Here is a 72,089-nt window from a genome sequence, read left to right on the forward strand (position 1 = left end):
GCAAATTACGTCTAAAGTACGTACCTAAGTGGAAATACGTTACCTGAAAAATAAACTCAATTAATCGTTACCTTTTTAGTTTATTAGTTTCATCTTCGAAATTACATTCTTCCTGAAATTTTCTCGATAGCAAGTCGTCTTAACGTCGGACACGCACAGAATTTACCTGAAGTTCTTAAATATTTTATACAACCATATCCTGAAAAATACTGAACGTTAATAACATAATTCATCAAGTCACTATCGCTTTATACTGAATTTAATCGGAGAAATTAGACTGTGTATTTGTTTACGTCTGTCAGTGCATTCGCACTGAGCGCTCGATCAGCTGTAGGAACGCGTGACGTAGGAAGTAATTGTTTGCGGTCAATGACTGCCTTGTGCGGCGCGCAGACTGACTGTTGCTTTGAGTATGTGCCGCCGCCAAAACACAGCGCGGTATCCTTGTACTCTCCGCATGTTTACATGTAGCTGTTAGTTTCTCTAAAGTATGTCATTCCACAAAAATTTTAACGTTCGATATGTGATGTATTCCCTTAGAGCGTCGAGATTTAAGAGTTTCTACTTCGACAGTGTTACCATGAATAATTTGGCGAATTCTGTATGGACCGTTATAAAGCAGAAAAAATTTGCGACACAAGCCCTTACCTTTGTGAGACAAACGATGAGACTTAATTAACACCTTTTGACCAACTGACAAGATTTTTAAACGACCAGGACGTTCAGCTGATTTCTCTCTTCTAGCAGCCGCAGATGCAATATTTTGTAGAGCCAGGTTGACAACTTCAGAATGCCGCAGTTTCCGTGAAGGCGGAAAAGGAACGATTTCTGAAATGCGATTTGTTGGTACTTTATTTTTTAATATCAATAGAGGCGGTAAAGAAGTTGAGTCATTAGGAAGTTCATTCAGAATGTTTTGAAAAATATGAAGATACTGATCCCAAGTTCTGTGATTCTGATGACAATAAAGACGGCACAATTTATTGATTTCCTTCATCCATCTCTCTGAAGCATTAGATTGAGGGTGAAAAAGTGAAATAAAAATTGGTTTAATCTTACGACGCCGTAGAGCACGAAGCCAAATTTTAGAGCTAAACTGTGATCCATTATCTGATATAACCTTATCAACATGACCAACTTCTTTAAGAAAATGTTTGATGAAAGCGTTAGATACTGAACGAGCTGTTGCTTTGTGTAAAGGTGTAAAACACACATATTTTGATGTCAATTCCACTCCTACGAAAATGTACGCAAAACCATTAGTAGAACGAACCACTGGACCGAACAAATCGACTGCAGCCATGTCCTTTAATTTCGCTGGAATGATAGGAAACAACGGTGCTCTGTGAGAAACAGTTGGCGGCTTAGCCTTTTGACATAATTTGCATTTGGCAAGAACAGATCGAATACGTTTTTCCATATTACTGAAGTAGCAATTTTCTCGCAATTTATGAAAGCATTTTCTGGGACCAAAATGTGCATAACTGAAATGTGTAAACGAGGTGTGGCCAAATCATCCAATCTAACAAGCGTCTAAGAAAATTACAGACACCAAGGAAACTACGAACATCACGTTTTGTGGTAGGAACAGCATAATTACGAATAGCGTCTAGTTTCTCTGGATCAGGAAGAATACCTTCTGTAGAAATAATGTGACCGAGAAATTTCACCTGAGAACGACCAAAATCAGATTTTTCTAAGTTCACTGTAATGCCAACTCTTGCAAAGATACGTAATAATGAATCCAAAATTTTGTTATGCTCACTCCAGGAACGTTTAGCAATAGGAATATCGTCAACATATGAAGTAATATTGTCACGAAGATAAACAGGTAAAATTTCGTTTAAATTACGAATGAATGCTGCAGAAAATATAGTAAGTCCAAACGGTAATTTCCAAAGTCACTTTTGGGTAAAACAGTCAAATCCGGTTATTCTTTACCTACTGTCTAGATAAATTGATAGTAGAAGAATTGTTTTTTATAGATGCAAAGAATAGTGAAAGAGTAGGCAGCGGTGCAGAAAACTAAAAGGGAAATAGCACCACTACAGCTCGGGGCCCTGTGAACGCTACGGCACATATTCACTTAGTATAGTGAATCCCCTGAGGATATTAATAGCTGCACATAAATTTCAGTTTGTTACTTAGTGGCAAATTTGACGGAAGTGCGTACGTAAATTGATCTGACCATGAACATGGATGTATGTCATTCTTGGAATTGCGAAAGATCTTAAATTTTCGAACAGTTAAGAAGTGTTTATAGTCAAAGTTTTCGCCTCGTGGCGACAAAGACCTACCGCGTCTGTCCCAGTCCCAATGTCGATTATTGTCAAGTTCCCGCGCCTGGCGCTCTCTTGTTACATCCCGTAAATGAAAGAAATAATTTTCTTCAAACCCCTCTGCAATCTGTGATTCCAAATTTCTTTTGCTGTCTTTTCCTACGATTTCGCTTTCAATATGTCTTGCTTTTGTAATGCCTCAAATTCCCTTTTGACGCGTTCATTAAACTTTCCCTGATTTTTAACATGCTTATTTATGTTCTGGTACTCTTCGGTTTCTGCAAATGGCAATGGAGCTGTATCATCCGAATCTCTGTCCCCATTTAAGCTAAGACTTATCGATTTATCTGTAATCTCCTCATCTCTTTCCAATAAGTCTCCTATTTGTTCTTTCTGATTATTTACGTCTTCCGTAAGTGTCGCGACTCGGGTTTCGGTATTGTCACATTTAGTAGTTGATTGTTCACACTGTTGCGTTAAGTCATTTGGTACGGATTCCTCGATTCTTTCAAATACTTCTTCCTTATCGTGTGCACGTTGTAAATTTAACTCTGAAAATTTTTGTACTATCACGCGATCTTTTTCTTCCCGTTCTCTGTCCTGTTCCTCTTGTCTGATTTCTGTTGAAATTAAGCTATTATTGTGAGCCTTCAAAATCGGTTGTTCTTCTTCTCTAACTTCTTTCTTTGATTCATCTTCCATGTTTTTGAAACATGTCCCTATTCGTGAATCTAACCGTGTTTCCATTGTTTCCATCTCTGTCGCTGCTCTTAATTCAGATCCTCGTGCGTCTAACCGTGTTTTTAATTCAGATCCTAGTGAGTCTAACAGTGTTTCCATTCTTCCCATCTGTGTTTCCATTGTTCCCATCTGTGTTTTAAATTCTGATCGAAAATTTAATATTGCACTCATCAACTGCTCCATATTAACTTGTTCGAAATTCTTTTCGCCCCTAACATTTCCCGCAAAACCAGTTTCCTTCGTCATAGCTGTAAAGCTATCTGTGTTCGATACTATTTCAGAATCTTCTATCGTTAATCTCGTATTCTGTGAATTTCCTGATTGAGAAAAATTTTGAAATGGTTCCGGACTATTTTCCCGACTTATTAAATTGTTTTCCACTTCATTATTCACCATACTGTTGTCCTGTGTTGGCGAGTTCGCCATGTCGACAATTTCGTCATTCTCGCTATTCATCATTTTCGCCTTTTTCATTGATCGCGTAATCATTTACAAAACATACAAAACTCGTTACTGTACGAAAATTACACACAATGCCTCCTTATTTCCAACAATACCATTCACACGAAATGCTTCCCTCAACCACGATTAACGAACAATGGAAATCTTCCTAACTGCACAAAATTGTCAAATCCGTATACAAGATACCAAAATTAAATTCTGCAAAAAAAATACCATTAGAAGAATGACAATTACCAAATCTTCACATGCAAAATAGACTACAATTACTAAACTACAAAGTACTACAACAATACTACTGTCTACTATTTCTACAATCAGAAGAATTCCAAGGGACGATCCGAAGCAGCGGTCGCCACGTGCATGGGGGCTTAATTAAAATAAAATGCAAATACTTTTAATTTTTTTGATTTAGTAGCTGTCTGTCCGATTACGAAGTCTCGTAAACGGTAGGCCCTGAATAGTATTATTACGCAATCTGACTGCATAGAACAATAACAAAGACTGAAATGAAAATTTTCGTTAACACAATTAATTAATTAAGTCCCCAGCAACTATAAAACCTACGAAACCAAAGCACAAGTGTAACTGTTCTGTGTGTGGAAGTATGACTCAACGTACGCATCTGGCACGGTTCTTCTTCAATAACACAAGAAATTTTAAATATCATTTATACTGAATTAATTAAAGAAAATAAAAATACCTTAGTACTCAAGAGAACCAGAACTATACTCTAATCCAAGAACACAAGCCAGATGCTTTGTTGACTGAACCTGTAATGACGCATTATTTAAGACACTGAAATAATGAAAAAATAAATCAAGTTTTGTTACCCTCATATATTGATGAAAACCACTCACATCATTACAATATCTCCATTAGAACAAACATCTGCTGTCTATCCCATCAAACAACTGCATAAAACATGGAACAAGCACTCCTTACTACAACATCTCGACAGGCACTGCGCTCCGCTACCTCTCAATAATCACAGCCTACCACGAGTTCTGAACAAGCACTGACTACCACGACATCTCAAGAATCACTGCCAGTGGAGGCGGCGGAACAATACTCTCTAGCGCGATCTCTGGCGCTGTGGCTCAGTGTAGCCACCTTTCAAAGTCTATACTCGATGTTAAGAAATTTGTCTTCTTGAGAAACGCTTTCCTTGCCATTGCCAGTCTACATTTTATATCCTCTCTACTTCGACCATCATTAGTTATTTTACTCCCTAAATAGCAAAACTCCTTTACTACTTTAAGTGTCTCATTTCCTAATCTAATTCCCTCAGCATCACCCGATTTAATTTGACTACATTCCATTATCCTCGTTTTGCTTTTGTTGATGTTCATCTTATATCCTCCTTTCAAGACACTGTCCACTCCGTTCAACTGCTCTTCCAAGTCCTTTGCTGTCTCTGACAGAATTACAATGTCATCGGCGAACCTCAAAGTTTTTACTTCTTCTCACGAATTTTAATACCCACTATAAAGGCACATTTGCATGCCGTGCGTGAGATTCCTCAGAAACGCGAAATCTTAATTAAATAATTAATCTCTGACAAATAAATAAAGCCTATGGCACAGAACTGCAGCGCTATGTCGCTGATAAAACAAAATACAATTAGGGCACTCTTATGTTTGATTAAGAAGGAGGAGGTGATGTACAACAACTGGTGCAGAAAGCACGTATATTTTATTAACTGGCACACCGCCATATTTGATGTTATATAAGAACACTGCGAGTTGCAATCTTACTAGGCACTCGATTCTGTAAAGAATTTATATTTATGAAAGTAAGTAGAATTATATAACTGTAGGCTTGTTCGTTGAATATATCTGATTTAACTAACTGTGTAAACTTTTTTTATGTTTAGTAGACAGTCACCTCTGTACGACGTATTGACATGGCTGGCAAATTATTCTAATATTGAGATTTTGATTTTGAGTCCGCACCTACCGCAGCAGTCTTTGGAAACGATTTAAATACGAAGTCCGATTATTTGAATCACATTTCACGGTCAACTACAAATAACATTGCATTTACGAAAAAGCCATTGTCAAGCGTCTGATACCAAATAATTAAACGTCCACGTTCCAGATAAGCAAATATTAATTACAACCAATCACTATAATACATATACAATAATTAATATTTTATTTATTTATTTATTTTATATTGGCGACCTTGACAGGACGTTGTTCCATTTGCCATTTGTTACATTGTTCTCTTTGTTTCATTTGAAAAATCAACTTTCTGGACCTGGATGTGAATGTACGAGAAATAACAAAAATCTGAAGATATTTTCCAATTCTAAAATTTTGCGGGAAGACGCAACGAAGCTTCCAGCAAAATAAGGTAAGACGCAGCATCTTTGCATTGGCAGGCTTGACCAGACGCAGAATTCAGTGTATTAGCTCTTCAGTAGATTCTGTAGTATTTCTTTCGCGCGTAGCAGTTCTCAGTGATAAATTTCATTCTCAGTGCTTTTACTTAAACAATAACTTCTGCAATAATACCAATACACGAGTGTACAATATGGCCGACTTCTGTGCGATACGTTGTAACATGGCCAGCAGCCATTAAGAATAATCCGATATTCGGTTTACATTTTTAAATTAACAAACAGCCATTGTTGCTACGAGCGATTCATGTTTAACTGTATTTTATTTTAAAACCAGTTTCAAACTTTATTTTCTTGTAGCATACCATACGTGTGGCATGGTCATAACTAGAAAACAATACGCAAAGATGGAACAGCAAAGACATACTATTCAGACGCAATCCGACTCGGACGAGAGACAAATGTTAGAAAATGACTTTACGACAGCAACCGGTAGTGACGATTCATCAAATATTGACGCAAGTGGTAACGGAAATTTTGACAATAGGCCGTCCACCACAAAAATTTCAAAGTCTCAGTCAGAGCCCATGTTAATACATGACGTCACGTCTAATGACGCGGCGGGGGCAGAGACCTTGCAAACAGTAAACATTGCCAACATGTTACAAATGCTAATGAAACAAAACGCAGAAAATATGGCAACCTTAAGGATGCAGAACGCGGAAAACCTGACAACCTTAAAGACACAAAATGAACAGTTAAAGGCACAAAATGACGAAATTAAATCTGACCTCATAGCAATCAAGGCATGTAATGACACTTTATGTAAACATGTGGAACTTATAGACGCCACACTGACCAAACAGATGACTGAACTCAGTACGAAATTTTCCAAGCTTAATACGAGACAAGAAAAGACTACAAATGACGTGGCACTTTTACAGACACAAGTAAAAAAACTTAATGTCACGTGTGAGGCTCTTGCTGAACAAATTCAGACATATCCTTCAATACATGACAACCTTGAAAATCGAATTACTGACGTGCAGAATAAATTTGGCGATGTTGAACAACAACTGACTGACAGATTACAATCTGATGCCACAGCTCATTTTCAAAATATTAATAAAGAATTTCATGATTGGGTAGAGAGCAAAGACAAACATTTTGATAGATGCATACGTGAAAATTTACCAACAATTGTGCACGACTCCGTAGCGGAATACATCACTAATAACAAACAGCTGATTAGTGACGCGGTACAATCCGTCACTGCACCCATGAGACAATTCACCGATCAACCACAGTCTGAATGTAACGAAAATATCAGTCAAAATGTACAGTTCAGAAACCAATATACATTCGAGTATGACGCACACATACCGCACACGACAAGCACACAAGAACAAAACACACCACGACTACAACACATACCACGACGTGCAAACACAAACACAAGCTATTATCATGGTAAACCACAGCAACATTATCGTAATTACTCGCCATCTGAACATTACAGTAGTTACAGTGGAACAAATCCATATCATAATGCAAAGGAAGAAGAAAGCTTAATAAAACACAGGCAATTTCAGACTTTTATCCCAGAAAAACGAACCATTCATCCGGTGATTTTTCTTAAATCTTTTAGTAACGCATTTCCACGCACTTGGAGTGACCGGAAAAAGATTTCATATATTGTCGGTTACATCCAAAGCGATGCAGCTGTCTGGGCATACAGTCAAGCTGACGTATGTACCACGTACAGTGAGTTTGAGCGTGCCTTTCTGAACAAATTCTGGTCGCAATCCGTCCAGGAGCGACTCAGAAGAGAAATTTTAGAACCTGAAACTTTTAACAGTAAAAATGGTAACTTACGCAGATGTTTTGAAAAATACTTGAACATGGGGCATTTTTTGGACGAACCAGTCGCAACACGTGATATACTCCGTGCGATGAAGGCCAAATTGCCTTTCAACATTAAAGAAAAACTCTTACACATTCCGGATGACGACCCAGATTATTTTTTAACGGCTTTAGATTCGGTTGACATGTTACTAGAAGATCAGCGCTTCGCGCGGCAAAACAGCAGCCACAATGTTTATACTAGTGGTATGCAAAACATGCAGGCTTGCCAACTCAATTCTGGCGCGCCCACAGTTGGATACGCGGTACAGCAAAAAACAGCAAACTCACATGCCGTCTCAATACGGAAATCAAAATCAACACGCGTATTCCAATACAAACTACAGTTACAACAGTAATAACACTTCATGCGGCAATCCATACAAAAGGCACCGCGGTAATAACAAAGGTAACAACGGATACAAATGTAACAACAAAAACACAAACAGAAATAGAAATAATAATAACTACGAGCCAAGACAGCATCAAGGCTGGACTCGTAGCGATCAATACTTTCATTCAAACACTGCTATACCACAGCAGCCACCAGGACAAAATTGGAGCATACCTTACGACCGACAGGTAAGTCATAATGCGCAACAGCAACAACAACTGCGAAAGTTTGGAGATCACAACAGGCAATATCCGAATGTGAATATAACAGAAGTGACACCTGATACACAACCTCAATCTCTGTCAGTACCTAATACAAATGCTAACCCAACAAACTAGAAACAGTCACTTCTATGCCCGGGTCGTGGCTGAAGAATTCTTGGGGGGCGACTTCAATGTTAATCAGTTATTTGACACCACCATTGAACAAGAAAATATTCATTTGCCTAATAATTCTAAACAAAAACTACCTGTTTTATTTATAAGATACAACCACAATGAGAATATATCAGATGAACTTTTGCAAGACAGTACACAATGTCGTTCAAACACAAATGAAATTGTTTTAGCCTCTACTACTGGTGTAGTAGGTGGGATTCCAACTACTATTATCTTAGATACAGGTGCAGCTGTGAGCGTTTTGTCTATTAATTTCTATAAAAAGATGTGTGAATTGGAGCCTGTGCCTGAGTTTCCCGCCCAAAACTGTAAAATAACTACTGCTCTAGGTAATAAGTCATGTAGGGTTAAGATGCAAGTTTTTGTAAACATTAAAATAGGTAATGGAACCGTACATTGGCCATTCCTGGTTGTACAAAACCTTGTGACAAATTGCATATTAGGATTAGATATTATGAGCGAGAAGGACTTGTAACGGAACATATTAAAGGCTTCACTTTAATGAAGTATGCGATACCCTCCAAATTCAACCAGTTTAACGAGTATTTATGACTATAGAAAAGTTATTGTGTATGTTAACAATGATTGCACAACATGTCTCCATAAACAGCCAACCCACTAAATTATACTGAATAATTGACCCACACAAAAGTTGATATCACTTGATCACTGATACAGCAAATGTCATCATGTAAAAACACTAAGTTCATCTTAAATAATTAATATGAAGTACAAAAAATAGTGGCCAACATAGGTATTTTGGATCTCCTTAAATAAAAATCACCCAGTGAAACCTATTTGTTCACTAGGAGCGTTTTCACTCAGTATTCACGTAATCAATCCTATTTTAGACGAAAACCAATGTAATTCTTAATAATTCATGTTATTTACTTATTTATGCAAATTAGAGAAGTCAGTTGACAAACTTCTAAAAAACGGCCCTTTTGTACCAAAGAATTATTCTGTCAAGTCAACAAATCTGTCTGTCATTTTAATAACATGTTAAATTATGTCACTCGATGCAAATTAATAACTTTTCTGCACAAATTATGATAACAGATGTACATGTGACTTATAAAGTATATCTCTTTTTAGTAGTTCTTTGACAATGTTATAAATACAAGCAGCAAGAACGGTCGAGGAGGCAGTCGGAACGTCACTTTGGTAAAGTGCGTTTGTGTGTTATTGTTTGAGGTGGATAAACAATGCAAAGAACATGTAAAGGAAGTACTACTTTGTGTTGTCATGGTCTTTGGTGGACAGTGGAATTAAGATGGCCACCAGAGTAATAAATATTTGGAGTCTACATATTTGTTGGTTTCGCTCGTTCTTTATCATCAAAAGCACATAAAAAACACGGGACCTCATGTTTTTACCCTAGACAACCAGATTGAGCCAGCATCAGCATCGAGACACAGCAGCGATGCAGCAAGCAGCAGCGATTACTACAGTGCATTTTAATGGCGACAACCTAACATCAAGTGCTAACAAGCTCCGTAAATTGGAGTGAAATAGTGCGATTATAGCAATTAGGAATATCTACGACTAGGCGACCATTACAGACTGCATTATAGACTTCTCCAAAGGTAAATATATTTTAAATGATAAAGGCAGTGTGATTATTATTGATTTGGACAGGAGAACTCTAAAGCATGACAAACACTGTACAGGGTACAAGGTTCAGTTAGTACTTGTCAATGACATTCAAGACACGCACACACACTCATCTGACACTGAGCTAATGGACTTGAAAACATTGATTGATCATAAGGTAAATGAAGCTACAGCTCTCTGTGTACATGTACATATGAAACTACAGGAGGTGCTATCCAAATATTTACATGTTTTTACCAAACGATTAGGTGTTATCAACACGTATGTCTACAAGATTGAAGTTAAGCCTCACATGATCTTCTACCACAAAACATATAACGTACCGTTATCTCAACGACCTGCTGTGTGGCAAGAACTAAAAAAAATTACAACATAGATAATAAGTAGTATAGAAATTTTAATTTCAGCTGTACCAGTGACGCAGTTGAAGACAGAAGAACTTTCCTTTCAACGCCGCGGCACTACCAAGAAGACTGAATATTAACGTAAAATTTATGATTACGTAGCAGTGAATCATATATTAATTTTTCACGGAACATATGTGACTGTAGGTATCACTGACTTGGTATGACACCTGACGAACCGACAGACGTCATCTGTGAAGCGATCTTTTACTTCAAGAAATAGATTAGACGCACATCTCTCAGCAAGAAGAGCATCTACCAGTAGCCAAGGCCACACAGACACTATAAATACACTCACAAACCGCGAGGAATCTAACAGTTTTCCTTCTCTTATTATTTTGAATATTTATTGAGTAGTGAAAACGCCTGGTCTTGCCTACTGATGTAATGAATGTTGTGTCTAACCTATCTTAATTTCAGATGACATCACAAAAAACATCGATAAAATCCCAGCAAAACCGTTAAAGAGAACGTAAATATCTGCAATTCATGTAATCAAATGTGACACAATGTAATAATTTATAGCTGTGTGATGATGATGTAAACATGTTTATGTGTAACTGTATTATGTTTATGCTAAGAAAATATGTGACGTGTATATGTATGATTACTTATGTTTTTTTTTTTTTTTTTAAATGATGTATAATGTAACTGTTACTATGTGAAAATTTGAACGGTAACTAGTGCCAAAATGTGAAAAACTTTAAAAAAAATTGCATAGTGAACCACTGTTCACGGACATTAACGTATACCACTAGGTCCGCAACTACGCAGAAACCTATGTGAAAGAAACTGTTAATGCCATTCATCATGCATCGCACCTTTGTAAACGCGATGAACGATTTCTTTGATAAGTAACTACGAACATTTAGGTGAGCTATATTCAGCAAAAAACTGAAAATGTGAAGTGCGTAATTGGTGCATCGTCTAGTGACATTACTACAGTACCTAACTTCAAGATGTTAACTGGATTAAATGGTCACAACGTGCCTGTCCAGAAAACAACACGACGAGTGGAAGAATTTTCGTTGGAACTTCAGGGAATGGAATCTTCTCGAAATGTGACGGACACACTTACCTGGACTGTACAAGGATCGACGCCAGCTATGTGCCGTCCGAGGTTCTGCAACCAAGCTTCCACGGAACTGCATATGGACCAATTACTCGACGGGTCACGTCTGATCTGTAATAAACAATGCTTTTTGTCACAATGAACTGCATCACAACGACTATAATGGAAATAGGAAATGGACATGCTTATGTATCAATTACGTTGTTATACAGCGATGTTACTGTGATCAAAAAACTTTACCACGACGACACTAACCTGTGAAAAATTATTGTGCGGCAGATGAATACGAACTGTAATAACGACACGATGTGTATAGGTCAACGCACCTGAAACAAAAAGACATTTTTCTTTGAAGCATTTCAATTCAATACTACGTAACTAAGAACTTTCAACAATCTAAAGTTGTATTGTATTATAACAAATATTGTTATTTTAAAACTAAGTTACCTGTCATAGAATGTACTCTTCATATGTAATCTTGGTGGAATATTTCCTTTATGCAACGACTAAGAAACGCGCGCGCACACGAACAATATGAACTGCAATACTGTGTCACGTGATCTAAATTTACGATATAACGGCAGTGTCGGAGTCACACAGACGCTTCTGCGCATGCGCGCACTCTATTTTGCCAACATAAGAACTTTTACGGCGCACGCGCGTCATTCAAATTTTGTATATAATATACTGTATAATGTATGTCATGTAAATAGTTGTAGATAACTTAGATTTTCTTGTGCCTTTAGGTGAATTGCTTGCCTGCTGGTGTGTCCTTTCGCCTCGCAATTCAGGGGGCACATTTGCATGCCGTGCGTGAGATTCCTCGGAAACGCGAAATCTTAATTAAATAATTAATCTCTGACAAATAAATAAAGCCTATGGCACAGAACTGCAGCGCTATGTCGCTGATAAAACAAAATACAATTAGGACACTCTTATGTTTGATTAAGAAGGAGGAGGTGATGTACAACAACTGGTGCGGGAAGCACGTATATTTTATTAACTGGCACACCGCCATATTTGATGTTATATAAGAACACTGCGAGTTGCAATCTTACTAGGCACTCGATTCTGTAAAGAATTTATATTTATGAAAGTAAGTAGAATTATTTAACTGTAGGCTTATTTGTTGAGTATATCTGATTTAACTAACTGTGTAAACTTTTTTATGTTTAGTAGACAGTCACCTCTGTACGACGTATTGACATGGCTGGCAAATTATTCTAATACTGAGATTTAGATTTTGAGTCCGCACCTACCGCAGCAGTCTTTGGAAACGATTTAAATACGAAGTCCGATTATTTGAATCACATTTCACGGTCAAATACGAATAACATTGCATTTACGAAAAAGCCATTGTCAAGCGTCTGATACCAAATAATTAAACGTCCACGTTCCAGATAAGCAAATATTAATAACAACCAATCACTATAATACATATACAATAATTAATATTTTATTTATTTATTTATTTTATATCTATTCCGAATTTTCTTTTGCTTCCTTTACTGCTTGCTCAATATACAGATTGAATAACATCGGGGAGAGGCTACAACCCTGTCTCACTCCTTTCCCAACCACTGCTTCCCTTTCATGCCCCTCGAACTTGCTACCGTATAAAAAATCATGAATCTTGGTCACTCCAAATACAATAGCTAAAGCCTCTTTCTCGATTTGAGAATAGTTTTGCTGGGCAGAATTGAGCAATTTGGACGCAAAAACGAACAGGCGGTCGACAGAAGTAGTGCGGCGTGAGAGAACCACTCCGGTCCTGTGAGATGACGCATCGACAGCCAAAACAACTGGTTTGGAGAGATCGAAAGGAATCAAACAGCGATCACTCAACAAAGCAGATTTGAGCTTGCAGAAAGCAGCGTCACATTCCAAAGACCATACGAAAGGAACGTTCTTACGCAGAGGGCGATGCAAAGGCGCTGTAATGTGAGTTGCACTTGGTATAAACCAAACATAGTATGTAATTTTGCCTAACACAGACTGAAGTTCCTTCATGTTCGTCGGTGCTGGCAAGTCCCTAATCGCACGGAGATGTGATGGTGAGGGATGGATACCGTGTCCGTTAACGATACATCCTAAATACTGAATCTCAGTTTGAAAAAATATACACTTGTCTCCGTTACACTTGATTTCTTCCTGCAAAAGTACAGTAAATAAGGCACGCAAATTCTACAGATGTTCGTCCGCATCAAGCTTATCAAGAATGTCTTCAGTACGTGGTAAGGGAAACGTAGCTACCACCGTCTGGTGATTGACGGTAGACTTAAAGTCAGCATAAATACGAAGACAACCATTAGGTTTTTTCACACACGCTATAGTCGAAGCCCATTGCGAAGTAGAAACAGGTTCAATGACATCACTGTCTTGCAAATGCTGAAGTTCAGCAGCTACAGCGTCGCGCTGTGCATGAGGTACCGGACGTGCACGCCAAAAAATAGCCATGGCGTTTAACTAAAATATGTGCTGCAAAGTCTGTGGCACAACCAAAGCCCTCAGAAAAGATTTCAGCAAAATCATCGTGTAGTGCGGCCACACTGTCTGCATGGTCACAGGCGTTGACATAAAGTGCACTTTCCTGAATTGCGAGGCCAAAAAGTTCAAATGCGTCCATGCCAAAAATGTTAGGAGCATTACTAGAGTGGAGCACATGAAAAGACAGTTTTAGTTGTTGCACTGTATGTGCCTTGCACACTGCACATGCATAGCATTGAGCTTTCCTGTCCAGTAAATGCAGTCAGCGTGGAACTCGAATGACGAAGCGGGGGCGAACCAAGAAAGTCATACATTGATCTGTTGAGTAAGGAAACAGACGCACCAGTGTCCAGCTGCATGCTAACAGAACGTCCACAAATGTTCAAAGTCACAAAAAGTTTATTGGCATAGCGCTGAATGCGAGAGGAAGGGTCTGGCAAAACTTGTTGATGCACACTATGAGCTGTAGAAACACGTGAAGCAGAAGGCTTTGAAAAAATGGCATTTTTGTCCATAGGCTGATGATTGTAACTACGATCACGGCGGTTTCTGTCGCGGTGACGCCCACGCAAGTAGAGGGACAAGGTTCGTACCACCCCACTCTCCATTGTTGCCGAATTTATTCAAGATGGAGGCGATGACGTCATCCAAAATGACGACAGGGCATGACATCATTCAAGATGGCGGATTTTGGCGGGAGAATAGTCCAATTGTACTACTTCCACTAACATAACCTCAATAAAAATGGCGGGAAGTTTGAATTTTGGCGGGAAAATAGGCCAATTGTGCTACGTCCACTAACCTAAGCCTCCAGAAGAAAAAATGGCGGTAAGTTTGAATTCCAACATGATAATGCATGCAAAGATGGTACATGTCTTTATTATTATTATTGATTATCATTTATTATCATTCATTATCATTCATTGTCATTTATTATCATTCATTATCATTTATTTATTATTATTGACCTGCCTCCATTAGAAAATCCTCTCCAAATTCAAATTCCAACACGATGATGGCAGCAAAACCTAATTTTTGTTTATTATTATTCATTATTGTTCATTATCATCCATTATTATTCACTGTCATTTATTATCATTCATTATCATTTATTATCATTCACTATCATTTATTATCATTCATTATCATTTATTATTACAGGCCTACCTCCACTAGAAAATTGCGCCAAATTCAAATTCCAACACGACATTCTCTCGAAAACTGTACTTTTATGTATTATTGTCATTTATTATTTAATCAAGATGTCCGATTTTCTCGGTGAGAAAGCCATTTTCCTTATATCCATAACAGAAATCTATTGATCACACGTACCAGCTTTCTCCGTCACTTATCTTTTTTTCACTGGTAGCCTATCATAATCGAGTCAAATAATAAACTGCTCCTATATTAACGTAATTCACATCCTTTGATTTTGCAGGGGGGAAGGGACTGAAGACTTTATTTCAAGTCGTACGGTCATCACTTGTTCTCCAACACCGTCAACACACACATCTTTGATATCGCAGTGCAGTCACCACGACGTCCGCGCTCCAACTGAATTTGTTCAAATCCTCACCACCCCCTGGCCAGCGCGCGGAGACACTGCCTACGCCTGTCACATGGGGCGGCCGGCCATTAGCGCGGGGGGCGAGCCCAGCGATCGCTCCGACGTCATAAACATGTTTTCGCTGGACACGCTGGAACTTGTCGAGTTTGACGTCACAGCGGCCCCTTGTCCACTCACCACTTGTATTCGTCGCCTCCGCACGTTTCCCGCCAAAATTGTCTGCCTCGGAGCTGAATCACACAACGGTCATCCGTTTCCCTGCAACACTTTCGGCGCCACGTTCAAACCTGTCGATGCCGACCGCTCACCATCCACCACGTGTCCCTGTGCGAGCGAGAATGCAGTGCTACACTTTTGGCGGCAAAGTTTGCTCGACAGTGGAATCCGCCATGACTATATAACAGCACGTTTGGACCGCACTAGAACGCCCGCTAATTGACTCGCTCTCGCGCACGCATAATAACTGTACAATCGCTGCCCCACCGCCCCGCTTACGTCACACACCCTCCATACACGCGACGGACATAGCCTTCTGTAAATACGTGGAAAATGACTCTTTATTTCAGACATTATGGTCATGCAGGTGTGTCCCAACTGACTTCTCTATGCTCTCACAGCGAAACTCCAGAGTGCAGCTGACGTACGCGCGACCGGCTGAGCCCGCTCCATCGGCAGCTCCTTGGCTAGCTGACGTCACTTCAGTCTGGAACCGCGTGACCGCTACGGTCGCAGGTTCGAATCCTGCCTCGGGCCAAACTGCGCCATCAACTTAACATCACCATTCGCGAAACATATCTGCAAATACGTAAACACACTTACTGAATTACACAGCGGTCCCGCTGAGGACATGACCTTCAATATTACAGTTCTTAACTATCAGTTTAATAAGTCACAGCTGCAAAATACTAACGCGAATTCTTTACAGAAATTCATAAAATAAAATAAATTTCTGCAATACGTACGGCTGTTGGTAAATTATTGCATCAAGAACTTCATGCCAGCCGTCGTCCCACGATCCATAATGGATCAACGAAGATTAAAAATTGAAAATTTGCTTGCTAATTGTCACTCTTTGCGTGGAGCACCAATCTGTTCCCCGCCAGCGCTTCTTTGCATAACCGACTGCTACTGTGCCTTGGCAGCGCATTCATATTGATTTTGCGGATCCTTTCTGGGACACCTGCTGGTTGATAGTCATTCATGCTTATAGCAACTTTCCTTTCGCTGTAACTATGACTTCTACCACATCTGCCAGTACTATTCGGACCTTCACGTCTATTTTTTGCATTGAGGGCCTTCCTGAAATCATTGTCTATGACAATGGCCCCCAATTTGTGTCCTCCTATGTTGAAGCGTTTTGTGCTGCTAATGGCATTCACCATCTGACCTCAGCCCAGTTCCACCCCCAGTCGAACGGCGAGGCTGAATGCTTTGTGCATACATTTAAGTCACAGATGAACAAGTTGCACGCCACGCACTCTCACGAGCGCACGCTATGAACTTTCATTGCTTCATATCGCTCCCAGCGGAACTGCTACATGGCCGCGCACATTGGTCGCTATTGCAGCTGTTACATCCGCCGCTGCATGCTCCCACTGCTTCGCCTCGTTCTGGTTTGGCGTCGCACGATTTGGTTTTCTATCGTGTTTTCTCTGGCAGGCAGCGCTGGGAGCAGGGGCGAATCTTCGCCAGCTTGGCCGAGCCTTGTTTGTAATTTCTGGTCCCGCTGGCACTGTCAAGCGACACGGGAACCAGATCAGTTTGTGCCATCCTTGGTTTTCTGCCGATGGTTCTTTTCCGGCAGAATTAGATGCTTGGTGGCTTCCACTGCCTCTGCCCACGACTCCACCGACGGCGCCTCCACCGCTCGCGCCTACGGCGCTGGCGCCCCTGCTGCGCCGCCGGTCCGGTCTGCTGCACTGGGCGGGCGCCTCTCCTTGCTGCCACAGCCCCACCTCCGGCTGCCATCGCCATCGTGTTCCTCTGTAGTGCCGGAGCCGGTGGACGCTGAGGCTGACGTCACTCTGCCGCTGCCGCCGCCGTCGCCCTTGGAGGTTGTTGCTCCCCTCTTCGTCTGAGCATACCCAGTGGTGGTGCGCGTCCTGGGCAGGTTTTGCAAGGGGAGTTTTCCTCGCTGAGGAGCTCCCCGAGTGCTGTCTTGATTTCAGCCCATTTCATCAAGAGCAGACGGCCAGGAAATATCGTTTCTACTATCGAGCGGGCTAGCTTGCTATTGAGACTTTTTATTAACCTGGACTACCACTTCACACCTACGTGCTCAACCTAGCCAAAGGTATGTATGCCGTCAATATTTACTTGTGTTTTTGACCCTAGTAAAAGTATTAACGTTGCATGCAGTACGGAAGTACTTCACCTCTCCTGCTCCTACTCGCTTCCTTCACTCTCGGCCTATATTACAGAAGCAAGTCACAGGAGCATACCCACCCGCCGCCTGTCCAGGCAGGATACTAAATTATCGTTGTGCTCGATGTGTGATGAGAGAGAAAGTTACGTTATCGTTAAACAATCTTTGCTTTTGACATCCCACAGTCTTTGCCTCTCCACAGTCTGATACTTTCTTAGTTGAAGTGCAGTATGTGATGGAGGTATTGCGTACTGCTGTGTTGACCTGTGATTGTACCTGTCTGATGAAGAACGACTGATTATAAAGGTCAGCAAGGAGGAATAAGACGTATATATCAGAAAGAGAAGAGATTTCAAACTTGAATAATGTTATTACTTTTGAAAGAGAAGAAGTTTGAGGTAAGACTGCAGCATTGCGCCTCTAGTTTGTCGGAATGATTACTGTCAGTAAGTTAACTTTCTCAGAGCTGAAAGAAACACCATCCCACGTCCCTGAGTCAAGCATTAACATATTAATTGATTAAGCCGTTTGATTTTTATATAAATTCTTTGTTAACACTATACCCTCTTTAAATCATTGTTCACTTCGTTAAGCATAGTATTGTTCACAACAATGTTATGTGTTAAGGTCACGCGAAGTTGTACTCTGTGTTTTTGAATATGTACTTCACCTTAAAATCGTTGTCTTCGAATATCATTTCATAGGAATAATTACTCTCCCCATTCCACTCGTTAGCATTACACATTACCACATTGTATCATGTGGTGTGAAACAGTCTGAGTATAGTTTGGAAATTTTATTAGGAATAGAGATCTAATATAAAACGTTGCCTGCTTGCTATTTGCTGTTGTGCTTTCGAGAAATCTGCAACAATGCCGCCAGGATGCGAGGTAAGTGGAAATTATGATTAGCGCCAGATAATTGTTTTACTTCAGTTGCGCATTTACTATAAAGACAAGTTGCATTCAGATCAGTTACAGTTCTGTTCAAATTAGGTTCTGCTTAGTCAAAGGTTAGCATACGAGTTTACGTTGGATATCGGTTTGTGGGTGTATAGTTTTGTAATACGTAGACCTTTATAGACTGGGAGGTAAAGTTGGGCTCAATTTCATACATAAAGGAATATAGTAGGAGGGTTACAACAGACAAACAAATTGTTAAAATTTCAGAAAAAATTGGATGATTTATTCAAGAGAAAAACTGAGTAAGTCAATAACGCGTTATCCACCTATGTTTCTTATGCAAGCAGTTGTTCAGCTTGGCATTGATTGATAGAGTTGTTGGATGTCCTTCTGAGGGATATCGTGACAAATTCTGTCCAACTGGTGCGTTAGATCGTCAAAATCCCCAGCTGGTTGAAGGATCCTGCCCATAATGCTGCAAACGTTCTCAATTAGGGAAAGTTCTGGCTACCTTGATGGCCAATGGAGGGATTCGCAAACGAGCAGACAAACAATAGAAACTCTCACCACGTGCAGTCAGGCATTCTCTTGCTGAAATGTGAGCCCAGGACTGTTTTCCATGAACGATATCGAAATGGGACGCAGAGTATCATCGAAGGGCCGCTGTGCTGTAAGGTTGCCGTGGATGACAACCAAAGGCATCGTGCTGTGAAATGAAATGGAAGTTTGAACCATCACTCATGACTGTCGGGCTCCATGGCGTCGACAGTCAAATTGGTATCCCATAGCTGTCTCGAGCGTCTCCAGACATTTCGCTGATCACCGGCGCTCAGTTTGAATTGGGACTAAAGACAGTTCTACTCCAGTCAGTAGATTCCAGGCTGAAGGCGTTCCTGGAGACAATCTGGACAGTGGTGCGATACCAGTGTGACTGTTACTCCCCATACGGCCCGACAAACAGGACCCCTTTGGATGTCATCCGCGGCAGCCTTACAGTACATCGGTACGTCGACGATATTTTACGTGCCGGTTTGCTGACCTTCAAAGAAACTATCCTAGACCTACATTTCAGAAAGATAATGCACGCGCTCACACAGTGAGGGTTACTGCTGCTTGCCTTCGTGCATACGAAACCCTACCTTCGCCAGCAAAGTAGCTGGATCCCTCCCCAATTGAGAACCATTGGAGCATTATGGACAGGGACCTCCAATCAGCTCGGTATTTCGATCGTCTCACGTACCAGTTGGACCAGTTGGACAGAATTTAGCACTACGTCCCTCAAGAGGACATCTAACAACTCTATCAGTTAGTGCCAAGCCGAATAAATGATTGTACAATGGTGAGAGGGGGACCAAAGCGTATTTTGCCTGCTCAATTTGTGAGGCTCTTTCTCTTAAAAAAAATCATCCAATTTTACTGAAATTGTAATCATTTGTCTGTATGTGCATGTACATCGATTTCCTTCTCATTTGAATGATTACTCACCATAACAGTCTACATGTGAAGGATCAACAACATTCTGCAAAAAGCTTTAATGTGTTAGTCAGCACTAAATGTGTAGAACGTAAGTTAGTTAGTTGGTTGCGTGTTACATTGATCAATCACACGGTACGGTAGCCGTTATGATGTGGAACATGTCAAGTGCACAAGAAATGCACGTATGAAACAAAAGTTTTTAATATAATGCAGAGTTAAAGATTGATATTTCTATTATTTACCCCAATTCCTATTCAAGAATTCATCTGTGGTATAGAAGGAGTTGTCAATGAGATATTACTGCTCTCTGTCAGACACCTTATTTCATCTGGTAATTTGTCGAAAATTTTTATAGCAGCATATTTTACCCCTTTCTGTGCCAAAGATAGGTTGAGCAAAGGATAGTGTAAGTCTTTCTTTTTTCTGGTATTATAATCATGAATGTCAGTGTTGTTTCTAAACTGGTCCATGTTGTTGAGAACAAATTTCATTAGTGAGTAGATGTATTGTGAGGCTCTTGTAAGAATTCCAAATCTTTTAAAAAGATGCCTACAAGATGTGCGACTATGAACCCCACACATTATTCTAACTACTTTCTTTTGAACAGTGAATACTTTTTGTCTAAATGTTGAGATACCCCAAAATATTATTCTGTGTGACATCAGAGAGTGAAAGTATGCAAAGTATGTTAGCTTACTAATTTCTGTATCCTCAGAATTGGCAATTATTCTGCTCGCAAAAGTTGCTGAACCTAGTCGCTTTAGGAGATCCAAAATATGAATTTTCCAATTAAGATTCTCATCTATATGTACACCCAAAAACTTAGTATGCTCTACCCTGTCTACTGACTTCTGTTGATGTGTTATATTTATTGAAGGAACTGTACTTTTTGCAGCAGAAAATTGGATGTAATGTGTTTTTTCAAAGTTTAAAGTAAACCAATTTGCAGAAAACCAATTAATCTCGTCTCCAAGGACCTTATTTGTATCATTTTCAATTGGACTTTGTTGTACTGGATTAATAATGACGCTTATATGATCAGCAAACAGTGTCAGTTCAGCTTCCTGTTTCAGATAGTAAGGGAGGTCGTTCACATATATCAAGAACAGAAGGGGACCTATGATTGAACCGATGGAACACCTAATGTAATTTCACCCCAGTTGGATGAAATGGCAAACTTATTTAAATCACTTTGTAACGTGCACGTGGGGCACACAATACTCGTTAAAGCATGTACTATGGTAAGTGAGCGGGGTTCACCTTACGAGACAGGGTTTCCTTTCGTATCGATATAGACCGCGTGTACCTGAATGGTGGCAAATCAGACTTACACCCACTCTGTAATAACAATGATACGTCAAGTAAGTTCGAAATGCAACTACACGTCAGGACGGACAAAAAGCAACACAGAAGATGCTACCAATTTGTTAATAATACGGTCGCCAGCCTAATTAGGAATTAACTGAGTTTATTCCGTGTACAAGTTGGCAGATATTCGTGCAAAGCAACAAGTAGTAACACTGCATAATATAGTAGAATTTTAGAACCAGAAAATCTATTGAACTGATAGTTTCACGTTGTTGTTGTTGTGGTCTTCAGTCCTGAGACTGGTTTGATGCAGCTCTCCATGCTACTCTATCCTGTGCAAGCTTCTTTATCTCCCAGTACCTACTGCAACCGACATCGTTCTGAATCTGCTTAGTGTATTCATCTCTTGGTCTCCCTCTACGATTTTTACCCTCAACGCTGCCCTCCAATGCTAAATTTGTGATCCCTTGATGCCTCAAAACATGTCCTACCAACCGATCCCTTCTTCTAGTCAAGTTGTGCCACAAACTTCTCTTCTCCCCAATCCTATTCAATACCTCCTCATTAGTTACGTGATCTACCCACCTTATCTTCAGCATTCTTCTGTAGCACCACATTTCGAAAGCTTCTATTCTCTTCTTGTCCACACTAGTTATCGTCCATGTTTCACTTCCATACATGGCTACACTCCATACAAATACTTTCAGAAACGACTTCCTGACACTTAAATCGATACTCGATGTTAACAAATTTCTCTTCTTCAGAAACGATTTCCTTGCCATTGCCAGTCTACATTTTATATCCTCTCTACTTCGACCATCATCAGTTATTTTACTCCCTAAATAGCAAAACTCCTTTACTACTTTAAATGTCTCATTTCCTAATCTAATTCCCTCAGCATCACCCGACTTGATTCGACTACATTCCATTATTCTCGTTTTGCTTTTGTTGATATTCATCTTATATCCTCCTTTCAAGACACTGTCCATTCCGTTCAACTGCTCTTCCAAGTCTTTTGCTGTCTCTGACAGAATTACAATGTCATCGGCGAACCTCAAAGTTTTTACTTCTTCTCCATGAATTTTAATACCTACTCCAAATTTTTCTTTTGTTTCCTTTACTGCTTGCTCAATATACAGATTGAATAACATCGGAGAGAGGCTACAACCCTGTCTCACTCCTTTCCCAACCTCTGCTTCCATTTGATGCCCCTCGACTCTTACAACTGCCATCTGGTTTCTGTACAAATTGTAAATAGCCTTTCGCTCCCTGTATTTTACCCCTGCCACCTTCAGAATTTGAAAGAGAGTATTCCAGTTAACATTGTCAAAAGCTTTCTCTAAGTCTACAAATGCTAGAAACGTAGGTTTGCCTTTTCTTAATCTTTCTTCTAAGATAAGTCGTAAGGTTAGTATTGCCTCACGTGTTCCAACATTTCTACGGAATCCAAACTGATCTTCCCCGAGGTCCGCTTCTACTAGTTTTTCCATTCGTCTGTAAAGAATCCGCGTTAGTATTTTGCAGCTGTGACTTATTAAACTGATAGTTCGGTAATTTTCACATCTGTCAACACCTGCTTTCTTTGGGATTGGAATTATTATATTCTTCTTGAAATCTGGAGGTATTTCGCCTGTCTCATACATCTTGCTCACCAGATGGTAGAGTTTTGTCATGACTGGCTCTCCCAAGGCCATCAGTAGTTCTAATGGAATGTTGTCTACTCCCGGGGCCTTGTTTCGACTCAGGTGTTTCAGCGCTCTGTCATACTTTTCACGCAGTATCTTATCTCCCTTTTCGTCTTCATCTACATCCTCTTCCATTTCCATAATATTGTCCTCAAGTACTTCGCCCTTGTATAAACCATCTATATACTCCTTCCACCTTTCTGCCTTCCCTTCTTTGCTTAGAACTGGGTTGCCATCTGAGCTCTTGATATTCGTACAAGTGGTTCTCTTCTCTCCAAAGGTCTCTTTAATTTTCCTGTAGGCAGTATCTATCTTACCCCTAGTGAGACAAGCCTCTACATGCTTACTTTTGTCCTCTAGCCATCCCTGCTTAGCCATTTTGCACTTCCTGTCGATATCATTTTTGAGACGTTTGTATTCCTTTTTGCCTGCTTCATTTACTGCATTTTTATATTTTCTACTTTCATCAATTAAATTCAATATTTCTTCTGTTACCCAAGGATTTCTATTAGCCCTCGTCTTTTTACCTACTTGATCCTCTGCTGCCTTCACTACTTCATCCCTCAGAGCTACCCTTTCTTCTTCAACTGTATTTCTTTGCCCCATTCCTGTCAATTGTTCCCTTATGCTCTGCCTGAAACTCTCTACAACCTCTCGTTCTTTCTGTTTATTCAGGTCCCGTATCCTTAAATTCCCACCTTTTTGCAGTTTCTTCAGTTTCAATCTGCAGATCATAACCAATAGACTGTGGTCAGAATCCACATCTGCCCCTGGAAATGTCTTACAATTTAAAACCTGGTTCCTAAATCTCTGTCTTACCATTATATAATCTATCTGATACCTTTTAGTATCTCCAGGATTCTTCCAGGTATACAACCTTCTTTTATGATTCTTGAACCAAGTGTTAGCTATGATTAGGTTACGCTCTGTGCAACATTCTACCAGGCGGCTTACTCTTTCATTTCTTAGCCCCAATCCATATTCACCTACTACGTTTCCTTCTCTCCCTTTTCCTCCTCTCGATTTCCAGTCACCCATGACTATTAAATTTTCGTCACCCTTCACTATCTGAATAATTTATTTTATTTTATCATACATTTCTTCAATTTCTTCGTCATCTGCAGAGCTGGTTGGCATATAAACTTGTACTACTGTAGTAGGTTTGGGCTTCGTATCTATCTTTGCCACAATAATGCGTTCACTATGCTGTTTGTAGTAGCTTACCCGCATTCCTATTTTCCTATTCACTATTAAATCTACTCCTGCATTACCCTTATTTGATTTTGTGTTTATAAGCCTGTAGTCACCTGACCAGAAGTCTTGTTCCTCCTGCCACCGAACTTCACTAATTCCCACTATATCTAACTTTAATCTATCCATTTCCCTTTTTAAATTTTCTAACCTACCTGCCCGATTAAGGGATCTGACATTCCACGCTCCGATCCGTAGAACGCCAGTTTTCTTTCTCCTAATAACGACGTTCTGTACTGATATGGAAAAACCATAAATACATAACACTACACTATAATGTATACTACAAAACTTCGTACTATCTATTGATCTGATTAAAATCGGGCATAGGTTACCCTAGAAATAGCACTTTCGAGTCACACACACAATGTCAATTTTGATAAAGATAAAACACTGATAAATTTTGGCTTTTATATTGACTTTAACTTTTTGCTGGTCAAATCAATTTAGAACACTTCAGAATTCAAATGAATAAAAAGGGGGGGGGGGGGGGGAGGGACCCTGAAACTGTTATGATCACTGTATTAAAAAAATTGATTACCGAAATTATTATGCGCTCAAGATTTCCAGTATATTAGTTACTACCCTTTTTTCTTATTTCCTGCTCATTTAAATACCTTTATATCTGTCTCGAAATAATTAAACTTCATTACTATATCAATATTAAAGTTATCTTTCAACTTCGTTAGACCGTCGTTATTCATTTACTGGTTCATTAACAAAACAGTTCTTTAAATACCATTCTAAGTTAGTTAGGTCTGCAAGTAATTATTATTAACACAAAATTTAATTTTTCATTTCGGGACACTCGGATTGCACAACATTAGGAAAGGACCCTGTCTAGGTTAGTTGTGAGGATAATTAAATGATGGGAAAGTTCTGGTATAATTTTGGTTATTATTGAATAGTTCACTCTCTGGTCCATATGAATACAATACTAAAAGTTTCCACCTGCTTGTATCGATGCGGCGGTTGGCGGGCGGCGAGATGGCGAAGCACAGAGCACACATACAACCACAGCTATGGCTCTTGACGTATCGGCACTTTAATCCTTCTTAGCGTCGCAATACTTTTCCGTTTAGTGCCTATGGAATTTTGGCATGCTGTGTGGGATTTGGAACGGCATACCCGAGGCTCAGTGAAACTACGTCTTCCAGGAAAGCCTCTTCGCTCCAGAAGGTGTTGCTCAAACCAGTGCCAAACTCCAACTACTACTGTTGAGCCCGTTGTGTCGTGCAGTGCCCGTGCGCATTTTCCCGCGCTCGCCAGCCATCCACCTTTTACCGCTCTCTTACAGACAGGGTATTCACCCGAGGTTTTGCATTCTACATATCCTAACACATTGCCTACGTATGGACCAGACGCACAGTTACAATTTTAAACATCTTACAACAGTTCCAACATATGTTACTTGACATTTGACATAAACATTAATATTCACATTGAAACTTATTTACAGTTTTCTTAACACAATGACATGAAACAAAAAAGAAATGAAATCGGAACATCAATTACACTAGTTTATCGAAAAATCAGATGGAAAAAAAATTACTTATATGTACAATAGTACAACGACGTTGTTGTTACAACTTGACCCTTATAAGGAAACTTTTTGCTTCCTGTTCTGTATATATGACTTAAACCACTCATATGTTATTCCATTTATACCACAAAAATTGTAATTTCTGTAACATAATGTCATGTTTCACACAATCTAATGCTTTGGACAAGTCACAGAAAATTCCTATTGGTGACATTGTACTATTTAAAGACACTATTATGTGGACACTGAGATTGTATATTGCTGTCTCAGTGGAACAGCATTTTTGAAATCCGAACTGTGATTTACTATGTATCCCATTACTGCTGAGATGGCTAACCACCCTTGAGTACATTACTTTCTCGAAGATTTTTGAGAATGCTGTAAGCAAGGATAATGGCCGATAATTATTGACATCTGTGGTGTCCCCCTTTTTGTAAAGAGGCCCGACAATGGCATATTTTAACCTGTCTGGGAAAATTCCTTGAGTTAGTGATGCATTACATATGTGACTCAGAACATCAGCTGTAATTGCTCCACATTGTTTTAATATCTTATTAGAGATGTCATCTACTCCAACAGAGCATTTATTTTTCAGAGACTTAATAATTTTACTTATTTCACAACACGTTGTTAGGTGAAACTTAATCTGACAAATTTTTTTCAAAACAGGCTTTTTCTTCTGAACTGGTCACACCAATTTTTTCTCCTACACTTAAGAAATGGTTGTTAAATACCATATTTATACCATAAAATACCATTTATGATATAAAATATTAATAGATACTACACAACACATAACTTCATGTCCATTAATGGATACTACACAACACATAACTTCATGTCCTACAAAAAAAAAACAAGGCTGCAGAAAATGGCAGAAACTGCTTATGACAGTCTCTAGCACGCATTTCTTCATGTAACTCTACAACCAACCACTATATACAAATACTGCACAAAAAATTTATGTGTTCCTAGGGATACTATAGTAGTAAAGCAAAGTATGTATGGCCCCACTCTCCATTGTTGCCAGATTTATTCCAGATGGCGGATCCAAGATGGTGGCGATAGATATGGCAACATCACAAAGACATCATGGTGGGAAGTTCAAATTTTGGCAGGAAGATATGTCAACCAGGCAACTTCCACTAACGTAACCCCGTCCCCTCCCCCTCCCCTCCCCTTCCCCTCCCCTCCTCCAGAAAATGGTGGGAAGTTCAAATTTCGTGGTGAGAAAAGGGCACTTGGGCTACCTCCACTAACTTAAGTAATCTGACTGCCACCTCTTCTCAGGAATTGGCAGGAAAAGGACTCAACCTGTGTGGGATAGCACAGACATATGCCTTTATTTAAATAGTCTTTGTTTAAACAGTTTTAGGCACTGCCTCCATCCTGTGTGTTCACCGGAGTCCAACTGACCTAGTACACAGCACTGGCACCAGAGGGTGCTGTCATCCCTCCTGTGATGTAATCCGAGATCGCGGTCTGGAGTGGGAAAGATGGTGGGTCACGCCGCTGCTGAAGCATGTGAAAATGCGTATACAGTTAGAGTTCTTTATGTGTTATGCTGATGTCACATGCCTAGCTAAATAATTGCAAAATCATCCTCTAGGTGCATGCGCGTGTGTTTACCATTGCTCATGAGAAGCCTCTCTCTACCTGTGGATACGGATGTCACAGGTCACGCTATAGAAATCTGTGCCAGAATAACACTAATTGCTTTGCCCCCTCGCGATCCCTAACGGGACATGCGAGATGCATCAAGCCCCCATGTGCAAAACCTGTGGATACTGACATCACAGGTCGTGCTATACAAATCTCTTCCAGAATAACATCGACTTTTTTCTCTCCTTCACGATCCTAACGAGACAGCCCATCCATTACTTATCAATCCTTTCTCGGAATTAGTAAAGTGTCACAGAAATAGTTAATCGTTGCTTTTGTTGAAGCTTTCGTGATGTCTCAGCTTGTCTGAATGGAAATTCTTGTCCTAACAGGAAATGTTCACGAAAATAGCCCAGAATATCACCGGTTGCATTCATCCTGATAGTACTAACGAGGCATCACGTGTTGCCCTTACCGGAAATCGTAATATCTTGCTTTCAACATACTTCTCACCACTAAAAACCTTCATCAAGTTCATGCACGCTCGCGAAAACACAGTTAATCATAAAAGCATTCTTGTTACTTGGAGAGAGAGAGAGAGAATGGTCGCATCAAACCCTTCCAGAAATAGTGATTGGTCGCCCTGGTCAATATATAAACCCACAACCAACTTCCATCGTGCTCAGTCTGCTGCTGTCCGACATGTTGTGCACTCCATCATGTCTGTGCGTTTACTTATTCTCTTATTTCCACAATATGAAGAGAGGTAGCTGCAGAAAGACTTCAGAGTGTAGTGGCAAGAGGTTTAGAGTTTTGGAGATAGGATTACCAAGAGAGTAAATAAATTCTATTTTAAGTCACATTATTAATTCCGTCTTCTTGTTATGGTACAACTCCAGGATTTTGTCTTAGAGTGCGAGGAGAGAGAGCAGGAGGCTGGACCACAATAGACACTGGAAGTCCAGCCTCCTGTGTTGGGTTCATAGCTAGGATTGCCTTGAGAGTATAATTTTCATTGTAATTTGTTCTTGTATAGCGACTCAAAATTTTCTTATTTCATACTTCTTTTTTTTCTGTTTCTCTAGCTCACTTGAAGCAAATGCAAACTGAGCTGCAGGCAGAGCTGGGAGCTGATACAGTTATCTACTGCAGCAGCAGCAGCAGCAGCAGCTGCAGCAGTGCTACGTGGAACAGCCTCCAGTTTTGGATAACCAACAACAACACTCACGTAAGTATAGAAAAAATATCCACATGTGATCTTTCTGTGTAACTCGACATTCAAAATACATAAAATTATGTCTCGTCCTGTTACAGTAACAGCTCTAGAAGACTTCGATTTGTTGGAGAGTTAGCTGGAGGTTGTTCAACAGATGCAGGAACACCCTCCAGCAAATAATGAGATGCCCAAGCAGCATACTTGTAAGTTAAAAAAGAGAGATTACGTGCCTCTAGTAGTAGTAGTAGCAGTACAGGAAGTTTTTTTTCTGTAACAAATCGGTTTATATATCTTGTCTGTTGTTGTTGTTGTCGCAGACGAGACAGACGAGGACAGACAAAGGCCCTCTGATCTGGCTCTACTAGTTGATGAATATGATGATTTTTTTTTGAGGGTGTGGTGGAGTCGCCTGATTAAGTGTTAATGCCCTGGAGCCAGAGCGAAAAACGTAATTACTCACTCTGCTTACAAGCATGTGATCGTCAGAATTCTTTCTTTCACCGCACCAGCAGCGGTAAGCAATTTATTTAACTGTTATTTATTTTATCCCTTCTTCTACAGCGGTCGCATCTCAACAACCTCAACATCGGGTGGCGTGCATACAGGCGGCGGCTAAACCAACTTCCTCAACAAAGCAGCGCCAGGTAAGGCACACCTCGCCTATAAGGGCGGCGTTACTCACTGGGTGGGAACGCGCCGCCACTGCCGCCAGTGCCCTCGCACTGCTGATCTGGCGTCCGTGGGCCGAGCAACGTAGCACTGGCCCTCAGGTTACTGGGTCGGGTCTAAAACAGCATCGGGAGCCATTGCTGCAACCTGGCTGTTCCCATCGCGCTGTCCTGGTAACACTGCAACATCCTCCTCCGTCATCATCATCATCATTGTATGAGCCTTGTCAGAATCGACGTACACACAAGATACGTGTGTCTCACCACATACCAACTTGCCCCTCATCAATGGGGTGGACTCAAAATAATAGTAATACTATTACAGATGCAGTTAGTGGCAGTTCCTCCTACCGTCCTTTTAGTGAAGGACATCAGGTCAGTGATACCATACTGCAGTTGGAATACTCAGTGATTGCAGACCTATTTGAGGAGTGAATCTCACTCACAAGGATCGAGAACCCAGCAGGAGGGTACCCTGACCCTGTTGGATTTCTAAGGGCATGCGTTCCCGTCGTGGAAATGGAGTTCCTCAAGGTAGTCAATGATCAGCAGTATCCCACCATTAAATGCAGTGCGGTGCTTTGCATCGAATTATCGCAACCGCCGCCCCCCCCCCCCCGCCCCCCTAAAAGTTGAGTTTGGTGTGTAAGAGACTAAGAGACAACTCTACATTAAGTTTGGGGGTGGGGGGGGCGGGGGAAATGGAGTGGTAACGTGGAGCACGCCAATCGCCGAGTAGTTTCATAAATCCACCTTGAGTGCTGTACTGGCTCGGTTTTCCGAGGTGGAAATCAGAGGGTCAGCTAAGCCACTCAGCTGAATACTACAGCTGGACATCCATATACGTACATCTCTATGATCGGGTAAATGGAGGACCGAACTATATCAAGCTCCCTAAAGATATGGCTAATAAGTAGGCATGTATTAATGTCGAAAACAGAAAGGATCAGGCTTGTTTTGTGTGGTCAGTCTTGGTTTGCGAAACAAAGTACAGTCGAAGGGATCATCCTAAACATCCGAGTACATACCATGTATGGTACCGATTTTTCCGGCAATATCCAGGACATACCTAAATTTGAGATGCAGAATACCAGCATATCGGTTCATGTTTATGACCTGGAGAAGAAAAGCAAGTCAGATTAGCAAGATAAGCATATTGTCATCGGCCCCTCCATTTCTCAAAATCTGCCAGTGAGTGTGAGCTGCATGTAAACTTGCTGCTCTTCTCTGATAGTGATAATTATCACTATGTTTGGATCATAGATCTGTCGTGACCCCTTTCCTCCCAATTGTCAAGAAATTGTCTTGTAAAAAAAAATTGCTTAAGGTGCCTGAATTATTCCTCCTCAGACAAGTTATTAACAGCACATCTAGTAGATTGTGCTTCCAAGGATCCGGTACATGTTATTATGCCCATTGAGGAAAACAAATTCATAAAGTTCAAGAATGCTCACCACCAGGAGCAACGCCCGTTTGTAGTGTACGCCAACTTTGAATGCCTCTTTGTTCCTGTGACCTGCTGTGAATGTGACCCTACAGTCTCACATACCACCTTTACAGAAAAACACATATCATATGCTGCAACGTACTAAATTGTATCGTCCTATGATTCCAGTCTTAACTGCTACAAATCTTTTGTCAGGGATAATCCTGGGGTTTGGCTGCTCGCTGAGCTCAAAAACTTTTATAGGAGGTTGCTAAGCTTTACAGCGACAACGTTGCCATAACCAAACCGACGGAGAACGAAGATTTGTATAATAATGCGGTTGATTGTCATGTTTGTGGGCTCCCGTTAGACAGAAAAGTGTAAACTCCTCATACGGACCACTGTCATCTTATGGGGAAGTTGCATAGTGCAGCTCACAATGTGTGCAATTTGAAATACCTAGTCACGTACCCGTTTTCTTCCATAATTTAACTGGGTATGACACTCACTTTCTAGTTGAGCACTTAGCTGATTTCAGTTGGGAGAAAAATCAGGTCAGTGTCATACCTGAGAGCATCGAGAAATACATTTCAGTCTCCAAACGAATGATGCCTAGAATTATACTCCACTTCCTTGATACGCTACGTTTTATGCAGGCACCACTCCAGAAACTGTAGAAACTCTACCTCGGGGGGATATGCATATAACTTGAGATGCATTTCCCGACGAGGAAAAATTTCAGCTTGTGACTGGGAAGGGGGTTTTCCCATATGAGTATGTGGATAGTATGGCGAAACTCAACGAAACCAGTCTAGCCGACATAACTGCATTCTCCAGCAACCTCACAGGCGATGCCATAACGCATGCAGAGTATGAGCATGCCGTGAATATCTGGCGGGAATTCAGTATTTTAACTTTAGGAGAGTACACATTCTACATCTACATCTACATACATACTCCGCAATCCTCCATACGATGCGTGGCGGAGGGTACCTCGTACCACAACTAGCATCATCTCTCCCTGTTCCACTCCCAAACAGAACGAGGGAGAAATGACTGCCTATATGCCTCTGTACAAGCCCTAATCTCTCTTATCTTATCTTTGTGGTCTTTCCGCGAAATGTAAGTTGGCGGCAGTAAAATTGTACTGCAGTCAGCCTCAAATGCTGGTTCTCTAAATTTCCTCAGTAGCGATTCACGAAAAGAACGCCTCCATTCCTCTAGAGACTCCCACCCGAGTTCCTGAAGCATTTCCGTAACATCGCGTGATGATCAAACCTACCAGTAACAAATCTAGCAGCCCGCCTCTGAATTGTTTCTATGTCCTCCCTCAATCCGACCTGATAGGGATCCCAAACGCTCGAGCAGTACTCAAGAATAGGTCGTATTAGTGTTTTATATGCGGTCTCCTTTACAGATGAACCACATCTTCCCAAAATTCTACCAATGAACCGAAGACGACTATCCGCCTTCCCCACAACTGCCATTACATACTTGTCCCACTTCATATCGCTCTGCAATGTTACGCCCAAATATTTAATCGACGTGACTGTGCCAAGCGCTACACTACTAATGGAGTATTCAAACATTACAGGATTCTTTTTCCTATTCATCTGCATTAATTTACATCTATCTATATTTAGAGTTAGCCGCCATTCTTTACACCAATCAAAAATCCTGTCCAAGTCATCTTGTATCCTCCTACAGTCACTCAACGACGACACCTTCCCGTACACCACAGCATCATCAGCAAACAGTCGCACATTGCTATCCAACCTATCCAAAAGATCATTTATGTAGATAGAAAACAACAGCTGACCTACCATACTTCCCTGGGGCATTCCAGATGATACCCTCACCTCCGATGAACACTCACCATCGAGGACAACGTAATGGGTTCTATTACTTAAGAAGTCTTCGAGCCACTCACATACTTGGGAACCAATCCCACATGTTCGTACCTTAGTTAGGAGTCTGCAGTGGGGCACCGAGTCAAACGCTTTCCGGAAGTCAAGGAATATGGCATCCGTCTGATACCCTTCATGCATGGTTCGCAAAATATCATGTGAAAAAAAGGCGAGTTGCGTTTCGCAGGAGCGATGCTTTCTAAAGCTGTGATGATGCATGGACAGCAACTTCTCTGTCTCAAGGAAATTCATTATATTCGATCTGAGAATATGTTCGAGAATCCTGCAACAAACCGATGTTAAGGATATTGGTCTGTAATTTTGAGGACCCGTCCTTCTACCCTCCTTATATAGTGGCGTCCCCTGCGCTTTTTTCCAGTCGCTCGGGACTTTACGTTGGGCAACAGATTCGCGATAAATGCAAGCTAAGTAAGGAGCCAATGCAGTAGAGTACTCTCTGTAAAACCGAATTGGAATCCCATCAGGACCTGGCGATTTATTTATTTTCAACCCATTCAGCTGCTTCACAACCCCAGGGATGTCTATCGCTATGTCCTCCATACAGGAATCTGTACGAGACTCAAACGGCGGTACATTTGTACGATCCTCCTGCGTGAAGGATTTCTCAAATGCTAAATTTAAAATGTCAGCTTTCGTTTTGTTGTTTCCGTTGCCAGGCTAGCCTAATCAGTGAGTGACTGGATGGAAACCTTCGACCCGCTTACCGATTTTACGTAAGACCAGAATTTCCTTGGGTTTTCAGCAAGATCTCTTGCTAAGGTATGACGGTGGTGGTGGTTGAATGCCTCGCGCATCGCTCTTTTTACAGCAGCACGAATATCTACCAACTTTTGCCTGCCCTCATTCTCCCGATCTTTCTTGTAGCGCGACTGGAACTGCCTTTGCGTCCTGAGCATTCTCCGAATTGCGCTGTTAAATCACGGTGGGTCTTTTCCGTCCGTAACCCACTTTTTCGGCATTGTTTTACATGGACACAGAGTTGTGCTTGCTTGCGGACGTTTTCGGGAAATTCCGGGTCTATGCATGGCCACATATTCTCTGGATTCTGCCTTTTATTACATGGTACCTGGGTTGTCTTGGGAAGCAATACTCAAGAAAACAAAGTGCAACATTGAATTATTGACCGATGCTGACATGCTTCTTTTCTTTGAGCAAAGGATCTGTGGGGTCTTTGACAATATGTCCATAGGCACACAAAGACAAATAACCTGTGGATGGATGACAGGTTCAATGCATCCCTTGATTCGAGTTACATAATGTACCTGGACGTAAATAACTTACACTGGCATTCCATGCAGTAATCACTGCCGATTGGTGAGTTTTGATGCGTGCCTGAAGATGAATGCAAGTGATTAGGTGGAAAAATCATGAGGGTTATGGGAGCTGATTCTGATGGAGGGCATGTGGTGGAGGCAGAACTCACATACCCTATCAGTTTGCATGATGTGTACGCCGATTTGCCGCTGTGTTCAGAGCAACTCGTTCTGTGAGGAGGCTCCACACCAAAACTGATGACAATGCTGGGGGATAAGCGGATATATATGATTCATTATCGTAACCTCCAGCAGTGTCTCAGCTTGTGTATGGTGGTGGTTTTAATCACCTGGGCTATCTCCTTCAAGCACTCCCCCTGGTGAGGAGAGCTTTTGCGATGTGTGACTTTGAGAAACATTTTTATAAAGTAATGAATAATTCAGTTTTCGGTAAAACAATGGAGAATTTGAGGGAATGACATGAATTTTGATTAGAACCGTATGGGATGGGCGTTATGGCTCAAGAAAATGCATTGCCCAACCAAATCTTAAGGGAGCCACCATATTCAATAAGAACTTGCTGTGGAGATGGCGAAGACTGCAGTAGAGTTTACGGAACCTGTTTATGTGGGGATGTGCATACTAGACCTATCCAAACACAGCATGCACCACTTTCATTGGGAGTTTGCGAAAACTCATTTCAGGGATCCTAAGTTACTTTATATATATACAGATAGCTTAATGTATTGGGTGAAGAACGGCAGTCCATATGCAGTAATTAGGTGCCATGGTAATGAATTCGACAAGTCCTCATACACAGCCGATAATCCTTATGGTATTATTCCATTGAACAAGAAGATTATCTGTCCTATGAAGGACGAGGCGAATTGATTGCTGATTGTGGAGTTTGTAGGTCTACGCTTAAAAATGTATGCTTATCGCACATTGGAAGGTTCCACCCAGAGGCGGGCTAAGGGTGTGCATCATATGGCATCGAGAGCCCTCTCTATAGAAGACTATTTGCGGTGCCTGTGCAGTGGTGTTCCCAGTGCTGCACTGCAACCACCGCATATGGTGCGGCAGACCAGTATTCGATCAAGAGGACATGAGTTGTACACTGTGCTGCAGTCTAAAATCAGTCTGTCGCCACAGGACGATAAATGGTCAATCGTGATGACGGGGATTGAAAATCTCCCTTGTTCACCCTACTCACTGGTAGCAAGAGAAGGGGTGAGGGACTCTGACTGAGTGAGTGTGTGTGAGAGAAAGAGAGAGAGAGAGAGAGAGAGAGAGAGAGAGAGAGAGAGTATGCAGAGTGGTAGTATGACCCTTTCATCATAGTGTAAGTAATTTTGTGTGTGTGTCATATAAATATTTTTGTATACTATGTACACATCTATATACATACATAGAATGTGTGGAAAGGAAAGGATAAAACGAAAAAGTAAAATTTTTTTAATTATGCACACCATATGTGTGAAAGAAAGAAAAATTTAAAAACAAAAAAAATATTAAAAAAGCAAAAATAGAAAAACATTTATATACTGATTTTTACAGTTCACACGCAAAGTATGTGTAACCTGTAAATTTATATATCCACACACCATGTGCATCTTGTAAATAGAATAGCTTTTAAGTTTTTCACCTACCATTATCCATCCAAGTCAGAACAGTTTTTAAGTGTATATAGTTCACAGCCCATCAGAATTGTTATTTTAAAAACCTTGGGGACTGTTGAAATTAGATTTTAAGCATGCACAGTCCATCAGAATTATTGTAAAAGCTATGCTACTGGGGCTGTGGAATCTAGTTGTGGTAAAGAAAGTATCTCCACATTAGTTTTTAGGTCTATGCTAAAAAATGAATGCGTATTACACATTGGAAGGTGCCACCCAGTGTTACTGTTGTAGCGAGTAAGTTAAAAGTATATCTGCATTGGAATAGCAGAGTCAATTTATACCTCAAGAATACTATAATGCACCTCAAAAACTACATTGTACCTCAAGAATTATATTGTATCTCAAGAACTATATTGTATTTGTGTGAACTGAAAAAACAAAGAAAAAAATTAGTTACTATACATCTTAGTTGTTGTTGTTATTGACAAAAATTTTCATTATATATATATATATATATATATATATATATATATATATATATATGTGTGTGTGTGTGAGTGTCTGTGTGTGTGTGTGTGTGTGTGTGTGTGTGTGTGTGTGTGTGTGTGTGTGTGTGTGTATATATAACCTGTACATGTCTCAAATGACATTACTTCTGCTGAAGATGAGTGCTATTAAGGAGGTGACGTTTAAAATGGAAGATAATAAAATATATAGAATGGTTGCATGGAATTAAATCTATCATAGAGCACAAATTGAGTTATGGAAGCAGGAGGCACCTGACCGCGTCCACTTCCAAAGATATATAGCAGACATGTCTAACATTATATCTCCTGTGCTTGAAGAAAACCAAAGACATAGCATGTGGTTAAAAACTGTACACTGTCAAAGTGGGAACAGGGTTGAAAAAAAAAAGAACACTGAGGTTGTGAGGTAAAAATTTATTTCTTTCAACTTAAAAGTAATTTTGCATTTTCATAAGCAGACACAGCAACACCATTTTCCCATATCTTCTTCTTGAGTCGATGGAGAGAAGGGCACCCACAGAATTCCAGGTCTTGAATAGCAGAAAACTTATAGATCCGACACATCCATGAGATCTTCTCCTTCCCCTTGATGTAGATGATGGTATCTGTGTGATCGAATAATTTAAGTGCAGTCACCATATCTCTACAGGGTATGCCAGGATCATCCCAGTGAATTTCATGGTAGAAATGTGTTACCCACTTTGTACTCTTCCGTGCCTTAGCACATTTCACATACTTGAAAGACCTCAGTGACACAATGTTTGCAATTCCAGCATATTGTGTGTATGCTACGAATGCAACATTTTTAAATATGAACTGTCCATGCTCAACATCATAGAAACCCTGAGCGTCGGCAACGATGTTCACACCTTGAGACGCCAATGTGAAATGCTCTACGTATGGTGCAGCACCTGTTTCATTTATACAGCTCGTTGCACAACACCGGTGAGGTGGCAGTAGTTGATCACACAGTCATGTAGAACTAGAGGATACGCGGCAGTGTGATCTGGGAAATTTGTCGAAGATTCAAATTCAATATGCACATCTGTAGGTCCTCACTTAATTATCTCATTCTGTTTCGAGCAGTCTATAATGATGATCAGTGAAAGCTCATTGAACTTGTGTGGACAGAGTAGACACTCTCCTCCCTCTCCTTTGACAAGTAGCACAAAACCTTGCATACACGTCATAAGCTAGACTGTCTACATATTCATTCCACCGCAGATGTAAATTGTCATATGGGTAGAATTCTGAATTCAGGTGGACTTTGGCATTTGTTAAATTGGAGTTGAACATGGTGGAATCATTTGCTATATTCCCTCTTCTATCAGTCTGAAATGCAAGTATGATGAAACTAGGTGTCTCTAGCTGCGAAGAGGTTTTAATATCCCATGTTTGTCTGCTCGCAGTCGGTAACATTAGGCACACGAAAACCTCCCACGAGCAAAATGTCAGTGACAAATATGTACCAGAATTCACGACGTTTAAAAGTTTCATACGCTCCTCATCTGATACACTGTTGTGAGGCATTTTCCATATTATCTTGCTGATTGTGATCATATTCTCCTCTCGAGCTCCTTGAATGTATGAGTTATTATCTGTCGCACTCCACACCAGAATGAGTTCCTGTTTAGCGTTCATAATAATCTGGCTCATGTTCTCAAAGTACCCCATAAGCATTTTTAGAGGCATGCATGCAGTATATCACTTGTATTCTGCAACTCATCTATCCTCCCGCATTTTCTAAACGATGCAAATCTGTGGGTAATGTAGAGATGTATGTTTTAAGGGTTGATGTTATGCCAACATTGTGTATATGGTCGATCTCAGACCCATTGAGTTCATAGCGTATCTCTTGGAACAAGAATGCTAAAGCGTTACGTGTAAGCTTGGATCCCATTGTATCACTGCCATCAGTTTTCTTGAACGACCCCTCTAGATATATGAAACTCTTGCATGGAAGCCTCAGTACGTCTTGGTGCTGGACGACAATTTTAATTTCATCATTCTTGTTAAATGTGGTTGAAGCGTAAGGTTTATGAGAAAAGTATTCCTAACGTATAATTCTCTCATCATACTCTGCTGCACTGGTTATACTGAGTGAGGACGTGATTGCGCGGTTACAAGCCAACTGATTTAAGAAACTCTTAGGTCGCAGGTGTTATCACTTTGCTGTTCGGTAGCAAAGTGACGTGCTGAGGATTGCGTGCACTTGTTGTATACCGTTCAGGAATGTATATTGCATTGGCAGGAGCCTCAACAATCTTATACCCTGTTGCAGCTGAGGGGAAGAATCCGTAAATAGTATGAGTCAGACTATCGTTGAGATAGGAGTTCGTTGCAATGTTACATTCGACTCGGATTGTACTGACGGGAAGTATGTCCACAGTCTGATACGACTTGTAAAATTTACTCAGATCCTTCTTCAAAACCTGCCCTTTTGTGAAACTCAGCAAGCACTCTATTGAACATTTCTGGTTAAAGCCAGTCATTGCATTTACAGTCCTTATTTCAGATTTAAGTGTATTAATGTTTGCACATAGTTCAATACCTTTCCAAGACTGTTTTATGACTTCGTTTAAATCATCGATATCGTATGCACCCGGTTCTATTTCCACAATGTCTTTTTCACCATTAATATCGAGATGCAGTTTGTTGTTAGTCTCAGTGATGTTTGGGATGCTGTTGTGCGTCTCCAGTTCAATCAATGCAATACTCCGTTCACCAATGTTCAAATGAATTGGCGTGAAGTAATGTGCACGCAATACAGATGATCGTTCTTTTAAGATCAAAGTGTGCGACATTTCATCTGAACATCAACTGATAAAGGATTGTTTAAAGCTCTTCTTTTTATGGTATGCTTCTTCTTCTTTGTTATCGTTAAGGGAAACATCATGCATAGATGTCAACAGAGGTGTGTATTAAAGTCCTGATAGCGCCGATAATTGACGAACACACGTCTTCTGTGAGTGAAGTATCTTGTAATTCTTCTGGTGGTTGCAGGTTACCAAATGAGTCGAAATAGTAGATGGTATAAGCATTTTTCATAACATATGATACCCAGTGGGTGCCGGGGCCTCCAGCAACATCTAAATTCATAATGCCACATTCACCAGTTTTCCACAGAGTCTTCGGTAATGTATCCCTCATAAATACACCACGGAATCTTGGAATGTTGAATTTGTTTCTAATAAACTTATGAAGATCAATATTTGTGAGTGGTCGATCTGGTAGAACCGCTAATGGGCATTTATTATTTATGAACAGACCAAGCCCTTTCCTGTATGGATCCAGTATAGTCCTTTTCCGATGGCTGCGGCTTCCATCATGCGGTTATGTATTCTTGCCTCTTCTAACTGCGCTTGGGAGTTTTGCGCGTTCTTGACTGTTAGAGCAATAGCTGCAGCACCACCAGCGAGGGACCCTACCGTCGAGAGCGCGGAGAGGCCTGGGATTAGAAATGGAAGAAAACCACCAGATGTCTTGGGTATTGGTAGAATCCGGGTGCTTTAACCGATACTCTTCTTCTTCCCGCACCTTCCTGCTTCAGTGGATACATCGCTGTCAGGATGCAGTTCTTCAGACAGCTCTGCTTCCCGCGTTTGTCCTTCTTCTTGTTTAGTGCACAACGTGCAGCATTGATAACTCGCTTGAAATTCATCACTCCTAAACCCAACTTAATTTTTCTTCGCTTGGTTTTATCAACTGCAAAAGCTGCGATGCATTGAACTATACCAATATCCTTTCTTCTCCGTATGGCCTTAGCCTTATCAGATGAAATCCTATCTGAAATGTGACGACTTGATAGGTCTTTATTTGCAGCGTATGCAATGTCATGTTCCATACACGCTTCGTTGAGCAGATTAACCCCCTTATCACCTCGTGCCAAGCGTTGCTGAAGCTTTGTCCCAGGTCCACAGTAGTTAATTCCAGGGATGTGTAAATCCACTGGCAATTTGTGTAGAATACCACCACCTCCTATAATGCGTCTTCTAGCACCATGTTATGCAACTGCAGTGGTAGTGGACTGTGCACCTCCATTACATAACAAATGTCGGCATCAATCCAGCTGTTTTGTGTAGCAGGAAAACCAAGGCATTTGATTAGTGCTTTATTTCTCCGACTTCCTACGACTCTCTCCACGAGAAACTCATCCGGTTCTGAGCTTTTCTGCAACTCCTAGGTGTAGAAGCAGCCTGCAATTTCTTCACCTTTACTATCCTTCAGTATATAAGTTCTAGGATTCGTTCTTTGCACCTTTCAAACTTTAAATCTCTCTGTTGACCATTTCGGTAGGTATGATTTCTCAAATGCCGTCTTGTGTTTTGAGATACGTACCAAATCCCCTAAATTAAATTTCTGTCTGCGTGGATACAGCATTTTAATGCGATAGTACACCGTATCCATGAGTCTATTATCACGAACGTCGATTGGTCTCATTTTTATTGTGGTATGTTTGGTTCTATTACACTGAGCAATTGTTTTGGGAGGATATCTGTCCATTTGTATGAGCTGCCAAAGTTAAAATGCATCCACATTCGATATTTTATTGTTCTGTTCAGAAACTCCGCGATACTTGCCTGCAGGTGGATGAATGTTGAGCAGTGATGTATTCCGTACCGCTGCATCACGGTCTTGAAATACCTATTGTAAAACTCCCCGCCGTGATCGGTTTGGAGGTTGTCTGGGCACCGATTCGTCCCTGTCTGTAGCAAACGCTCAAAAACATCCGCAGCGTTCCTACCCGTTTTTGTTTTAACAGGTAATGACCAGGAAAATTTGGAGTATGTATCAATAACCGTTAAAGTATATTTGAATCCATTATTCTCATGTGAATATTCCCTCATATCTACAAGATCAGCTTGCTATAAGTCATCCAAACCTTTAATCATAACATGCCTACGAGGGTATGTTTTGCTTGCTGGTTTGTGCAGTTCTCGAACTACTGTCTCCATTCTTATTCGATGATGCCTCTCTCTCTAGGCTCCGAGATTATTGAAACAACCTCATTTGAATAAGCTGTATTACCTGCAGCAGCTGATGCCACGAGCAGCCGTAGTCGATCTATTAGCTCGTTGGGGTCGCCATAGTACATATACTGCGGGATTCGATTGTTCACTGCTTTATACTATATGTTCATTGTCAATACCATTACCGCTGCTGCTGATGCTGTTGTTGTTGTTTTTCGCCTTCAAGCATTGGTTTGATAATGGTTTTATATTTCTTGATGCTCAGGATTTTCGCGATCTTACGTGCATCAGTCACGTGCAGTATTTCACGTTACGTTTCCCTATCATTAACTGAATAATTTATAGGCTTTTTGGTAGGTCTCAGGAAAATATGATTCATTAAGCCAGGTGTTCTCTTAAACTGCCAGTCACCAATTTGTATTGTGTCATCAGTTACAGTTATAGGATGCATGCACAACGTGTACGGTGTTCCCCTTCTAACGCCGAATATTTTGTCTATGTGACCAGGGGCGTGATGGATAATGAATTAGTCAATGGCAACACCATCGTTATCGTGTTTTCTTTTTGTTTTTTTTTTTGTTTTTGCTGAGAGCTGTCTGAGAGATTCAGTAACCAGCTTATAGGTCTCTCTTAGAGTTTGCTGTCGATCCATTTGGCCTAACCACAGCAACCGTAATTTCACATGAACTGCCTACAGGGCGTTGGACTAGATCCCTGCTACATTCACTTGTAACATGTATTACTCAGTGATAATTTGGAGAAAAAACTCGGGCGCTGCACGTTGTCCTTCAAGTAAAAATTAATCTTGCTGGTCCACATGCTACCAGCAGATAAGGTAACCTCAAAAAAAAAAAAAAAAAAAAAAAAAAAAAAAAAAAAAAAAAAAAATCTAGAATTGTTCTCTTGGGATTCGTATCGATTACATTGAGAGAACGTTACAGACAAGTGGATTTGTGAATTTTTCGGCCTCAAACAATTTTCGGTGTTTGCATTCATTTCGGGTCTCTATCCTGAACATATCGTCGTCTGGACACAATATTTCGGCCGTCCACTATTTATACACAGACCGTGGGTAAAACGCGCGTGCGCGAACGTAACTGCCTTCTAGCGCAAGGCACAACAACGTATCGGTGGTGAAAGCTCACGGAAACGATAAATCGGTATCAAACACTATTGACAGCTTTTGATGATCGAAACAAGGACCGTTGTTTCTCAATGTCAAACAGAACAGGGTTGCAAGTCTTACTGAAAGGATACCCGTTATCCCACTTTACAATACTGTCAGAAAGTCGGATTTCAAATGCGTCTTTCACTACACAGACTCATTACCGAGACGCAGGGTCAAATGCTTTTGTCCCATCGTAAAACATTTTATGTCTTTCAGCAAGATAATGTTCCGCCGCTGCAGACTTTTCTGGCTGAAATAAACGAGTGTGGCGATGATGCTCCAGGCAACGATCCTGGACCGTACGAATCGTTTGTCCATTACAGGCTTTGCCGGAATAGCAGGGGATCCTGTAGACCCCGGGATTTCTCAAACCCATATCATCCTTTACTGAGCCCAGCAGAGCTCTGGTCTTAGCTGTCGGACGGAATACATTTTTAATATCATTTTTTTAAAATTATTTATTATCTCCGCCCGAAAAAGGTAGTAATGCCACCGATTTGCTTGTATCCTCTGTTGGTTCCCGCGAAGGTCCAATCTGTAGAGCGCGACGAATCTGATTGTCAGTATAACCATTCTGCTTGAAAACAGCTTTTAGATGATTCTGTGGGTTCTTGCCCACTCGTCGCTAATAGGGTGCCTACGGGATGCAGCGTTCTCTGAATACTATACAATAATTGCCAGCCGGCCGCGGTGGTCTCGCGGTTCTAGGCGCGCAGTCCGGAACCGTGCGACTGCTACGGTCGCAGGTTCGAATCCTGCCTCGGGCATGGATGTGTGTGATGTCCTTAGGTTAGTTAGGTTTAAGTAGTTCTAAGTTCTAGGGGACTGATGACCACAGCAGTTGAGTCCCATAGTGCTCAGAGCCAATAATTGCAACAAATAACATTAGTAGTTTTATTTATACTAAACCGTTGACGAAACTTTGGAGATACGTCGGTGTCACAAGTAACATGCCAACATTAATAGACTTCGCTAAACAAAGTTCCTGCAGGCTGACACACGTCACTGATAATCATCGTCCGCGTTACGAAGGCTGGAAGAGCGGCGCTTATATTCACTTCTTTCAGATGTCGGCCCTGGCGCGGAGCGGTCCTATTCCGCGCACCATTGGCCAACGTTTCCTCACTTCCTTCTCTGGTTTTCTGTCGCCTGAGCTCCGGCGCCTTTTGTTACGCCAGAACGTTCTTCCCTCCCAAAGCGACGGACTGTCTTCGTGTATGGAGTGTGACCACGGCGGGGGAGAGAGGAGTGTGGGCGCCTCGACGGGACGGAAGCTGTGGCTACAGGGGACGTCAAGCTTCCGGCCACACCCCGCCATCTGGCCTGCGCTCTGGCGGAAACGCCCCCGGAAAACGACCAGAAAGGTACGCGTCCACCTTCTGCTACCATGAACCAAAGGAAGAAGCGGCGACTGCTGCGGTGTGGGCGGGTCTAGCTCCATCAGCAGGACGAGAGGAGGCGGAGGAGGCGAAAGCTCCATGGGGTCGTCCCGCGGTGTCGTGATGACACCCTCTGGCGGCTGCTGTGGTCGCGCTGTCCTCGGGATCCGTGAATCTGGGGGGAAGAGACACAGAAGGATCACCGGGAACATGACAATGGCGAAGCTGATCGTGATGTCGGCGCTGCAAGCCGTCTGGACCTTGGAGGAGATACATGCAAGCGCCAGGTCGACGGACGATCTCGCCTCGCGTGCTCCGTACGCTTCCGCTAAAAACACTGTAAAAGACAATGTCATGCAGCTCAAAGTGATACTTGCCGCCTTCCTGCGGCGCCGGATGTTGAGAAGGGTGGAGCTGGTGGAGCAGTGTGCGAAGGCGGCGGCCGTGAAGCAGTTCCGCCCGCGATGGTCCATCTCGTGGGTGCGAACGATACGAGGCGAGAAACAGTTGCATTGCTTGGTCTCTAGTGTTGACCATCTGCTGCTTGAATGGTCTGACAAAACATCCCGCTGCACCGTTTGACTGTGGATGGAACGGTGCACTAGTTATATGCTGTATGCCATTACGTTAACGTATTGTTTCAAATTCATTTCACGTGAACTGAGGGTCGTTGAGTGACACTATTACTTCAGGTAAGCTACTAGGCAAAACATCGAAGGCAACGACTGAATTGTGCTACGTGACGTTGTCGATTTCATTGGCACAGCAAAAGGAAACGTGCTCTATGAGTCAACCACAATTAACCAACAAGTGTTCCAAAAAGGTTCCTCAAAGTCTGTGTGTACACGTTGCCATGGCGATTGCGACTTAGGCCGAGCAGAGAATTGTTGTGGCGGTGTGGAATGATTTTCGGCACATGCGTGGCACTGTGACGTCATCCGTTCTATTTTGGCGTCCATACCCTGCCAAGTTCAGTGTCGGCGCGCTAACTGTTTCGTACGAACAATTCCCAGTGTCATTGGTGAAGTAACCGCAACACTTCTTTTTGCAAAGTTTTAGGGGTCAACACACGTGACTGGCCACTGTCATTCTCATCAAGAATGACATCGTTCTGCACAGCGAGGCTACGCTGACGTGCAAAGTATCGGCGCACTTCAGAATTCGTTATGCTATTCACTGAGTGAGGCCAAGGTGTGCGAATATACTGGAGCAAAATGTTCAAATGTGAATCAGCTTCCGTGGTCTGTGCAATTTTCTTATAGTTCAGCGGAAAACACTGAAGCAATTCACAATCCTGAGCATCGATGTGACAAGATGCAGCAGAAGCGTCAAAGTCTGTATCAGGGCCAATCGGAAGACGTGAAAGTGCGTCCGCATTACTATGTTGAGCCGTGGGACGATACACTGTCTCGTAATGATATTGAGTCAGCAACAAAGCCCATCTTTGCAATTTTTGGGAACCGGTTTCGTCGGATGAAACACGGACTGCAAAGGCTTTTGATCCGTTACTAAGTAGAATTTTCTGCCATACAAATAGTGGTGGTATTTGGTGACACCATACGCAATAGCCAAAGCCTCTTTCTCAATTTTTGAATATTTACACTGAGCTTTGGACAACATTTTTATGCGAAAGCAACAGGTCTGTCTTTACCACCAGTTCTGTGCGAAAGCACTGCATCGATACCGTAAGAGGAATACTACTCGTTTGTCAGGATCAAAGTGAACTAAGCATCGCTCACTGAGCGATGCATCTTTATGTTTTTGAAAAGCTACTTGGCACTCATCCGTCCAAAAAACGGGGATATTCTTGTGACGCAAGCGATGCAACGGAGCAGCGATTTGTGCAGCATTCGGTATGAACCGAATATAATAGTTCATTTTCCCTAAAATTGACTGCAATTCTGTGATATTGCGAGGAACTGGCTAATCGCGTATGGTTAACAAATGCGAGTGAATAGGATGTACACCTTGACTGTTTATGACATGACCAAGGATTAAAAAAATCGCACTTGTCCAGTCTACACTTTAGTCCTGCTTCAGATAACACACGAAACAAAGCAGATATTGCAATATAGTCTTCAGGTGTACGACTTGCTACTACAATATCGTTCAAATAGTTTGAACAGTTGGCACTAGTGCACTGAGCAGTTCCAAATAGCGTTGGAAAATGGTGGGTGCGGAAGCACTGCCAAAAGGCAAACGCAAATATTTAAACAAGCCCAAATGAGTATTTATTACACACGCTTTTTGAGATTCTTCATCGCGCGGTATTTGAAGACACGAATGGCGCAAATCAATTTTTGAAAAGTAGCACCCAGCGCCTAATTTGTCCATTATATCCTCGGGCAATGGATAAGTATCAATGACAGTTTGTGGGTTGACTATAGACTTAAAGTCAACACAAAGGCGAATGCGACCTGATGGTTTGGGGAGCAAAACCAGTGGACTTGTCCCATTGACTATCGGCGCAATAACTTCGTTGTCTCGCAATTCTTTAAGTTCAGAAGCAAATTTTGTCCCGTAATGCAATGGGAACCGTTCGGGCCCCGCAAAATTTCGGCAGAGCATTGTCTTTCAGCGTAATATATGCAACAAAATCGTTAGCTTTGCCTAAACTTTCAGAAAAGAGTTCCGGGAATTCTTTTAGCAAGCTGGGTACACTGTCTTTTGCATTGAATGTAGACACTGAAAAACACTGTCGTGAATGTTAAAGCGAAACAAATCAAAAGAGTGAGGAGCAAATATTTTCTCAAAAAATGGCTCTGAGCACTATGGGACTTAACATCTATGGTCATCAGTCCCCTAGAACTTAGAACTACTTAAACCTAACTAACCTAAGGACATCACACAACACCCCGTCATATATTTTCTCACATTTGCGTGAGTGTAGCACTGTAAAAGTCACTGTTCGCGTATGCGAGCGATACATGGTAGACAAAGTACATGTTCCGAGAACGGGAAAATTTGGAAATTTGTGGTAAGTTCTATGGGACCAAACTGCTGAGGTCATCGGTCCTTGGCTTGTTGTTGTTGTGGTCTTCAGTCCTGAGACTGGTTTGATGCAGCTCTCCATGCTACTCTATCCTGTGCAAGCTTCTTCATCTCCCAGTACCTACTGCAACCTACATCCTTCTGAATCTGCTTAGTGTATTCATCTCTTGGTCTCCCCCTACGATTTTTACCCTCCACGATGCCCTCCAATACTAAATTGGTCATCCCTTGATTCCTCAGAACATGTCCTACCAACCGATCCCTTCTTCTGGTCAAGTTGTGCCACAAACTCCTGTTCTCCCCAATCCTATTCAGTACCTCCTCATTAGTTATTTGATCTACCCATCTAATCTTCAGCATTCTTCCGTAGCACCACATTTCGAAAGCTTCTATTCTCTTCTTGTCCAAACTATTTACCGTCCATGTTTCACTTCCATACATGGCTACACTCCATACAAATACTTTCAGAAATGACTTCCTGACACTTAAATCTATACTCGATGTTAAGAAATTTCTCTTCTTCAGAAACGCTTTCCTTGCCATTGCCAGTCTACATTTTATATCCTCTCTACTACGACCATCATCGGTTATTTTGCTCCCCAAATAGCAAAACTCCTTTACTACTTTAAGTGTCTCATTTCCTAATCTAATACCCTCAACATCACCCGACTTAATTCGACTACATTCCATTATCCTCGTTTTGCTTTTGTTGACTGTCCTTGGCTTACACACTACTTAATCTAACTTACGCTAAGGACACACACCCATGTCCCAGGGAGGACTCGAACCTCCGACGGGGAGAGACGTGCAAACCGTGGCAAGGCGCCTGAGACCGCACAGCTACCCCGCGCGGCGAGAATGGGAATGTCTTGTCTATTATAAGCCGTCAGTTGCGTGCGAGTTTAAGGCAGGCGTCGGGAGCCTAATCGTTCATATGTGCGACGATTGAGCAATGTGACATAGACACCCGTTTCTAACTAAAATTTCCCACGTTTCCACAAATAAGTAGTTGAACAAAAAGTTTGTTTGACTGTCGTATCAAACCTGCACGCTTGCTAGTTGCAGACTAGGAATATACTGCGTTAATGACATGGGCCTTGTGACGCGAGTTTTGTGAGTGGGCCGAATTCTTAAGTTTGTACCACTGCAAACATACAGATTGTACATGTCCTTTCCTACCACAAGCGTAACACTGAGCTTGTTGGGAGGGGCAGTCTAGGCGTTTGCATTTGGTATAACAGCAAGGGCAAGGCTTAAATCTGTTCGCTTGTGTAGCCGCCTGTTTAGCGCACTGCTTACGAGGCATGAAAGGTTGTTTACCGGCGTGGCTAGCGCACGCCGCCGGTGCGGAATGGGGCGATCACAACTACGGGTCTCAACCCGTCAAATAGCTGGCTGCTCAAATGTATGAGTCGGTAAGGCACTTGAACCGTACTGATCTAGTATTTGCACTAGATGCTGAAATGATGGCTCGGACTATTTCAAAATTTGTTCTCTGACCTTGACATCAGGCATATTGTACACTATCACATCACGCAACATAATATCTGAATATAAACCACTGCAAGCACATTTGAATTTGCATTTCTTTGTCATACCCTGAAAATCTGTTACCCACTCGCGATATGTTTGTTCTGGCCGTTTTTTGCAATTAAAGAATTGATATCTAGCTGCTACCACATTCACTTGTTGGTCATAATAGTTTGTTAGTGATGTTACTACTTGGTCGTACGACAGTTCACTCGGAGAGGTGTTAGGAAAATTTTTTGAATGAGGCGGAACACTGCACTTCCTACCATTGATAACAGATAGGGAAGTTTCGCAGTACCTGGCGCATTGTGGGCTATGACGTAGACTTCAAACTGAGACATTCGTTGTCTTGTTCACTAAACTATCGAAAAGGTCGTATACCAGCTGAAGTAGACGGTGCTTGTTCCGGCCGATGCACAGCGTTGGCCAGTAGCTGCTGTACCATGTTGAACAGCGTAGATATTTGGTGTGCCTGAAACTGAAATAACAGCATTAGATGTGTTGCATCTAAGACATGCGGATTTGGCGCTGGAGCATAGGGCGAGACAGGTGGGGGTGGCCATTTTGGAAGACACAAATGTAACAAATAGATAAGGCAAGCAAAATAGGCAAATACATGTACAAAGAAAGTTTCTGCAACGCCTACCTGAAAACATTGATTATTAAAAACGACAAGAAACTGTTACATAAATATGCGTCCCTGCAAAGTAAAAACAAGAGAAAATTAAGCGCCTGCACATAAAAAAACAACAGATATCCATGGCCAGCAGGTACGGCTTTTTTTTCCTTGTAGACTCTTCACCAGTTATGGGGTCTAGCCCAGTCGTCGCTAAGAGGGGGCCTACGGGATGCAGCGTTCTCGGAATGCTATACAACAATTCCAACAATTAACATTAGTAGTTTTACTTCTATAAAGCCATTACCAATACTAAACTTTGGAGATATATCGGTGTCACAAGTAACATGCCAACAGTTCCTGCAAGATGACACACGTCACAGATAACTATAGTCCACGAAACGGTGCCGATCTGACCCTGAGGCCGGTAGGAGCGGCCCTTGTGTTCACTTCTTCCAGATGTCGCTCCAGGCGCGGCGCGGTCCAGTTTCGCGCACTATTGGCCGACGTTTTCTCACTGCATTCTTTTCGTCTTACAGGGGAACCTTCCCATCGCACCCCCCTCAGATTTAGTTATAAGTTGGCACAGTGGATAGGCCTTGAAAAACTGAACACAGATCAATCGAGAAAACAGGAAGAAGTTTTGTCTAACTATGAAAAAAATAAGCAAAATATACAAATTGAGTAGTCGATGTGGAACATAAGCCACATCAAGGAAAATGTGATCTGAGGATTATCAAAGTTCAGGCACTCACACAATCAACTTCGCTCTCGAAAATTCCAGGACATGTTCAGATTTGCTTCGACATATACAGGAATTGACGGTCTACACACTGAAACAATTGGAAAACGTTAAAAACATATGTTTTGACAGAGCACAGTGAAATCTGTGTCACTGTGAAACTGTTGCATTCATTTGTTGCAGTTTATGTGACAAACTCTCATGTTTTCATCACTTTCTTGGGAGTTATTATCACATCCACAAGAAAACCTAAATCGGGCAAGGTAGAAGAATCTTTATACCTATTCGCCAAGCTGCCGACAAGAAGAAGAACACAATTAAATCTGTCGCTGCACACGCCCTTCTAGATGCACCTGCAGTATTTTGTGGATGTAGACTCAATTTTAGTATTGACCTGAACGATACATTTTCACATGGTAATGGCTGGCTTACAGTTGCAATTGTTCGTGGTGGTACAGGTGTTCCAAACGTGTCTGGACTGGAAAGTTTCGTCGACAGAGACATTATTGCCTATAGAACATATCATGTCACCGAAAATGCTGTCATGTGACGCACATGCCGCCACCAGTGTCGTATAGAATATATCAGACGTGTTTTCCTGTGGAGGAATCGGTTGACCTATGACCTTGCGATCAAATGTTTTCGGTTTCCATTGAAGAGGAACGTACTTTCGTCTACTAATCGCACGGTTTTGCGGTGCGGTCGCAAAACACAGACACTAAACTTATTACAGTGAACACAGACGTCAATGAACGAACTGACAGATCATAACTTTGCGAAAATAAATAAAGTAAAATTTTCACAAGAGGGAAGACTTGAACCAAGGACCTCTCGTTCCGCAGTTGTTCACGCTAACCACGGGACCACGGGACCACGGCGCTCCTGAACTGAAAATATTCTTGATGTTGCTTATCTTGCACATGGACTACTCAGTTTGTATATTTTACTAATTTTTTCCATAGTTCCACACAACTTCTTCCTGTTTTCTCGATTGATCTGTGTTCCGTTTTTCAAGGCCTGTCCACTGTGCCAACTTATAACTAAATCTGAGGGGGGTGCGATGGGGAGGTTCCCTTGATAGTTCCGGCGCTTGTGGTTGCGCCAGAACAGATCCAGTTCTGGTGTCAAACTATCTGCGTCTGAGATGGCGTAAGCTCTTCTTACCAATGTAAAACAGGCGATCAAAAAGAAAGGAGCTGGAGGCATAATTACAGAAACCAGTACCCGTATGTTAGAAGTTTTGACACTGGCTGTTAAGACCCTTGTCCCACTGTGACACAAGACGGTGAATGCCTGTCTGAGAAAATTCCCGGAGCTGCGATGTTAACCAATTCCGCATGTACAGCTGGACGTCGTCGTCCGAGCTGAATCATTTGCCTCTCAGAGCTATTTTAAGAGGACCAAAATGGCGTAATGACAGGGAGAGAGGTCTGGACTGTATACAGGGTGGCCGAGAATATCCCATTTGAATTTCTGTAGGAGTGCAGTGTCTGTGTTGGTCATAAAAGGCTTTTCACTGTCGTGTGGCAGAATGACCCCACGGGTGAGATTTCCTGGTCGTTTTGATTTGATCGCTTGGTGAAGGGTGGTCAAGGTTTGCGAGTAACACTGGGCATTCACTGTTGTCCCGTGCTGTAGGAAGTGAATCAGAAGGGGGCCATCTTGGTCAAAGAAGATCGTCAGCGTAACCTTTCCTGCACTCGTGTGGATGGCCTTGGCTTTTTAAGATGGTGGTGGCCCTGGATGCTTCCACTGGAGACTTTGTCGATTTGATTCTGGTTCGAAGTGGTGACACCATGACTCATCTCCAGCCGCCACTCGAAACGCATTCCCTTCCCGAGCATAGCGCTGCAGATGAGAAAGATAGTGGGCCATCCGACATGCTTCCTGGTGTGGTTGAAGACTGTGGAACACCCATTGGGCACATACTTTGCGCATGTGCAGTCGTTTCTGCATGATGGTGTGAACACTCCCGTTGCTCAATCCGACCACGTCGGCTATGCTTTCACAGTCACTCGGCGGTAATGAGTGCAGCCACCAGCTGGACGATGTCATCGATAATTCAGTGTAGTGCTCCAGACCGTGCATCATCGGCTAACGACTCCCGTCCTTCCCTGAAACGCTTGTGCCGCGTCTTGACCTTTGCAAGGAACATGCAGTGTTCGCCGTACACTTGTGACAGTCGTCGATGAATGTCCGTTCCTCCAACTCCTTCCGTTGTCAGTAAACGAACAACGCCTCTTTACTCGTCTTTTGATGCCTCCATGTCACTGTTTACAACGCGACTGGCAGCGTTGGACGATTTTGATGCATGCTGCTGCTAGCTCTGTATAGTCACGTGACGTGCACGCGTACCCTCTTGCGATGGGCTGTGAACTTCCACGCTCTGGTCGAAACCACACTTCGTTACACGCGCCACGATGTTACCCTCCTGTCACCGGTTTGCGCATTCCAGACTCTGGCTCGTTTCTTTTTTAACGCCCCTTATACGTTAGGACCGTATTGTGTTGGTGCGATGGATGACAACGCGGTGCACGACGATATCGGTACGTAAGCGTGGGCTAACGATAAATACCGTGTCCTATTCTCCCATCATCCCTCCTGTAGACCAACACATCTAAAAACGGAAGTTTTCCATCCTTTTCAACTTCCATTGTGAACTTGATACTGGGACGCAGACAATTAAAATGATCTACGAAACGATGCAGAGCATCCCTCCCATTTGGCCATACCATAAACGTATCGTTGGGTACGACACTGAATGATACTTTTGTTGCTAATCATAAGTAAGGGAAAATGCTGTGTACTCGGCTGGTTAGACATGTACCTTGTGACTTGTGTTTAGGCAAGCAGCCGCTGATGGGTTCAAGTCTATGTGGGGACTCCTGTTGTCTTGAGCTCGTTGGGCAGTGAGAGCTGTGAATAGTTGCTGTTATTTTTGAAAGCTGAGTGTATCTTCTTTACGTACAACACGCTTTGCTGTCTCCCCTCGTTGTTCCGTCATAGTAAATAACCAGTCTTGCTACTTACCGTGGGGCTGTTGTATCTGTATTGTGTGCTTTGTCATTACACCCTCCAGATGCACTTAACCATGTGCCGTTTATTCTCAAAGCGCTGAAGTAACTGTAGTAACTGCTAGAGGCGTGAAGTGCCGATTGATAGTGATATGTCTGGGGTGTTGTTCAAACAATAGCTGAAGCTGGAGCTCCAGTAGTATTTGTGCCTTTGAACTACATCTTAGATTTAATAAACACAAGAAATGCATGTAACAGAGATTTAGTCGTTGATAATACGAGGCTTGGAACTTAAATAGTGGCAACTATTTATTGACAACCTATACAAAAGAGTTACATGTTTGCACCTGTTACTGTCCTTCAAAGTAGTCACCAGCGTCGTGTAGAACCCGTTGCTAGCGATGTGGAGGGCGTAGTATACCGTTAGCAGAGCCTGTTCTGTTGATGGTGCGAATGGAGCGGCCTACTGCCTGTCGAATCTCTGGAACAGTTCTGAAGTGAATGCCACGAAGTGGTTCCTTCATCTTTGGAATCAAATCAAAGTCACAGGGACTTAAGTCCGGGTTGGATGGTACATTACTCCCCAGTCCCATCGACCGAACAGAACAACCACAGCTTGCACTTTATGCGCCCTCGCATTGTCGTACAAAATGATGGGTGGCTTGCACAGAAAGTGTCGCCGCTTCTTTCGCAAAGCTGGTCGCAGGTGATGCTCCAAAAACGAACAGTTATACTGTGCACTGACGGTGGCATTTGCTTCAGAACTGTTCCAGAGATTCGACAGGCAGTAGACCGCTCCATTCGCACCATCAACAGAACAGGCTCTGCTAACGGTATATTCTCATTGGCTATTTAAAACAGTCTGCCAGCGCCGGAGTAACTTTTCTATTGAGCGGCTGTTGAAATTACCTGGTTTTGAAGCGAAGAATTAGGTGTGCCCTGTTCGGAGCGCATTTTCATCCAGAAAGGAAGTTCCTTGAAGCTTGTTCGAATGAGAGCGGAAAAGGTGAAAATCTGAGGGCACAGGTGAATAAGGTAGGTGCTGGATGACGTCCCAACCCTATCAGAATGCAGGTGAGAGTTGTCGTGGAGTAGCATCTAGCCGGCCGGAGTGGCCGAGCGGTTCTAGGCGCTACAGTTTGGAACCGCGCGACCGCTGCGGTCGCAGGTTCGAATTTTGCCTCGGGCATGGATGTGTGTGATGTCCTTAGGTTAGTTAGGTTTAAGTAGTTCTAAGTTCTAGGGGACTGATGACCTCAGAAGTTAAGTCCAATAGTGCTCAGAGCCATTTGAAACATTTGATTTGAGTAGCATCACTTCACGCAGTCTTCCTGGTCGTTGTTCTGCACGACTTCTCATTTGTCGACAATAAGTGTCAGCTGTGAAGGTTACTCCTCAGGGAAGCAATGTGTAGTACACCATACCGTTGCTGTTCCGCCAGATACATAACATTACCTTGTGTGGATGCGCACAGGTCTTTGTATGGGGTGTTGTTGCTTTGTATGTGCTCAATCATTGCTAGCTTTTCATTAAATTAGTAGCATAAAAACACCATTTCTTGTCACCAGTAACGATACAGGATAGGAATGGTCAGTTTTTTTCACGAGCCAATTGATGAGAGTAAGCAGAGATGCGCATATGGACCCCTACTGATTTTTGTGATTTTGGCGTAAAGCATATTGTACACATATTCCCGACCATTGAGCCAACCCCATTGCATGGAGGTGTCGCACGATGGTGGAATGATGACAGTTCAACACATCTGCAAATTGTCAAGTACACTGACGGGGATCATTGCGGATTAATGCGTTTAAACGATCTTCATCACACCCCGAAGGTCTTCCTGAACGTGGAGCGTAACTAATGTTAAAATGATCGTCTATAAAACGATAAAAAGTTTTCCTTGCCTTGCTCTGTCCAGTGGCGTCATCGCCATAAACTGCGCAAATGTTTCTGGCTGCCTCCACTGCTGTCACTCTTCTATTGACTCAAACAAAAGTATACATCGGAAATGTTCCGATTTCTCCACTTGGCACTCCATCTTGTAATGTCCACAGCTCCACTCACTATCTCCAAATTGCAAATTGACAATATGTAAGGCCAAATAGTAACAGCGAACTACAAATAAAAAAGTAAATCGATGAGTGCACCCAAAGTAACCGGAATACAAACATCCAAAACAGGAACAATCCAATATTTACCTGAACTATTGTTTGAGAATTGTGGTACGCACCTTAAACAGTAACTGAGGCTAGAGGTGGACCAAAGTTTGTGCTTTTGAATTAAAACCTTGAAATGGTTCTAGTTAATTGCACTTTTACTTAACAATTTTGGTATGCACTGTCAACATATTGTAGTATCCGATGGATGATTCTTTCTTTTCTTTTGTTAATTTTACTGCGTACGTGTATCTTCGGTGGTTCAAAATATATTTTGTTTTACAAAGTTGTTAAGGCTTTCGTGGCCACTTGTTGACAAACTGCCTATTGGCTTCTGTCTCGGGTTCTTCGGCCGACGTTGATCTAATGATTTTACTGACGTTTCGCCAGCACGAGTGGCTGGCATTGTCAAAACTTCACCCTCCATTGCCGGTGGTGAACTGGAGCCGAGCTCGCGGCCGCAGACTATATGTACCTGGCGCGCCAACGTCCGAGGGCTTCTCTGCGGTCATTTCCGGTGCGGTTCTCCTCTTGCTACCTGCGACGGTCGTTCGCTGCAGTACGGAAAGCCAGGATTTGTTTACCTTAAAGCTTTCCTCTTTCTTGTTGAAACTGTTCACGTGTTTTTGTTTTTCTACAGCTACGCGTGTGATAGTGCTTCTCTACAGCCATAACTTCCGTGTTGGCGAATTTTATTGCGTGGTCGGTCTCACTCAGTGGGTGCTCTGCCACGGCCGATTTCTCCACCTGCCTCAACCTGCAATGTCGCTTATGTTCTGTGATACTGGTGTTGATTGATCGTCCACTCATTCCGACATAAACTTTTCCGCATGTGCATGGTATACGGTATATTCCCGACATTGCAAGCGCGTCCCTTTTCTCCTTTGCCGGTCTAAGACACTCTTTGATCTTCCTTGTCGGTCTGAAAATCATATTTACGCCGTGGTTTCGCAATATACGGCCGATTCTGTCCGTCAATCTGGGAATTTATGGCACAAAGACCGTACCCGACGTTACTTTTTCTGATTCCTTACTTCGCCGAATGTTTGGCTCAGTTACACTTCTAATATAACTTGTGGAGTACCCATTGCTCCTCAGAACACTTTCCAGGTGTTGTATTTCGCGTCTGAGGTGCTGCGGATCAGAAATTCTTCCTGCTCGCGTTACGAGCCTATTAATCATGCCTCTTTTCTGGCTCGGGTGGTGGTTTGATAGTTTGTGCAGCCACTCGTGCTGGCGAAACGCCATTTTTTGCTTTGTTCCAGTACATGAAATGTGACTATGTTTTGCTTCATTTATATTGCTACAAGAATTTATTATTGGCTGAGAATGGAAATTTTCAGCGTACTGTGATCTTCTTCGTAATGTGTGGAAGAGAGACGCGCCGCTACGTAACGAGCAGAAGATGTCAGTTGCAAGCGATACGTCATTCCGAGTCTTGATAGTTCCTGCAGAACATTAGTCGTGTCTTCAAGTCATCGAGTGAAATAGAAACATTGGCCGATAGACGGACAGTGGTTAGTCTTCAGTAGCAACAGAACAGTGAATAGAATGGCCGTATATGGACAGAGACCGCCTGCCTAGAGATTTATCTGCGTACTGTTAGCTTAAAATTGTTCTTCGAATAGCACATCAAGAGAAAAGATTAGTTTTCATCTGACTTTAGTTCAGAGCACATTATTTAGTTTGTTTTCGTAGAACTGTGGTTGAGTGCAGGACAGATAGGCTAGACCTGGACTGTACAACTGCTCAACTGCTGTAACCAACGATACCAAAGTTGAGTAATATATTTTACTATTCGCTTTTTGTCGTATTTTCATTATGTGTGTGTGTTCTGTCCAAGAACCGACGCATTCGTCCTATAAAGACATTTGTGTTAGTCTTTTTCAGCGGCAGTGAGATTTTCATCAAGGTGGACGCCCCCGGTCTGCAACATAAGGCTTCTCATAAATGCTACGCATAAATGTGCAGTGTGCAGCAGTGCTGTGTGGACTGTGGTGCGGGATTGGTATCGATCGTGGCAGTCGACTAATGACAGTTTTGTTCAGTAACGTGGCGTGCGAGTACATGTGTTGTGTAATCGAGGTAGACGGAAACGCGCCAAAATTTATAGCCGCGTTCTTATTTTTCGACGTGGACGTTATGAAACAAATGCTGGACTGTGTGAATAGTGTGAGCTTCATGGAGTACTATAAATAGCAGCGGCACTGCACACGCGAATGGACAGTGATTGTTGATATTAGAACCGAACTGTGTGACATATAGCGGAGCTGCACGAACTAACGTACTCTAAAATATCATCTCATTTGAAATTTTATCAACTGTCGCGCGTTAAAACGTTAACCGTCACCGTGGACACTTTCAAACTGTTTGTTACGTATGGTACTGCTTTCCCAGAAATGTGAATTCGCGATGGTGACTACTGAAAACGAGTGGACCGTAATACCGCGACTGCCGAATCAAAATGAATTGTACGCTATTTGAAAACTGTGAACGGGAGTTAAGAAGCAACAGTGTGTATGTGTGAGGAACTTTGTAATCGCACACATACGAAAGAGAATTTATACGTCAACAATTACATTCGACCGGCCTCTGCCTAAAGGAATGCAATGGAGGATAATATTAACGTCTGGAGTATCACACGCTAAGTAAGAGGACGTGTTGTTGTTGTTGTGGTCTTCAGTCCTGAGACTGGTTTGATGCAGCTCTCCATGCTACTCTATCCTGTGCAAGCTCCTTCATCTCCCAGTACTTACTGCAACCTACATCCTTCTGAATCTGCTTAGTGTATTCATCTCTAGGTCTCTCTCTACGATTTTTACCCTCCACGCTGCCCTACAATACTAAATTTGTGATCCCTTGATTCCTCAGAACATGTCCTACCAACCGGTCCCTTCGTCTAGTCAAGTTGTACCACAAACTTCTCTTCTCCCGAATTCTATTCAATACCTCCTCATTAGTTACGTGTTGTACCCACCTTATCTCCAGCATTCTTCTGTAGCACCACATTTCGAAAGCTTCTATTCTCTTCTTGTCCCAACTAGTTATCGTCCATGTTTCACTTCCATACAAGGCTACACTCCATACAAATACTTTCAGAAACGACTTCCTGACACTTAAATCTATACTCGATGTTAACAAATGTCTCTTCTTCAGGAACGCTTTCCTTGCCATTGCCAGTCTACATTTTATATCCTCTCTACTTCGACCATCATCAGTTATTTTGCTCCCCAAATAGCAAAACTCCTTTACTACTTTTAAGTGTCTCATTTCCTAATCTAATTCCCTCAGCATCACCCGATTTCATTTAACTACATTCCATTATCCTTGTTTTGCTTTTGTTGATGTTCATCTTATATCCTCCTTTCAAGACACTGTCCATTCCGTTCAACTACTCTGCCAAGTCCTTTGCTGTCTCTGACAGAATTACAATGTCATCGGCGAACTTCAAAGTTTTTACTTCTTCTCCATGAATTTTAATACCTACTCCGAATTTTTCTCTTGTTTCCTTTACTGCTTGCTCAATATACAGATTGAATAACATCGGGGAGAGGCTACAACCCTGTCTCACTCCTTTCCCAGCCACTGCTTCCCTTTCATGCCCCTCGACTCTTATAACTGCCATCTGGTTTCTGTACAAATTGTAAATAGCCTTTCGCTCCCTGTATTTTACCCCTGCCACCTTCGGAATTTGAAAGAGAGTATTCCAGTTAACATTGTCAAAAGCTTTCTCTAAGTCTACAAATGATAGAAACTTAGGTTTGCCTTTTCTTAATCTTTCTTCTAAGATAAGTCGTTAGGTTAGTATTGCCTCACGAGTTCCAACATTTCTACGGAATCCAAACTGATCTTCCCCGAGGTCCGCTTCTACCAGTATTTCCATTCGTCTGTAAAGAATTCGCGTTAGTATTTTGCAGCTGTGATTTATTAAACTGATAGTTCGGTAATTTTCACATCTGTCAACACCTGCTTTCTTTGGGATTGGAATTATTATATTCTTCTTGAAGTCTGAGGGTGTTTCGCCTGTCTCATACATCTTGCTCACGAGATGGTAGAGTTTTGTCATGACTGGCTCTCCCAAGGCCATCAGTAGTTCTAATGGAATGTTGTCTACTCCCGGGGCCTTGTTTCGACTCAGGTCTTTCAGTGCTCTGTCAAATTCTTCACACAGTATCTTATCTACCATTTCGTCTTCATCTACATCCTCTTCCATTTCCATAATATTGTCCTCAAGTACATCGCCCTTGTATAAACCCTCGATATACTCCTTCCACCTCTCTGCGTTCCCTTCTTTGCTTAGAACTGGGTTGCAATCTGAGCTCTTGATATTGATACAAGTGGTTCTCTTCTTTCCAAAGTTCTCTTTAATTTTCCTGTAGTCAGTATCTATCTTACCCCTAGTGAGACAAGCCTCTACATCCTTACTTTTGTCCTCTAGCCATCCCTGCTTAGCCATTTTGCACTTCCTGTCGATATCATTTTTGAGACGTTTGTATTCCTTTTTGCCTGCTTCATTTACTGCATTTTTATATTTTATCCTTTCATGAATTAAATTCAATATTTCTTCTGTTACCCAAGGATTTCTATTAGCCCTCGTCTGTTTACCTACTTGATCGTCTGCTGCCTTCACTACTTCATCCCTCAGAGTTACCCAATCTTCTTCTACTGTATTTCTTTGCCCCATTCCTGTCAATTGTTCCATTATGCTCTCCCTGAAACTCTCTACAACCTCTGGTTCTTTCAATTCATCCAGGCCCCATCTCCTTAAATTCCCACCTTTTTGCAGTTTCTTCAGTTTCAATCTGCCCATACAGTAAAGCTGCATGTCCTCGGGAAAAATTACGGCTGTAGTTTCCCCTTGCTTTCAGCCGTTCGCAGTACCAGCGCAGCAAGGCCATTTTGGTTAATGTTATAAGGCCAGATCAGTCAATCATCCAGACTGTTGCCCCTGCAACTACTGAAAAGGCTGCTGCCCCTCTTCAGGAACCACATGTTTGTCTGGCCTCTCAACAGATACCCCTCCGTTGTGGTTGCACCTACGGTACGGCCATCTGTATCGCTGAAGCACGCAAGCCTCCCCACCAAAGGCAATTTCCATGGTTCATGGGGGGTTAAGAGGATGTATCCTTTGTAATTTAGTAATATAAAGACCTCTGGAGCTGCAATGATTACGCCACTAGCACTAACGAACCGCCGTCGATTTCACAAAGACCACACACTCAGGTAAGTTGCAGAGCTAAACACTCTCCCCATGTAAAAATTTAAAGCATTTCATGTAGAATCAAATGTATTTTCTTTTTATTTTGTGACAGACTTTCGTAAGAACACATTTTCGTATATAAATGTAGTTACTGCAAATAATGTTTCTATGTGGACTGTGTTGATTTCACCACAAACAGTAGTCATTACTATTTTTTACATTCATCTTGCTTTTTCTTTTATTGTAGATGTTTTTGCATGTATTTTAATGTGTCTTTTGGGGGATTGTACTTTGTAGTGATTTTGTCCTATGTATTTCATTGTGGTGCGTGGCAGCCTGCGTAAGTTGTGGCGTCCGCCATTGGATTCTGAGCGCCGTCCGATCATAGCAATGCTTCTCCCTCGCTATTGGCGCGCGGCTCTCAAACAATGGGAAAGATGATTCTGATATCCGTCAGCTACGTAAACTGTTTACATTCATTATGGCGCCATTTACGTAACATTTATGACCAACTGCGAGTTTGTTTGGTCGTTCATTTATAACTCAGCCAAATTATAGCCTTTTTACCATCGTTTACGAAATTAAATACGTGATTTTTTGTGTTTTATGTCCTTTTGGTGCTCGATACCACTCTCTGACATAGTTACTTTAGTTATTTTTAGAAATAAAACGGGTTATTTCCAGTAAATTCGTGGTCAAAATTACGCAAAACAGAACTCTGAGAAGCGTTTTTTTTCATAGGAACTTAAGTGCCGCTTAAATAATATTATAGTAAATAATAACTGAACCTGGCCATCGACTAGCATTTGTGTTGTTGAGTTTAATGTTGTATTGATTTCTAGTTAACTAGACGTGAGAACTACGGTATGCACCTTAAGTACGATTCAACTAACAGCTGAAGCTGGAGCTTGACCAACATTTGACCCAATGGCCTAAACTCGTATTTATTTTTGAGTAATGTAACTGTTGAAACTGTGCCTCGTGTAACCTTATAAGTGACGGTTGAGTTTTGAATTTTGTTATGAGTAGCGTTACTGCTAAATTTTAAATCAGGTGGGCGTTTGTATTGTGGAGCAGCTGTGTGTATAACAGGAACTGGACACACATAATCTATAATATTGAAGTAGGAATTTTTATGTCATTTCGTGAAATAAAGATGTTCTTGAAATGTGTACACGTCTCTCAATCGAGAACCACCGCTCCCCAATGACCAGTTCCGGTGCAGTCTTCTTACTTATTGTTTATGTATACTGAGAGACGGAAAAAAATTGTGTTTTAATAAGGCAGTACATTTGGCCATCAAAAGCCCCCCCCCCATACCTTTCTGTTTCATCCCTTTTCTTCTTCCATTAACTCACTGTGTTGAATCTCTCTGGTTCCCCCCCCTCCCTGCCCCCTCCCCCTCGAAGGCTCAGCCCCTTGTTATTGTTTATTTCCTCCTATATGTTGTAGACAGTGCGTATGCAGCTCATTTTCACTGTAATAGCTGACTCTGTAATGACAACAGGTGTGATTAACGGACGTTTGTAGAAAATACGTATTATATATCTTCCACAACTAAGGGGAGGTTTACTATCTTTTGCCCGAAAAAAGCATGTTCTTCGACAATTTTCTCTAGATGTGTTGTAGATATCAGTGTCAAATTTGATAAAATGTTTATTGGTATTTCCTCTACAAACTGGAATTTTTTCTACCGGAAATGTCGAAGAGCAAAGGCGGAAGTGCCGTCTGAACGTAACAAAATTTAGATGTAGACCTCCACGCGCGGTATGTCACAGGTCAGCCGGCTCGTCTGAAATCAAAACTGAGTTGACGTTAGCGACGTATATAAGTTCGTTGCGAGTTGTACCTCGCTTACGTTATTTGGACCATAGGAAACAAAATGGCGGCCATTTGAAAAAAATAGGGTTTTTTCATCGGTTTTTCGACTTCGTCGGCCATGTAAAAATATTTAGAGTCGATGGGTCGGAATAAAAGTGGTACAACTCCTAGACAATTTAGTAAACAAAGAATCATGCCAATCGGTTCAGTAGATTTGAAGTTACCATACAGCGCGATAAAAAAAAAAAAAAAGAAAATCATTTCGATAAAAACGCGTTTGAAGTTTTGACTACATATAAATGCAATATTACGCAACGTACGTTCAATGTGCTATTCCGGGTCCATAAACTAGTCCTTCCTCTTCCTCATAGAGGGTGTTCTGCTCGATCTGGGCCATCCTGCGCTGCTCCAGAGCTGCTCGTACGGCCGGTGACAAGCGGTTTCCGGCCGCTTGAATCCGGTGGTCGCGCGAACGCATGGCGAACTGCGTCGAATAGAGTTCCAGGGTAACGTCCATCGTTGTCACGGTCCTCAGAATTGCTGAATACCTTTCATTGAAGCTGCTCACTGCCAGGAAAGTCGCAGTCACCACAGTCTTCGCACCAGAATGCAAATGATTGGGGGCTAACTTCAAAACACACGCGTTCAAACTTTCATTTGAATTTTGTGTGTTTCCTCCCAAGCACCGGTACAATAACTCGTCCTCCGAAAGAAGAAACTGGTGCGTGAAAAAGGCCGATTTCAAGCAGGTGCATTTTTTTGTTCAACCGCGAATAACAAACATTTCCGTTCCGTATTCGGAAAGACCGTTTCAGGGATGAATTCTAAACGCTTTTATGGATCCAAAAATGCAATTAAAAATCGATTTTTTACACCAAATAATAGTAAACCTCCCCTTTAGTTTAGGTCGTAGTGAGTTAATCGTATCTTTCATTCCAGCCTTCTCCAGGACTTTCGCTTGCATCCATGTTTTATATAGGACTAGCTACCTGCCAGAGCTTCGCATGCGTAGCACTATCTACAGCCGAACGAGTTGTTTACAATATCTACAGAAAGACATAAACCTCCCTAGTGAATCAGTCTGTCTATGTTGAAAACGGCATCAAAATTCCTGCAGTAGTTCCTGAAATTTGTTTCACATACAGACAGAAAAGCGCAGCAGGAGCTTTAATTTATGCTGAAGTGCCAAAGAAACTGTTATAGGCATGCTTATTCAAATACAGAAATATGTAAACACGCAGAACACGGCCCTGCGGTCGGCAACACCTATATAAGACAAAAAGTGTCTCGCGCAGTTGTTCGATCGGTTACTGCTGCTACAATGGCAGGTTATCAAGATGTAAATCAGTTTCAGCGTCGTGGTACAGTCGGCGCACGACTGATACGACACATCATCTCCGAGGTAGCGATGAAGTGGGGATTTTCCCGTATGACTACTTCAAGAGTGTACCGTGAATATGAGGAAATCTCCGACATCGCTGCGGCTGGAGAAAGATCCTGCAAGAACGGGACCAGCGACGACTGAAGAGAATCGTCCAATGTAATAGAAGTACAAACCTTCCGCAAATTACTGCATATTTCAATGCTGGGCCATCAACAAGCGTCAGTGAGCGAACCATCCAACGGAACATCATCGATATGGGCTTTCGGAGCCGAAGGCCCACTTGTGTACCCTTGATGAATGCACGACACAAAGCTTTACGCCTCGCCTGCGCCCGTCAACACCAACGCTGGGCTGTTGATGGCTAGAAGCGTATTGCCTGGTCGGACGAGTCTCATTTCAAATTTTATCGAGCGGTTGCAAGTGTACGGGTATGGAGACAACGTCATGAATCCATGAATCCTGCATGTCAGCAGGGGACTGTTCTGGCTGGTGGAGGCTGTATAACGATGTGGAGCCTGTGCAGTTGGAGTGGTATGGGACTCCTTATACGTCTAGATACGACTCTGACAGGTGACACGTACGTAAACATACTGTCTGATCACCTGCATCGATTCATGTCCATTGTGAATTCCGATGGACTTGGGCCATTCCAGCATGACTATGAAACGCCCTACACGTCGAAAATTGCTACAGAGTGGCTTGTGCAACACTATTCTGAGTTGAGAAGCTTGCAGAATTAAAGCTATGAGGACGGGACGTGACTCTTGCTTTGGTTGTTCATTCCGCAGAGCACTTGCCCGCGAAAGGCAAAGGTCGTGATTTCGAGCTTCGGTCCAGCACACAGTTTTAATCTGCCAGAAAGTTTAAACACTTCCGCTAGCCCTCAAACACCTTAGACATGAACATTATTGAGCATATGTGGATGTCTTCCAACGTGCTGTTCATAAGAAATCTCCACCAACTCGTACTCCTACGGATTTAGGGGCAGCCCTGCAGGATTCAGGGTGCCAATTCCCTCCTGCACTACTACAAACAGTAGTCGAGTTCATACCATGTCGTGCTGCGGCACTTCTGCGTGCTCACGGGAGCCCTACATTATATTAGGCAGGTGTACCAGTTTCTTCGGTTCTTCTGTGTATGTTGTTGTTGTGGTCTTCAGTCCTGAGACTGGTTTGATGCAGCTCTCCATGTTACTCTATCCTGTGCAAGCTTCTTCATCTCCCAGTACCTACTGCAACCTACATCCTTCTGAATCTGCTTAGTGTATTGATCTCTTGGTCTCCCTCTACAATTTTTACCCTCCACGCTGCCCTCCAATGCTAAATTTGTGATCCCTTGATGCCTTAAAACATGTCCTACCAACCGATCCCTTCTTCTAGTCAAGTTGTGCCACAAACTTCTCTTCTCCCCAATCCTATTCAATACCTCCTCATTGGTTACGTGATCTACCCACCTTATCTTCAGCATTCTTCTGTAGCACCACATTTCGAAAGCTTCTATTCTCTTCTTGTCCAAACTGGTTATCGTCCATGTTTCACTTCCATACATGGCTACACTCCATACAAATATTTTTAGAAACGACTTCCTGACACTTAAATCTATACTCGATCTTAACAAACTTCTCTTCTTCAGAAACGCTTTCCTCGCTATTGCAGTCTACGTTTTATATCCTATCTACTTCGACCATCATCAGTTATTTTACTCCCTAAATAGCAAAACTCCTTTACTACTTTAAGTGTCTCATTTCCTAATCTAATCCCCACAGCATCACCCGATTTAATTTGACTACATTCCATTATCCTCGTTTTGCTTTTGTTGATATTCATCTTATATCCTCCTTTCAAGACACTGTCCATTCCGTTCAACTGCTCTTCCAAGTCCTTTGCTGTCTCTGACAGAATTACAATGTCATCGGCGAACCTCAAAGTTTTTACTTCTTCTCCATGAATTTTAATACCTACTCCGAATTTTTCTTTTGTTTCCTTTACTGCTTGCTCAATATACAGATTGAATAACATCGGGGAGAGGCTACAACCCTGTCTCACTCCTTTCCCAACCACTGCTTCCCTTTCATGCCCCTCGACTCTTATAACTGCCATCTGGTTTCTGTACAAATTGTAAATAGCCTTTCGCTCCCTGTATTTTACCCCTGCCACCTTCAGAATTTGAAAGAGAGTATTCCAGTTAACGTTGTCAAAAGCTTTCTCTAAGTCTACAAATGCTAGAAATGTAGGTTTGCCTTTTCTTAATCTTTCTTCTAAGATAAGTCGTAAGGTTAGTATTGCCTCTCGTGTTCCAACATTTCTACGGAATCCAAACTGATCTTCCCCGAGGTCCGCTTCTACCAGTATTTCCATTCGTCTGTAAAGAATTCGCGTTAGTATTTTGCAGCTGTGACTTATTAAACTGATAGTTCTGTAATTTTCACATCTGTCAACACCTGCCTTCTTTGGGATTGGAATTATTATATTCTTCTTGAAGTCTGTGGGTATTTCGCCCGTCTCATACATCTTGCTCACCAGATGGTAGAGTTTTGTCATGACTGGCTCTCCCAAGGCCATCAGTAGTTCTAATGGAATGTTGTCTACTCCCGGGGCCTTGTTTCGACTCAGGTCTTTCAGTGCTCTGTCAAACTCTTCACGCAGTATCTTATCTCCCATTTCATCTTCATCTACATCCTCTTCCATTTCCATAATATTGTCCTCAAGTACATCACCCTTGTATAAACCCTCTATATATTCCTTCCACCTTTCTGCCTTCCCTGCTTTGCTTAGAACTGGGTTGCCATCTGAGCTCTTGATATTCATACAAGTGGTTCTCTTCTCTCCAAAGGTCTCTTTAATTTTCCTGTAGGCATTATCTATCTTACCCCTAGTGAGACAAGCCTCTACATTCTTTCATTTGTCCTCTAGCCATCCCTGCTTAGCCATTTTGCACTTTCTGTCGATCTCATTTTTGAGACTTTTGTATTCCCTTTTGCCTGCTTCATTTACTGCATTTTTATATTTTCTCCTTTCATCAATTAAATTCAATATTTCTTCTGTTACCCAAGGATTTCTATTAGCCCTCGTCTTTTTACCTACTTGATCCTCTGCTGCCTTCACTACTTCATCCCTCAGAGCTACCCAATCTTCTTCTACTGTATTTCTTTCCCCCATTCCTGTCAATTGTTCCCTTATGCTCTCCCTGAAACTCTCTACAACCTGTGGTTCTTTCAGTTTATCCAGGTCCCATCTCCTTAAATTCCCACCTTTTTGCAGTTTCTTCAGTTTCAATCTGCAGTTCATAACCAATAGATTGTGGTCAGAATCCACATCTGCCCCTGGAAATGTCTTACAATTTAAAACCTGGTTCCTAAATCTCTGTCTTACCATTATATAATCTATCTGATACCTATTAGTATCTCCAGGATTCTTCCAGGTATACAACCTTCTTTTATGATTCTTGAAGCAAGTGTTAGCTATGATTAAGTGGTGCTCTGTGCAAAATTCTACAAGGCGGCTTCCTCTTTCATTTCTTCCCCCCAATCCATATTCACCTACTACGTTTCCTTCTCTCCCTTTTCCTACTGACGAATTCCAGTCACCCATGACTATTAAATTTTCGTCTCCCTTCACTACCTGAATAATTTCTGTTATCTCGTCATACATTTCATCAATTTCTTCATAATCTGCAGAGCTAGTTGGCATATAAACTTGTACTACTGTAGTAGGCATGGGCTTTGTGTCTATCTTGGCCACAATAATGCGTTCACTATGCTGTTTGTAGTAGCTAACCCGCACTCCTATTTTTTTATTCATTATTAAACCTACTCCTGCATTACCTCTATTTGATTTTGTATTTATAACCCTGTAATCACCTGACCAAAAGTCTTGTTCCTCCTGCCACCGAACTTCACTAATTCCCACTATATCTAACTTTAACCTATCCATTTCCCTTTTTAAATTTTCTAACCTACCTGCCCGATTAAGGGATCTGACATTCCACGCTCCGATCCGTAGAACGCCAGTTTTCTTTCTCCTGATAACGACCTCCTCTTTAGTAGTCCCCGCCCGGAGATCCGAATGGGGGACTATTTTACCTCCGGAATATTTTACCCAACAGGACGCCATCATCATTTCATCATACAGTAAAGCTGCATGTCCTCGGGAAAATTTACGGCTGTAGTTTCCCCTTGCTTTCAGCCGTTCGCAGTACCAGCACAGCAAGGCCGTTTTGGTTAATGTTACAAGGCCAGATCAGTCAATCATCCAGGCTGTTGCCCCTGCAACTACTGAAAAGGCTGCTGCCCCTCTTCAGGAACCACATGTTTGTCTGGCCTCTCAACAGATACCCCTCCGTTGTGGTTGCACCTACGGTACGGCCATCTGTATCGCTGAGGCTCGCAAGCCTCCCCAGCAACGGCAAGGTCCATGGTTCATGGGGGAAGTCTTCTGTGTATAATATGTGCAAAATATCAGAACAGCTTGGGCATCAGAAGAGATATGAAAGATTATTTTAAAAGCCTTTATGTTACGCTGATGTTATACTCAATACGATATTCTGTCAGATTCAGTACATTGGAGGATATTCCTTGCATCAAGGGACCAATACAGAAACTGATGAAGGTAAGATATATATGCTCAGAATATTTGTTTCTTAAGCATCACAAATTGTGTGGAAGGAATAATTTATCTAGTTATTCTTATTATTGGCGTAATTATAAAGTTCTTTCGAATAGGTTCTGCGTGCTGACCCAGCCATTAGCAGCGTATGTGACGCACTTCAAAGGAACGCTGTGTACCATTATCCGCGAGCTGTATGTGCCGCTGCAATGTGCCAAGGGCAGCGTGTGACCAAATTACGTGTCCGGAATGGGGGCGTGAATGTGGTTTGTTTGAGCGTGAAACTGCAGCCCTTACGGGCCGTAATGCGGTAACAGTTACGCTTGCATAGAATACGCGACCCGAAAACTAGGCTAGTCGTAAAACGTCCGCTTGACCACGAAATATGAAATTAGCACGAAACGTCACGTCACATCATCTGCGTAGCATTTACGTTTGAGAGCGGTAGGACACGGCATCATGTATAGTAGAGGATGCTTGATGGAGCAATATAATTTAACCCTCTTCCATTTCGAGTTGGCGATTGTTAGCAGGAGCAAGTATTATTGGGCCGCTCAATTTCTCTGAATTTTGCAGTCTTTATCATTATGCAAGATGCATGAGGGAAGAAGTAACACTCTCACACACCGGTAACTTAATTCTCTATGACTTTGTGTTAGTAAGCTTTACAGTTTGGAAATAAGTTAGACGATTCTGAAACAAGATGAGGAAGTGTATATTAACAGCTGAAAACGACTGTCTTCCATCGACTCAGTTTTAATTAAAGCAACACCTGCTGATTTTGGTAGTTTAGTGTTGATCACGAGTCTGCTATTTGCCACCTTCATCAGCATTTACAACTACACTTCGAAAGCGCCCTTACAATATGTGACAAAGGGTATTGCCCTATACCATTCGCGACTGTGGGAAGAAGGATTTTTGGTACACCGAGCTCTAATTTCTCCCATTTTTCTGGTTCTGGTCGTTTGGTGAGACATATTATAATGTTGGTGTTATATCTTACCATGGCAGTCTGAACCAAGTATAGTGTGCTTTATTCTGGTATGTTTAGCCATCTATAATATGCCCGCTGCACTACACAGCAATATATACCTATTGTTTACCGTGTGTTAACTGTCAGTGTTTAGCCGGCTGGAGTGGCCGAGTGGTTCTAGGCGCTACAGTCTGGAACCGCGCGACCGCTCTGGTCGCAGGTTCGAATCCTCCCTCGGGCATGGATGTGTGTGATGTCCTTAGGTTAGTTAGGTTTAAGAAGTTCTACGTTCTAGGGGACTGATGACCTCAGAAGTTAAGTTCCATAGTGCTCAGAGCCATTTTTTTTGTCAGTGTTTATGCACATCAGAATTTATATATCTGCACTTATTATAGAATATGGCTGCTTTTATGAATGAAGTTTGACAACTTGGAAAGTTGTTTAGTGATTCTGCGGGATGCAAACAACACTGGCATTTCCAAGTCGACCTCTTGAAGGTGTCTTCTTCGTCCGCAACTTATGAAATACAGTTCTGTTTTTATTTGCTGAAGATGTGTTAAGCTGCAATGGAGTACGTCGATTTTTTTCTTGAGGCAAGTCTGTAGACAAATGATTTACTGACATAAGAGTGAGGCCTACATTTTTTCCTTTTGCGTTATCATTTATTATTTCCTCTGTAATATTACAATACCAACTACTGTTTTGTTAACAATGTGTGCCCACTGCGACCATACAGGTTGTACGGGATTGTGCATGTGGTGTGGAGGACGAAATAAAATACAGTCTCTCTCTTCAACTACCTAAAAACAAAGTTCTAAATTGTCCACAAGTTTTATGTCAGCTCGGAGGCCCCATGTGCTATTGCTAAATAAAATTTACCCACACATTACACAGCACTAACACTGCAATGGTTCCCCGTAAATGTATTTGAAGTTTGGCTACGTTTCGTCTATGGAGTGCCAACTCACATTCGTTGCATGTACCCAATGTTCCAGAAAAGTACTGTACTTAATATAAATGCAGGCAGGATTTGCTATTGAAAAATCACGTATGCACTCACGTATTTCTTAAAGTTTCGCAGATTCGAGTTATTTCCAATAAAAACAAAGAAAAATCCAAAATCACAGTTCACAATAAATGAATTTTAGAGCCTGACCGAGTTTCTTAAGATCTTGGAGGTGGTTGAATAAACCTATATTAATTTCGTGAGTTATCTTTAGGAAACAGAGTTCCACGGTATATGAAACTACAAATTTCACAATGGCTGCACACTGAAACCTTGCAGGTTGACAGATGTTGAAGTATATGAAATAAAATCATCATAACCTCTGAACGATTTGCATTCGGACGTTCAAACTGCACAGTTGGCCACGGGGCATGATGGAACTTAGTATGCGCACGCATGGTTTGGTTTAGTGCGAAGCCCACTTCCATTTGAATGGGTTCATAAATAAGCAAAATTGGCATATTTGGGGGACTGAGAATCCATATTTCGCGATCGAAAAGTCTCTTTACCCTCAACGGGTGACTGTGTGGTGAGCAGTGTCTTGTCGCGGAATAATCGGTGCGATATTCTTTGATGGCACAGTGACTACCGAATGGTACCTGAAGGTTTTTGAAGGTGATTTCATCCCCATTATCCAAATTGACATTGATTTCGACAAGATGCAGGAGCAGGAGAAGCAGGAGAATGTTTGATGCCCTGGAGGAGCACTTTGGTGGCCGCATTCTTGCTGTGGGGTACCCAGAGGCCACTTTTGGGCCTGGATTGCCGCCATGTTCTTCGGATCTGAAGACAGGCGACTCCTTTTTGTGGGGCTATGTTAAGGTGTACAGCAGTAACCCCAAAATCATAGCTGAGCTGAAAACAGCCATTCAGGAAGTCATCGACAGCATCGATGTTGCGATACTTCAGCGGGTCACGCAGAATTTCGGTAGTCATCTGCGTCACAACATCGCCAATGACGGCAGGCACATCGGACATGTCATAACCTAAATCCAAATATCTATACCGACGTTTACATGTTGAATAAAGCGTGTGTACGCTGTAATTTGTAACTAATTTACTTTTTTTCATATAGTTCAATAATTGTCACCCTGTATATGAGCGGCTTGTATCGCACGTAACCCGAAAAGTAACAAGTTCATCAGGTGCCGTAAAACCTCTGTAGATGAAAACAGGAACTCTGAATAACTCACTCGTGTGAACTTGAGGCTATTTCACCGCTCTTCAGAGGGTTGGGGAAGTGAAATGATAGGTTAAGAGAGGTAACATTAATTCTGTGACAACAATCTCGAGACTCGCGTTTTGTTCATTTCAGTTTCAGATAATTCGCTAAAAGTTTTATCCTGAGTTCGTGAACAGACCACAATTTAGTTTGTCACGCCCATACGCTTACTTCGAAAGAAGTGCTCGTGAAATTCCGACTGGCTGTTGTTGGTTTTCCTTTGTGCGTGCATTTTTGTAATCTTAATATGAAAATGATCTAGGCAATTGTCTTCTGGAACTACCAGGATGTACAAGCCTTGTGACTCCACTTACCAGAGGTGGTGCCTTCAAATTCTTTTCCCTCACTTGCTCCCCCTTGCGGACACCAAACGCGACAATGACGATATGTTGCGTCAGTAGTACGATGAGGGTACTGAGTTAATTGTATTTGTTCCTCATGCATGTATCAATCCTGCGTAATGTTGTACAATTCAACTACTAAAATTTCGGACGTAATAAATTAGTGAAAATTTGGTGTAGTAGTATACTTTCTGTAGGTAGTACAGTCCGTAACCTTTGTACTAATTATTTCAACGATACCAGCACTCGAAATTGAAGGTATGTCACTCTGTTCTGATAATTCAGACTAACCAAGAGGTTACGAAGGCGTCAAACGATTCCAGGAATGTTTCTCTTATGTATAGCTACCACATAAGTAGAACCAGAGGCTGTAGAGAGTTTCAGGCAGAGCATTAGGGAACGATTGACCAGAATGGGGAAAGAAATACAGTAGAAGAAGAATGGGTAGCTTTGAGAGATGAAATAGTGAAGGCAGTAGAGGATAAAGTAGGTAAAAAGACGAGGGCTGGTAGAAATCCTTGGGTAACAGGAGATATATT

The sequence above is a fragment of the Schistocerca nitens genome, chromosome 7, assembly GCF_023898315.1.
Source record: "Schistocerca nitens isolate TAMUIC-IGC-003100 chromosome 7, iqSchNite1.1, whole genome shotgun sequence".
NCBI lineage: Eukaryota > Metazoa > Arthropoda > Insecta > Orthoptera > Acrididae > Schistocerca > Schistocerca nitens.